Source organism: Indicator indicator, chromosome 27 (genome assembly GCF_027791375.1).
Source record: "Indicator indicator isolate 239-I01 chromosome 27, UM_Iind_1.1, whole genome shotgun sequence".
NCBI classification, from domain to species: Eukaryota; Metazoa; Chordata; class Aves; order Piciformes; family Indicatoridae; genus Indicator; species Indicator indicator.
In genome coordinates, this window is record NC_072036.1 from 14,272,856 (window position 1) to 14,344,944 (window position 72,089).

At 43.7% G+C, this 72,089-nt stretch overlaps 2 protein-coding genes across 2 annotated transcripts; both read right to left on the reverse strand.

The window, feature by feature from the left end:
- Positions 1-14,269: 14,269 nt before the first annotated feature.
- Positions 14,270-28,595, reverse strand: FHL5 (four and a half LIM domains 5). The gene is given in 7 exon segments (XM_054393058.1): positions 14,270-14,534; positions 14,628-14,814; positions 15,553-15,722; positions 16,372-16,546; positions 19,806-19,903; positions 19,906-19,980; positions 28,563-28,595. Coding segments are annotated over 6 exon segments (852 nt in total). The 5' UTR covers positions 19,976-19,980; positions 28,563-28,595; the 3' UTR covers positions 14,270-14,382.
- Positions 28,596-30,371: 1,776 nt separating this feature from the next.
- Positions 30,372-47,518, reverse strand: UFL1 (UFM1 specific ligase 1). Its single transcript, XM_054393195.1, has 19 exons — positions 47,442-47,518; positions 46,614-46,759; positions 45,632-45,660; positions 44,792-44,889; positions 43,895-44,009; positions 42,783-42,913; positions 42,029-42,087; positions 40,579-40,725; positions 38,967-39,142; positions 38,085-38,264; positions 37,606-37,726; positions 37,055-37,177; positions 36,608-36,728; positions 35,759-35,922; positions 34,521-34,651; positions 34,306-34,386; positions 33,510-33,595; positions 32,920-33,100; positions 30,372-32,307 (listed from the first exon to the last, which is right to left on the reverse strand). Exons 1-19 carry the CDS (start codon positions 47,516-47,518, stop codon positions 32,098-32,100), a joined length of 2,376 nt encoding a protein of 791 aa, XP_054249170.1. The 3' UTR covers positions 30,372-32,097.
- Between the last annotated feature and the right edge of the window lie 24,571 nt (positions 47,519-72,089).

Below are 72,089 nucleotides of genomic sequence, written 5' to 3' on the forward strand. Positions count from 1 at the left end.
TCACTAGATGGAGGGCCAGGGCCATGAAAGCTGTAGCTTTTCTGATTCCTCCTGCTGCTGGTGAAATTGAGATGACTGCCACAGCAATCTAGCAAAGCTTTGCAGTGCATCCATGTTCTCAACAGATAAAGGGATGCATATTTATGAATCTGCTCAAGCCTGTAATACCCTCTGGGTAACAAAACATTGAGTAAAGGGAATGTATAAAAATGCCATGAAGTTGTAAAGATTTAGATGCAATGAAGATTTTATGAAATCCAGTTGTAGTGACTAAATTTCTCGATCTCATCTGCCTGGCTGATGCATCATTCATCCTTCCAGTAAGCTGCTGTATCTAATCTGTTTTCATTAGGGAGAGTAAGGACTGCCATTTGTTTTGATTTTCATTTTTTTCCAGTCATCATCCTGCAGTCCCAGTGCATGTAGCACTCACCAGTCCTGGTACCAGAAGCAAAGGAGCTAAGACCTTTCTTGAGCGATGCTTTCCAGTTGTACAAATGAGGACAGGTTAACCTCCTCAAGCCTTTCCGTGGCTTCGCCTTTCACTTCCCAGAAAGCTGTGTTCCCTTTGTCCTCTTTAAACATCTCTCTTTAATGTCAGGTCAGACTTCTCTGAGAACCATTTCCAAGACAGAAAATATAAACCCAGAGGTATGCTTTAGCCATCAAATACAACTTACAGCATTGTATTTATTAAATAAACTCATCTCCTTGCCTCTTATCAACTATGAAAGAAGCCAATTTATGCAAATGAATGCCCTTGGTTTTGACTCTGCTTAACAAACTTGCTCTGAGAACTGTTAAGTGGGACAGCACATTATTAGCGTTAATATTGAAAGAATCATGTTCAAACTGAAAAAAACCAACCAAACAAAAAAAGTACCAGGGAGCAAAGGCCGTGCCCTCCAAACGTGACATTACAGCATTATTCATTTGAAAGATAATTTTGAAATTCCCTTTTGAAGATATTCCCAGCCTGAGCTGCCTGGAAATTGTTAGAACTATCCCAAAACTTAGATAAAATGTATGACAACAAAGAGGAATGATTGACCTCCACAAAACATTCTCTACAGAAAGTGATAATAACCTTGAGAGGAGTCGTTGTACAGGAGTTTACATCTGCTGAGATCTGAAGCCCGGCACAAGAATCCAAGCACCCAGCTCATGTTGCTGGAAAGCAGATGGGCTTTGTCTGTGCTTTTCATGGTGTAGTTCACCAGAGCATTATGGAGCAGTAAATGGGATCCAGTGCTGAAAGCCACCTGGCAATAATGGAGAATATCCCTCAGAGAGTGCAAGTTTTTGGCATGCTCTCTGCCCTTTAAAAAGGGGAAAGCTGGCATCTAGTCCCTAGTGCCAGGCAGTTTTGGAATCCTAGGTATTGGAGTACCCCTTAGCACACTCTTTGACAGACTACATTCTCTTCATCCAACAGGGTACCTTTAGGTGTATAAAAGAAAGAAGAAAAAATATTGGAAATGTATAATATAAAAAATGTTATGCGGTCAGTAGCACTTCATACCTTGTCCTCCTTCAAACACCCACCAGCGAAATGGGAAAGCTGAGAAAGCAGAAACATTCTGTGTTCAGGTCTCTCTCATCCATCATGGAATGCTGTGAGAGTTACAGTAAACGAATATGAACATTTAATTTAAAAAAAAAGCAGAAGCTGTTGATTTATGTCCCAAGAATATTTTCATTGTTCATTTCTGTCAGGCTGCTTCCCAGTCTTCAGTTCCCTTTAGAACAGAAGAGTTTATTTTCCCCTGTCAACATACAAAGACAGCAAGACTGTCAGCGAATCCCCAGGGAAGGAAAAAGGCAATTACCTGAGTAACATCATTTTACATTTTTGTAGTGGAGATAAAGGCTTCTGGTGCCACAGGACCACAGCATGCTGCATAATGATGGAGCGTGAGCAACAGCAGGAGCTGTGTGCTGTGCCTCAGTTGCCATAGCAATGTGTGACACTGCTCTGAGTTACTCCAGCAAGCTCTCCATGCCATGCCCCTGGATGATCTGGCAGTTCAGGAAGACTGAGAGCAAGGAGCCTGCTCAGATCTGGAGACAGACCTCAGTTTTGAGGATTAGATAATGCCTAGCACAGATGTGAGTAATCGGCACACAAGTATGAATAAGAATCCAGAATGCTTCTAGTGAGGCCACCCAACAGGGATGTTGGATTACTCTTCAGCCTGCCAAAGACAGCCAGTTGTAAGGCTGGTGGGTGACCCTACTGGAGCTGTCATTCTAATCATAACTATTCATATTTAAGCCCAGACTAAACCAGCTCAGAAGCTTCTATGACTTTTGGGGGGTCACATTGATACTCACAGGACTGCAAAGAAATGTAAGTACCTAAAGGTTGCTCTTTGCTACCAAGTTAAGTCTTTGGACCATTTTTACTCAGAAGTGCAGCTCCAAGATGACTTGAACATGAGTAGCTCTTTGCAGGTGTTGGCTATTCCCTTTTCTCTTTTCATCATCAGCATGTCTCTGCTGCTCTGGGAGGGGTGAGAAGGAAGGGGCAACACTGCTGCCATTCTACATTCTCATCTGCTTGTGGTGCAGATGTTTTTTTCAGTGCCCAAGTCTTTGGCTGATGCAGTGAAGTTATCAGATATTTTGCAAAAGGTAAGGCATGTTTCAATTTCTTTGCGCTGTAGAGAAACATCCCCTCAACTTGAACCAAACTGTTGGAGACTTTGAAAGGAGAATGCTAACAAAGGTATAGTAGTATCAAAAAAGATCTTTTAGTTCTTGCAGGTGTTTTTATTTTTTTTTTTAATCTTGTGACTGAGATCTTAACAATTTTTGACTCTCTGCCATTTGCCATACTTTATAAATTTATATTTTTTAAAGTTCCTTGGCAAGTTAATGGGAAGATCAGTGAGGGAAAAGGGATTTTGAAACCTCTGCTGTCAGAGGTGACTGCAGTTCACTCCTTCCCCCAAAAGCTTTCACTGCCTATTAGTATTTTTATATGGGTACACAGAGCTGCCTGGAGTCCTAATAAACCTCTTGAGAATGCTGTACTGATAATCTCTGATTTAATTAGCACTGCACACATGAAAAGGTGAGGATCTGTGAATTCACAAATGACAATTAGCAAATAGATCTGTTTTATTCTTGAGAAGCACATGCTCAGTGAGTAGGAAAGTCACAAGTTTGGAAAAACTTTGATTGATTTGGGTTTCTCCATGAAGCACCTGACCAAAGGTTTTGGGAGCAGAGATTTCAGGGAGGGCATCCATTGCTTCTTGAGGGTGGTTACCCTGTGGGTGTGGAGTCACCTGCACCTCTGCCCTGGATGTTCCACATTCTCCCCTGACCAAGCACCTGGCTTCCGAAGTGGCACTCTGCAGTCTTGGATTTCTTTTTATCTTTCCTCTGCTTGTATCAGAAGGCTTTCCCCTCTCAGCATTTGCTTTCTGGAGTTGCAAGGTGGAACAGATGTTGTTGTTTCCTTCCTGTAAGCAAAGCTACCATGGCCTGCACACCTGCAGCCCATGCAGCCCGTGTCTAGAGCCTGCAGACCTCAGCCTGTGCTTAGAGCCTGCCCTTGCCTGGCAATCAACAATGTGACCTGGCCCAAGGGAGAATGCTTGCCTGTGAAGAAATGTCATTTACTCTTCAGAAAATGTGCAATAAATGCTAACTCTGTAACCAAGATGTGCTTGGAATGCTGCTCAGAGAATGCTTTGGTTAATAGCTTACTGATTTCATTAGCAACGATTTCCTGCCTCCCTTGTGCTGGTGTTACAACAGAGTCAGGCATTCAAATAATCCTGGTGGTTTAGTTGGTGTGAATTGCTGTATATTTTAGATCTGTTCTAATGCAGCTTTGTTCCCAAACCCAAAAAAATCGCTGAAATGTGGCACAATAGAACTCCATAATCAGACAGAGCTACTAGGCATGCAGTCAGTCACAACACTGAGCTCTGACACCAACACACCTATTACAAGTCATCTCCTGAGGTGGGTCTTCTGCTTGAAAAAGAAGCCATTTGGCAACTGAGTGCTTCACAGGTGTGAAATCAGCCAGATCTGAGGTTCAATGCCACCTGCTCAGAGGCAGGGCTGTAGATGGCCTGGAGAGCGAGGCAAGACACTGCAGGAGAAAGGAGGGGTGGGCAGTTATGGGAAGTTATAGGAAGATTAAGAACAGCTGAGAGCAATTAAGTTGAGATGGAGAATGTAGGAGGAGGGACAGAGAACTGTTATGGATGATCAGAGCTGTCAAAGCTTTAGACTGAACATATTTGGTTGAAAATATTTACTACAGTCTGCTGCTTTTGGTGTAACTGAGCTGGATTATTCTTTGATTTGTGTGAACGTTTAAGGAACCCCACAGGATCTGGAAGGGTGTGCATTTGTTCATGAGGGATGAATAAGGTGCAGCCTGGGTTGTTTGACTGAAAAGAGGCTTCATGTTCTACCTAGGCCTTTCCCTGGAAAAGCAGTGATGGAAAAGGCTTCATTTTGTTGCCCAAAATCATAGTGCTTGGGTAGGGTGGGCAAGTGCAGGAATTGATATTATCCCACTCCAGGACTGGAATACAGTTAATAAGCTGGGAAAATACTTACTGGCAGGTTTTCTTTTTTTTTTTTTAATTGCTATTATTAGTCCAGAATTTGCATTGCAGAAACTCAGATTCACAGACTGGTAAGAGCTGGAAGGGATTTCTGTAGACCATCTGGTCCAACCCCCATGCTAAAGCAGGATCACCTGGATTGTGTTGCACAGGAATGTGTCCAGGTGGGTGACAAAAATGTGATCTTGCACTTAGTTATTGTCTCATGAGTATCCAGGTGTTTTGGAGGAAAATTATGGAGGTGGAAACTGGGCTTATTTCAGCTTTTCTGAAAAAGCCCCTAGCTGACGTGTAGCACCAAATACTTGTTCAGATAGAGTGCAGCATAGCAGTTACTGAGATGGTCTATTTATGGATTTAGAATGCCAAAGATAATTTATATCCTTGTACTCTGCATATTTAAGAGAAACTTAAGTTGACAAAGCCTGTGAAAAAAAATCAAATTGTGTTTCTCTGTTGGTGGAATAGCCCTTGAAGAGACAGAATGTTCCCAGAAGATGCTTAAAACAAACATGCAAACAGAACTCTAAATTAGGACCAAGGCAAGAGTTCAAGTGCTTTATTTTCTTTCTGAGACAGGCAGCTTAACTGTTTGCTTCAAAGATGCAGATCAAATAAATCCCTAAAGTTCCATTGCCTTGCTGAATTGCTGTCCAGAGCATGACTCTGGCTGCACTGAGGTACAGTGAGGTCCCACGGGGTCCTCTTCAAACACTGCAAAAAGCGGTGCTGACATCAATGGGCACCACATGGCGTGGCCTCAGCGTTATCAATGATATGAAGGAAGTGTTTGTGATAGAGAGTGTCAGGATGGATGCAGAAGCCTTGGCCCAGTCAGCCTTGCAGCAGCAGTGCTCTAGAGGCAGGGCTGTGGGCTCTGCTCAGCATAGAAGCTGAGTCCTGTTAAGGCTTGTCTCTGAAAAGCCTTGGGGACTTTGGGGGGCTGCCAGACATGAGAAATGAAAATACTCATGACTGGTGCTGGCTAATTGGGTTGGACTTTTCAGAGCTTGTCTCTGAGGTGGGTGAGGCTGCACTGGAATTAGATCTGCCTCTGCCATGCCTTTCTCCCCTCACACAGCACAGGCTCCAGGCAAAACTGGCTTTAACTTGTCCCCAGACACAATGCCCTGCTCTACACCCATCCCAGGAAATGCAGTGACTGGGTGCTGAAACTGCAGATGAGCTCAGCAGGGTACACAGAGGTATGGGCAGAGCAGGGCCACTTGGCAATAGTGCTGCAGGGTTTGCCATCTCCAGAAGTTCTCTGGCAGTTGGGCAGTGGTGGAAGAACTTGAACTTTATAGCCTTAAGCACTGACTGAAGTAACAGGGCATCTACTTCACTCTTCAGAAGATGGTCCCACATGGCAGCCTCCCTTCCAAGCCCCAGGATAACAGAGTACAGCCAAGATATGATCAGGGTATTAGAGACATTACTGCACCTTAGGCTCATTACAGGATGGTTACTGTGGAGCTGGGCAGCAGCACACGGGCAGGAACTAGACACATGTTAAAATAAAGCAGTACAATGCTAAAGAAAAGTACATGACATGAGAAAAGAAATGACTTGAAAAGAAATCTCTCCAACTTCCACTTGCTGAAGATTCTTAAAGCAGGTTGAATTGCACCTGAGTCTGTACCCTGATGGTAATTGCTGAATGATCTCTCCTTGTCCTTGTCTTGACCTAAGAGCCTTTGGCTGTATTTTCTCTCTCCTGTCAGGCTGAGGAGAGGAGTGATAGAGTGGTGTGGTGGTTTGAGCTCTGAGTTTAGGAGCTCAAATGATAATAGATATAAATTCCTCCCCCAGCCCTTCTCCCTTTTTTCTCAGCAGGGTGGAGAGAGAGAGAAGAAGAAGAGGAAAAAAAAAAAAAAACAAACTCGTGAAAGAAATATTCTGAAGTCAGTTTGGAAGTAGTAGGAGTAATTTTTTTTTCTTTTTTCACAAAAGGGAAAGGAAAAAAAATCACTAATTTTTTACATAAATATATATATATATATATCAGTAACAGGGGGGGTTCACAGAGGTGAGGGATGAGGGTAAGTGGGAAGAAAAATATAAAAAACCAAGCCTGGATGGCCTTGTGTTCCCCTGGATGTCGGTGGATTCAGTTGAGAGAAAGGGCCCCAGCCACGTGGTCCGGTGCAGGAGACAGTGACAGCAACAGCAGCAGGAAGTCCTCTCAAGCAGACGAGGCAGGAAAAAAGGGAAGAGCAGCAAGCTGTCCCCCCTTTTTATAGGCTTGCTGGGCAGGAAGGGGAAGTGGAATAGACCACCTCTGAGTCAGGGGACCACCTTCTCCCAGCAGGGGAGGGGCCAAGCCCTCCCCAGATTAAATTTCTTTTGTCCACCTGGGGCTGCTTTCTTCTCAGCCCCATCCAGGATGGGTGTGCCCCAGCACAGTCCACCCCTCTATTTCACTTCCACTTTCCTGTCACAGTTTCTTTATCCAGTCATGAGTTGTGGTATTAGAGTTCATGTTGTGAGTCTCTCTTTATCCCAGCTGTGTCTCTCTCTCTCAGGGCAGTCTCTCTCTATCCCAGCTGTGTCTCTCTCTCTCTCTCAGGGCAGTCTCTCTCTCTCTGATGCCAGTTGATGCAGGTGGTGCTTGAGCTGGGCAGGAACGTGGAGAAGAATAAGAGAGAACAGGAAACCATCTTCACCTCTGAAGGGGAGTCAGGAACAGTCTATTACTGCATGGGAAAGCAGGAGCAGGTGTAGGCGAGATGATGCAGAAGTCCTTTCGAGCTGATGCTTGTGTGCGGTGGGTTCGTGCTGGATCCTGGACGCCAGGTTGTTATCAAACTAGGAGAGAAAACTTACAACGACTTATAACTATTATACAGTGATTACATGACATTAATTGGTGTTACCTTCAGAGGCTATACCTTTTCAGCCAACGTCACGTTTCGTTGTGGCACACACTGAATATCCCCAGTCTCTAGCATGACCCAGTATGTGTGACCAGGCCCCTCAGCAGAGACCACCCCTCAGGTTGGTTTGCCCCCACCAACAGCAGGGAAAACCCATACTGATTTTCCTAGTAGGTTTTTCTCATTGATCACAGGAACTCCATCTCCATCCACTGTTTGCAGCAGGTTGGACTGGGCAGGACCAGCTCGGTTTACAGACCCTCTGCTATTGACTAACCAAGTGGCTAGGTGTCTTTCCCAGTTCCTAAAAGGTTCCACCCCCCATGGCTTTTAGGGTGGTCTTCAACAAGCCATTGTAGCGTTCAACCTTCCCTGCAGCTGGTGCATGATATGGGATATGGTAAATCCATTCAATCCCATGTTCCTTTGCCCAGTCCCTTGTGAGATGGTTCTTGAAGTGGGTTCCATTGTCCGACTCGATCCTCTCTGGGGTGCCATGTCTCCACAGGACGTGTCTCTCCAGGCCCAGAATGGTGTTGCGGAGGTGGCATGAGGTACTGGGTAGGTTTCCAGCCACCCTGTACTTGCCTCCACCATGGTCAGTATGTACTGCTTGCCACTGTGAGATCGAGGAAGGGTGATGTAGTCGATCTGCCAGGCCTCTCCGTACTTATACTTTGACCATCTCCCCCCATACCATAAAGGCTTCATGCGCTTAGCCTGCTTTATGGCAGCACAGATGTCACACTCATGAATAACCTGGGAGATGGCTTCCATGGATATGTCCACTGACCTGTCCCGATCCCACCGGTATGTGGCATCTCTCCCTTGGTGACCTGAAGTGTCATGGGCCCAGCGAGCTAGGAATAGCTCACCCTTGTGTTCCCAGTCCAAGTCTATCTGGGAGATTTTAGCAGCCAGATCTGCTTGGTGGTTGTGCTGGTGTTCCTCAGTGGCTCTGCTTTTGGGAATGTGTGCATCGATGTGCCGTACCTTTATTGGCAGCTTGTCCGGATGGGCAGCAATGTCTTGCCACAGGTCTGCGGCCCAGATAGCCTTTCCTTTCCTCTGCCATCCGTTCTTCTTCCATTCCTTCAGCCACCCCCATAAGGCATTTGCCACCATCCAGGAGTCAGTATATAGGTAAAGCACCGGCCAGTTCTCCCGTTTTGCTATATCCAGGGCCATCTGGACAGCTTTTACCTCTGCATACTGACTGGATTCGCCTTCTCTGTCCCTTGCTTCTGCCACTTGCCTTGTTGGGCTCCAGACAGCTGCCTTCCATCTCCGCTTGCTCCCTACAAGACGGCAAGATCCATCTGTGAATAGAGCATAGCCCTTTTCGTTATCAGGGAGGTCATTATATGGGGGAGCTTCCTCAGCACGGGTCACTGTCTTCTGTGGTGGCATCCCAAAGTCAGCACCCTCTGGCCAGTTGGTGATCACTTCTACTATGCCAGGGCGTTCAAAGTTCCCCATTCGAGCTCGCTGAGTTATCAGGGCCATCCATTTACTCCAGGTGGCATCTGTGGCATGATGTGGGGTTGAGCCCCTCCCTTTAAACATCCAAGTCAGGACTGGAAGCCTTGGAGCTAAAAGGAGTGGTGACTCGGTCCCAATTACCTCAGAAGCAGCTCGGACTCCCTCATAGGCAGCTAGGATCTCCTTTTTTGTTGCAGTGTAGTTGGCCTCAGAACCTTTGTACCCCTTACTCCAGAAACCTAGGGGCCTGCCCCTTGTCTCACCAGGAGCTTTCTGCCACAAACTCCATGTAGGACCACTCTCACCAGCCGCAGTATACAGCACATTCTTGATCTCTGGCCCACTTCGAACAGATCCCAGAGCCATAGCATGGACCACTTCTCGTTTTATCTGGTCAAATGCTACCTGTTGCTCAGATCCCCACACAAAACTATTTTTCTTCCATGTTACATGGAAGAGGGGTTTCACTATTTGACTATACCCGGGAATGTGCATTTTCCAGAAGCCCACAAGCCCCAAGAAGGATTGTGTCTCTTTCTTACGAGTGAGTTGCACCATAGTGGCTACCTTATTCACCACATCCTGAGGGATGTGGCGACGGCCATCTTGCCATCGAACTCCCAGAAACTGGATCTCTCTGGCAGGCCCTTTTACCTTGCTTCTCTTTATGGCAAAGCCAGCCTCCAACAGGATATCGATTATCCTCTTACCCTTCTCATAGACCTTCTCTGCTGTCTCACCCCATACAATGATGTCATCAATGAACTGCAGGTGCTCAGGGGCTCCACCCTTCTCCAGTGCAGTTTGGATCACTTCATGGCAGATGGTAGAACTGTGTTTCCACCCCTGGGGGAGACGATTCCATTGATATTGGACACCTCTCCAGGTGAAAGCAAACTGTGGCCTACATTCTTCTGCAATGGGAATGGAGAAGAAAGCATTAGCAATGTCTATTGTGGCATACCACTTGGCTGCCTTTGATTCCAGTTCGTACTGGAGCTCCAGCATGTCTGGCACAGCAGCACTCATCGGAGGAGTCACTTCATTCAGGCCACGGTAGTCCACAGTCAATCTCTATTCCCCGTTTGCCTTCCACACTGGCCATATTGGGCTGTTGAAAGGTGAATGAGCTTTGCTGATTACCTTCTGGCTCTCCAGTCGTCGAATCAGTTAATGTATGGGGTGCAGAGAGTCTTGGTTGGTCCTGTATTGCCTGCAATGCACTATGCGAGAAGCAATTGGTAACTTCAAATCCTGCACCTTATGGCTGCCAACTACGGAGGAGTCATCTGACAGCTCAGGCATGGCAGACAGCTGTTCCCTGTCTGCAGTCCCTACAGCTGCTACCCCAAATGCCCACTTGTGCCCCTTAGGGTCCTTAAAACATCCTTCCCGCAGAAAGTCAATGCCAAGAATGCAAGGTGCATCCGGACCAGTCACTATGGTGTGTTTTCCCCACTCCTTCCCAGTCAGGCTTATCTCAGCCTGCAGTACAGTCAGATCTTGTGAGCCCCCTGTGATCCCTTGAATGGTTATGGGCTCGGTCCCTCTGTAGCTTGATAGTATTAGGGTGCATTGGGCCCCTGTGTCCACCAGAGTTCGGTACTTCAGGGCTTCTGAAGTGCCAGGCCATTTCACAAACACATCCCAGTACGCTCTGTTGTCCCTGACCTCCGCCTGGCAGGGCACCTCTAATGCTGGCGGCGATGCCCACATTTGTCACAGGGCCCTGTGTTACTGGGAGAAGGGTCTCTTGAACGGGAGGAACCAACCTGGTAAACTGGGGCTGCCCTTCTCCTGGGCGAGTTATTCCCATTGGGGCCACCTTGCAGTTCCCGTACTCTGGCCCAGAGTGCAGAGGTGGGTTGGCCATCCCAGCGGTTCATGTTTTCCCCATGGTCACAGAGAGCTCTCCACAGAGCCATCCTTGACATCACCTAATTAGCTTGGGGTGATCTCCTAGGGGGAGGAGAATGACGTTTATTTCTGATGGCTGAAACATGGATCCATTCTGATGGGTAAGGTGAAGGGGGAGAAAAGGTGTCATCCCCTTCCTTCAGTTCAGGTTTGGAGGCCTTAATCTCTTTGATGATGTCTTTAGTCATAGCCTCTATGGCTGAGATTATGGGCCTGTGACTGAAACTGTCCTCATATTCCCTCAGGTCACTAGCAAACTCACCCACAGTTTTAGGACTTCCATCCTGTCCAGTCAGGAGCATCCCTCCTAGCGTGTGTGCATATCTTTGAGGGACACCCTGGGTGAGTTTCTTTACTAAGGACCGTTTCATGGGCACCTGATCTGGGTCCAAGGGGAGCTGGCCATTTCCATAGATGATATCCAGCACAGCCATCTGTCTCAGGTACTGAATGCCCTGTTCCATAGCCGTCCATTTAATTGGGGCCCAAGGCAAATCCTCTCTGGTAGGGTACCTGCGCTTTATAGCATTAGTAATCCGGGCCCAGAGAGTGTGTGTTCCATCGAGTTTTGCTAATTCTTTATCCAGACTGGCATCATGAGACAGGGAGCCTAGAAGCTTTGCCTCCCTCTTATCTAGATCTACAGTTTCTGCACCCTCATCCCAACATTTTAGGGTCCAGTTTAGTATTGTCTCACCCTCTCTCCGTGCGTAGTCCAGACGAGTTTGCCTTAATTCTTTTCTGGGCAGAGATGTGATGGTTATGATCTCCTGATCTGAGTCCTCTCCATCTGCTGGTGGGTTCTGAGATGTGCTGGGTCCTGCTGAGGTGCCTTCTTCACCATCCGTATTTGGAGCTGATTTTTGCATCTTTTTCCTGCGTGTGGTAACTGGTGCTAGGGAAACTACAGGTGGAGGGGCATCAGGGGTTATGTGTGAAGCTGTTGGTGGGGGGTCAAACCCGCGGGGCTGGGCCTCAGGTTTGGCCAGCCTCCATCGGGCTGGACAGCATTCACAGCAGCCAGACCCCTCCCTCCTATTTTCATAAACATTATCACAGTGCCTACAGTGCTTACAGCTCTCCGCCTTTGGGCCATTAAGGCTTACAAAAGAATTCCCTAAACCGATTGTCCCTCCACAGATAGCTCTTAATGGGTTGGGGCACCCCCTTCCCCACATGGCCAGAGCAAGTATGATTATCAAGATTACATTTAAACCTACAGAGCATATTTTTACATAGTCCCATTCTCCTTCAGCAATATTTTTATCCACACGTTTAGTTTCATAATAGGTTTCAGAGAAATTCTTTATGTCAGAAAAGTTTGAGAAGTGCCCACCGCCAGTAGGATTGATGGAATTCAAAAGGTACATGCAAAACTGCATTGGCAGAGTTTTTATCCAGTCAAGCAGCATCTCTATAATTAACCAAAGCACACGGTAAGTCAGTAGTTTATACACATGCGTCCAAAAGATCCAGCCAACAGCCCATCCAAAAACTTGAACCATAAGAATCTGTAAAATTACCATCTCTACTTCCAAACCCTTCTTTCCCAATCAGGTGTTATTTTCAAGCAAAAGAAAAAATATTATTTCCCAAGCCCCACGTTGGGCACCAAAAGAAATATTGTGGTGGTTTGAGCTCTGAGTTTAGGAGCTCAAATGATAATAGATATAAATTCCTCCCCCAGCCCTTCTCCCTTTTTTCTCAGCAGGGTGGAGAGAGAGAGAGAAGAAGAAGAGAAAAAAAAAAAACAAAACTCGTGAAAGAAATATTCTGAAGTCAGTTTGGAAGTAGGAGGAATAATTTTTTTTTCTTTTTTCACAAAAGGGAAAGGAAAAAAATTACTAATTTTTTACATATATATATATATATCTATCAGTAATAAGGGGGGTTCACAGAGGTGAGGGATGAGGGTAAGTGGGAAGAAAAATATACAAAACCAAGCCTGGATGGCCTTGTGTTCCTCTGGATGTCGGTGGATTCAGTTGAGAGAAAGGGCCTCAGCCACGTGGTCCGGTGCAGGAGACAGTGACAGCAACAGCAGAAGGAAATCCTCTCAAGCAGACGAGGCAGGAAAAAAGGGAAGAGCAGCAAGCTGTCCCCCCTTTTTATAGGCTTGCTGGGCAGGAAGGGGAAGTGGAATAGACCACCTCTGAGTCAGGGGACCACCTTCTCCCAGCAGGGGAGGGGCCAAGCCCTCCCCAGATTAAATTTCTTTTGTCCACCTGGGGCTGCTTTCTTCTCAGCCCCATCCAGGATGGGTGTGCCCCAGCACAAGTGGCTTGGGTGGGCATCTTGCATCCATCCAGCATCAATCCACATGACACCGTGACTGGGCTTTGGTAGCTGGGGACAGAGATCAGGAAATTCCAATCTGGTACCTAATAGCTTTTATTCAAACTATTTTTAGAATCAATTTTATTTCTTACTTTTTTCCCAAATAAACATGTTCAGTTTCAGGTTTGACTGCAGTGTACTTACAGCAGGAGAAATAAATAATTCAGTTGCTCTTTCTAAAAATATAATGAGTTGATGAGTCAGAGAAGAATTTCATTTTCCCAAATGTTAAGGCTGGCAGATTTGGATTATCATGATCAGTGTGTCTAACCCTGTCATATCTTAGGACTCTGCCTGGTAATTCTCACATCAGTTTGCAATTCAGCCAGCAGATTGTTCAGACGAGGCAAACAAAGGGCCCAGCCCATATCTCTGCGTTTTGCTGAATGTTTCTTCTTGGGTCAACTTCTGGTGATCCAAAATGTAAGGCAATTAACATTTACACTGGCCTGGGTTCTGACAACTAGGAGCACATTGTTAAATCCTCATACATAGTGGGGAAGCACTGCTACATTGAAGGCAAGGAAGCATTTCTATTTATGGAAACCCAAGTCTCACCAAGAGCCTGTATCAGCCATGTGAAATGTGAAAATAGAAAAGGAAGCAGCTGGGATAAAGTGAAAAGACATGAACTAATCCAACTCCAGACTGCAGCAAGGACTGTCATGAAAAAAGAAACTGTCAACCAAAACCCAGCAACACATATAGCAGAAGATCAATGTTTTATTGACTGGGAACTGGCTGCTCTGTGCTCCTTGGGCATCAGTGTTAGGATCCAGTAGAGACACGTGGCTGCCCAGCTTCTGATGACACAGTCTGTGTCTGCGAAGCACTGCTAAGGCCTCACCGTTAGCCATGTGCCATAGAGACTTCATACAGCCCTCCTTGGTTCTTGGGAAATGAAGCACCCATGTTTAAGCTTCTAACAGCAGAGTGCAGTGTCTTACAAGGAGAAACCTGCTCAGGTGGGATTGGAAATAGCTGCAATACTTTTCTGTGTGATTTTCTTAGCCATGGGACTGTTGAAGTGTTCTGTGTAAGCAGTTGGCAACTACGATAGAATGAGCCTGCTGCTGGAATGACTAAATAACTCTTGCACCTTTTCCATGGTTGTCTTACTGCAGAGCTAGGAGGCGCATTGCTGTGGAGCAGGAACAATGCGGCTGTGCACAGAGCTATGGAGCAGAGCCACACTTGTGGCAGAGGACATCCTCCTGCCAGGTGAGGAACTGCTGCCCCAGCAGTGGGGCTGAGCATTTCCCGCAGCGGAAGCACTCCTCATGCCAGTGCCACTCCTCAAAGGAGATAAATCTGGGACCTCCGAGAGCTGGAAGAGATGATGAGAAAGAAGATGTGAACCCAATATTACTGGACCGGATTGTGTCTGGGGTGCCTAGCCCCTTTAGAAGGTGAGACTCACCTGTAACAAGTTTCTTGCAAGCAGCACACTTCTTAGCATACAATTTGCTGAAGCAGTCCACACAGTATGGAAAGTTATCTTTGGAAATAAACCTTTGTCCACACAGCTGGGTTTGGCACCCAGCACACACAAAGCATTCTTTATGCCAGGGCTGGTCCTGGTAGGTCACTCCCCCCGAAGTTATGACCTAATGTATTGACAAACAAGGACAGAGCAAAGAAACAAAGGTGTGAAAGATTATCCTGTCCTTCCACTTGTTTTCTCTCTTCCCATATGCATGACAGAGTGTGGTCACATCAAATGTTTTTCATCTGGAATGTTGACTGACTGCAGTTAAGATGAACGTATCACATGTGAGTATTTTCATAGATTCATAGTATGGGTTGGGTTGGAAGGGACCTTAAAAGATCATCCAGTCCCAACCCCCTGCCATAGACAGGGACAGCTTCCACTAGACCAGGTTGCTCAAAGCCTCATCCATTCTGGCCCAGGGAGGGAGCATCCACAAGGGAGGGTGTCTCACCACCCTCACTGTCAAGAATTTATTTCTCATATCTAGTGTGTATGTAAAATATACTGGAAAAAGTTGGAAAGGGAGGAGCTTTTATCAAGACAAAATTGGGGATTACAGGAGCCAGGGGATTTACGTAACCATCAGTGAAAATGTCAGCTTTTGCTAAACCCACCAGCAATAGTAGAAGAACCCCAAAGCATGTGTTTTGGTCAGTAAGTTTATTTTGAATATAATAATGTTTAAATTAATGTTAACTAGCAGGGCCAGCAGACACTGTTGACCTGGCTTTTGGTGACCCATGCTAAAAGCAGGACTGCTGTTAGTTCACAGAGATTCCATATGACTTAGCTCCTTCCCCAGCAGCAGTATTGCCTCCTCAGGGCAATTCTTCCTTTGGAGGTGGTTAATTACCTTTTTGCAAGAGTAGCAATGGTGAGCAAATTGCTTCTCAAAGCAGGGCAGGCAGTAATTCTCCTTGTCTTTGGTGATCAGAGGCTTTGTCCCCAGTGGCTGCCGGCAATGCTGACAAACGAAGCAGGATTCGTGCCAGGAGCTTCCCTGAAAGTCCATTTTGCGGGACCCTGCAAAATCCCAAAAGAAGCAATACTCCCAGATACAGTCTTGTACCAGAGGGTTCAAACCTTGGCAGTGCTCTTGTTTTTAATCTCCTACCTCAGCACTGGATTACCCAGGGAAGCACTTATCCCAGTGTAGTGGAGTCTCTAAGTGTGCACTTGAGATGTCAAGAGCAGCTTCAGCACCCCACGATCACCTGCAAAGCAACGTTCTGAATTGCCTGAGTATGAGCTTTGGAGCCTGCCCTTGTATGACTGCTCCAGGGCTCTGTGCTCCCCTCAGGCCACCCAGCTCAGTGACAATGGTCAGGTACACAGCACTTCCAGATGTTAAAATTTGTTGCATATTTAGTACATCTATTACTGTCCTGTCTTTTGTCTGCCTTGAACTGTTTCCTTCACTTCTAGCTGCATTATTTCTCTTATTCAGCTGAAGCTGGCAAGTTTTAAGAAGTCAGCATCTTCCTGTGACAAAGTGTGGGGCCCTGCCTCGTCTTGCAGCTCAGCATTTCTCTTTGAGAGCAGCACAGAGGAGAAGTAGTCCCTGAACACTGTTCTGAAAGGCAAGGGTCTGGCAGATTGGTTGTTATTCAAGGCTGTGATTACAATTAAAAGCGCAGTTCCCTTTCCCACTGAAGAATCCTTGCTGTCTTACCAGGCATGATGGTCTTCTGGCAGTGGAAACACCTGGATGAATACTCATCAGAATAGCACTCAGTACACAGCAAGACCTCATCCTTGGCAGCAAAGGGTTTCTCCACCAGTGACAGACTGCATTTGGCACACTTGAAGCATCTCTCATGCCAGTGGTGGCCTTTATAGGACAGATCCTTGGAGAAAGCAATTCCATGTGAATTTCTTTACAGTGTTTTTAGCCCTCACTCCTCCCAGAAATGAAGTGAAACATGGAGAGCATTGGAATAGTGGCTGGAAGAGATGCCACGTGTCCAGGGGCAGGTGTGCTCAGCAGTGACACAGGTACTCAGGGTCACTCTGTTTTGTAGGTCTCCTCCAGAGGGGATTAGGAGCTGCTTTGGCACAAGCAGTTGTCCTTCCTTATGTTACATGAGAGATGTTTTTATTGGAAGAATCGTTTTATATTTCACAGTTGGCTTTCAGCTGTAAACAGGTCATCAACATGAATACTGTGCCCAGGCCACCTGACACAAAGTACCTTCTGTACCCACTTTGAAATCAACCTCGTGGATTTTTAAAATCACAACTTTTTCTTCCAGCTGACACTACAGAACCCTACAGAAAGATCATACTATTGCAGAAAGCAGGCAATTAAAATCTTGTTGAGAGCAAAGTGATTCTCAGGAAGATTATTAAAAAACTGTAGCTTTTGTTTACACCTGTGGCAGTTTAGCCTGGGTGCCCCCTGCCACTGCCGCATGAGATACACCTCTGGTGTCCTGGGTGCCCACCCACAGGGGTGGACACAGGAAACGACGTATTTCTACCCATAAGTCCTGCACCCTATAAGGCCATCTGCAAGAGACGATCTGTCTGGCCCCAAACCAGCACAGATTTTTGGTAGCAGAGGATGGTTCCTGTGCTGAACTCTGCAAATTGGATTGGAGAAGAGCAGGGGTGGAAAAGTTAAAATGGTATCTGGGCGTTGTTGGTTTTTGGTGGCTGGGCTCAAGGTTTTGTGCTGGGGCGACCGTGTGGGCGTTTTATGGGTTCCGAGGGGACACCCTGGTGCGTAGCCGTGGCGTGGAATCCCTCCTGCTGTTCCGAAGCGGCAGCGGCGATTCTATAGCTGCAGGCACTGGGGGAAAGCTTAAGAATGCGGTGCCTGTCCCTTTCCTTTTGTTCCCCGCGGCGCCAGCGGCGAGCAGAGCGGCGCGGAGCCGAGGAAGGGGGAGGGACAGTCGGAAGCAGACCAGGGTCGGCTTGTCCCGCGGCGGTGGGGGCTAGCCGCAGCGGGGCGGTGAGCGGTGGCTCCCGCAACTCAAGAAGGCGGGCGGTGGCTCCAGTTCAAAAGCTGCTTCCGAGGACCCAGGGAGCGAGTATAGCTTTGGCTGGAAAAGCCGCTCTTGTGGCCCGAGGGGTGGCGGCGGTTTTGATCTGTACCGCGGCTGCAGAGGTGACGGCGGCTCTCGCTGTTATCTCTCCCCTGATTTTCGGACGCGCTCCGAAAATGGCGCCTAGCACCTGGCTCCGCCTCTCTTCTCGGTGGGTTGCAGTGCAGCCACTCCCTCTCCGGGGGAGGGCTGTGTAGCCGGATGCCTCCATGCCTTGGCATGCGTACGCTCAGGGGGAGCGGTGTGCCTGTGCGTGGTGTGCATCCGTATTAGCCTCGGGCCGCGGCTGGAAGCGGTCAGCACTGGGCTTGGGAAAGGTCCGTGCAGCTTTGGAAAGTCTCAGCGTGCTGTTGCCTGCAAGGGGTGGAAGGAGTCGAGTTGAGGAGCCTGATTGCTCAGACTCGATTGCCCCGAGGGGTGGAAACATGCCGCTTGAGTGGATGGAGAAATGTTTGATTGAGAAGTTATGAGGTTGTTTCCAGGTGGCCAGGATGCTCCATCGGATCCATGAAGAGTTCACCGTGCAGAAGAATGAACTCTGCGTCGCTGGGAGGTTCCATAGGATGAGGGAGAAGAGCTGGACTGAACTGTTACCTGAGCCCGAGGGAGAGACTCTTTGGAAGGACGCCCAGATGGAGACTTGGACTTTGCCAGACATGTCATCTGAAAGTTGTTTCTAATTTGATGATATGTTTTGGGTGCAGGAATTATGGGTATGAAATAAGGGGTGGAATGTGGCAGTTTAGGCTGGGTGCCCCCTGCCACTGCCGCATGAGATACACCTCTGGTGTCCTGGGTGCCCACCCACAGGGGTGGACACAGGAAACGACGTATTTCTACCCATAAGTCCTGCACCCTATAAGGCCATCTGCAAAGTCATTCTCTTCCTCTTTCTTCCCTCTCTGCTCCCACGGGAGATGTCCTCTCTTATCGGGTAATGCCGGGGGAGTATCCTCAAGGCCTCTTAGGCCTGTCTAGGCCTAATGCCAGGAGGAGAATGGAGGGGGGGGCAGTCTCAGACCTGGCCAGCCTGAGACTTGCCTAGCAGCGGGAGGGGGAAGAAAGAGCCCTGGGGGGTTTGGGTTTACCCTCAGGTGGGAAGAAGGGAAGGATTGGGAAGCTTTGGGAATTCTGTGAGGGGTTCTGTACGCTTTGGGATACTCTTTGTCACTATGCTTTGTAGTTTGTAGTTCTCTGTAGCTTCACCAATTGCTTTTCCATTTAAACTTTCCATCACTCTCCAATCCGTTTGTGTGAGTCTCATTCTTTTGTCCCTTTCGGGGCAAGAGACGATCTGTCTGGCCCCAAACCAGCACAACATCAAATATAACTCCTCCTAAAAACTTGGCAGAAAAAATGTTTGTTTAAAGCTCAGCAGGCTTAGAGGACGAAAAGGCCAAGAGTCTGTGTATGGACCTCAACCAAGAAGTCAAAACCGAGCAAACAGCATGTTTCATTTTCCCAAGGTTAAAAAAACCAAGGGAAAAATGCAGCTCCAAAAATCCAAGCTCAGAAACACCACCATTACCATGTTGTCTGTGAGATGAGCAAGGTAAGTACAGAACTGAGTTACAATTCCAACACCCTTAGTGTCCAAAAGACACATTACATATATATACAGCTTATAGACATGGCTTTGCTTCAGCTTGGCTTCTGCATCTCAACACCTATGGTAAAAGGAACCAACCCAGTACTCGGGATGTTTTTTTTCAGTGGACATCTCTCAGAAATTCCGAAGGTTTGTTCACCCTGATCCAGTGGATTACACCGGCATCCTCCCTGCCCCTCAGGCACTGTGCAGTCTGCTGTCACTGAGTGGCTGGAGATGAAGAATGGAGTCTGGCTGTGGTACACCCCTCCAGCCCTGACTTGTGCCTGAGCTATGTGTGTGTGTCCCTAGAGCTGTCCCGTGTTGGGAGAACAGCACCATTCCTGCTGTGCATGGATGTACCATACCACACTATGGGAAGGCAAGGGTTTGGGTATCGAATCTGCCATGAAAGGAAGAGGGTCTGTGTGCAGTTCAGCCAACCAGCAGGAGCAAAAGCAGAGTCTTTACCTTGGAATCGCACTCGATGGGTTGCTTGCACTCATCACAGGAGTTAGCAAACAGGCTGTCATAGCAGGTCACACAGTAAGCATTTTCTTCTCTTAAGGCCTCCCACAGAGGGACTGCAGGCAGCAATGGCAGGCAGTGTGACTGCTGCTCGTTCTGCTGGGGCTCTCCATGGCATCTGTAAAGAGGGAAAACTCACGTCCTTCAGTGAGGGATTTCTGCTTGGTCAAATGGTAAGTCATGCTGCTTTGCCTGTGAAAGTTAAGACACATTTCTGGGGCATTTGCTGTGGCCTGGAGACCTGATGCTGGGCTCCTCCATACCCGAGTGCTGGTCCTTACCAGCACACACTGTGCTGCCTGCATAATGGGGAGCAAGAAGATTGCTTCATCCCAGTCTAATGGCACTTACATGGATGGGTCAGCTCCTGAAAATGAAGTCATCTCCACATTTTCCATGTACACCTTCTGGCATTGTGAGCAGTTGGGGCTGGCCTGTCAAGCATGTTTACTCAGAAATCAGCAAGGGTTCAAAAGTACAGCCAGCTGTGCAGTTAAAAAGCTGAAGAGAAGTGGCAAGCACTTTGCAGTGTGCTCCAGGCTTTCTCTTGCTGGTCCTGCCTTCCTCCTCTTTCCTTCCTTTTCAAAATACCCCACATCTACCTGACCAAACAGGAGGAAGAGGAGGGATTCCAGGCTGTGCAGCTGGGTTTTGACTAATCCCAGCTGTGCTGCTAACACTTAGTGGCAGTGTAAGGTGACACAAATAAGAAAAACATAAATAGAAATAAACTAAAGCATAACTCAAAGCAAGTCTCCCTTGTTATTGGATAAGATTATCTTTTCTTACATATTTCTTTGCCATGTTCCATGCTGGCAGTGCCAAAACAGTGTGAGCTAGGTGAAATTTCTGTGCCAGATAAGTGCAGGAAATACCACAATTGCATCAAGAGCCAATTATCCAAACCTTCCATCCTCCTGATTTCCAGGCTGCAGAGGCTTGGGTTGGCATCTGAACCTCGGCTGCTTATAGACCTGCAATCTCAACATGTTAAGGATTGTAGAGATGAAGATATATTTTGGTTTTCTTGTTGCTGGATGGGTCATCAGCACTTTGCTAAAATTGGGTCTTAATTCCTGAGAATGAATGAAGAAGAATCCAACAAGTTCTAAGGCAAACCCAGAAACATCTGCTGGAGTCACTGGGCTGCACTCTTCATGAAACTCTTTGTGCGTAGCTGCAGCCAGCACCAGCAATCTCAAATTTTAGAGGATTTGAGAATAACCAGGAAATGTCTCCTGCCATAGTTACATATCAGTGACTCTGGGCAGCTGAAGCGTTTGCACCTTGAGTAACCACGCAGATTAGTTTATCTTAACCTGGTGCAAAGCCTGAGGAAGAGAAGTGTATGAAGAACGAGATTCGAGGGAGTGCTTAACCGCCCCAGTGCTCACAGACTCCACCTGGAGCCACTGCCTCAGACTCTGTTGCCTCTCCTACACCCATGGCTCAGCTTTGAAAAGGCATTTCAGCTTTCTCTGGGTTTCTGCTTTGAAGACATAATTCAAAATGATTGTGAGAAGGAGCAATTACTGCAGGTCTCCGCTGGCACCGATGCATAAGGGCAGGCATTTATTAATCTATTCCTTCAGGAACAGTAGTAATGCAGTGGAAAGGGAGCAGAGAGAGAGGCTTATTTCAGACCAAAAGTAATGACTTGGTTGTTTGGCACAAGCTACGGAAAACTTGTTCCTGTAAATTGAAAATCCTTGGAGCTGAACTGATTTACTCCATTTCTGGCTGTTCTAAACCTTTGTGCAGTAAGGAAATCAGATAATCTGTAACTCAGGTCAGTGGGAACAACCTTGCTTAAAAAGACTACGGATGTGTTTCATGTGATATCCTTGGAATAACAACAGGGCTTGGATCTGGACTTCCTTTTCCTTCAGATAAAACAGAGATTTGAATGTAAAATGAATGAGCCCACATGTGAGAAAAACTACATCCTCCACCTTGTGCATTTGTAAAATGTGACACAGAGCTCCAGACAGAGCAGTGCAGTTAGAACAGAATCACTGCACAACACCAGCACCAACTTTTGCTCACTTGCTCCTGAGCTGGAAAAGCAGCATAAATGAGTGGCTGGAGAGACAATCAAGGAATGTTTGTGGTTAACTGGGCTCCATGTTCAATGTCATAGGCCAGGCCTGAAACTGGATTTCAAAGGAATGTTTGTGCTCCTTTTTTTTTTTTTTTTTTTTTTTTTTTTTTTTTTTTGGGTGGGAACTGGAGTTGGGGATTACCTCTGAGGGTAACCCTAAGTAAACCATCTCTCTGATCTCTTCCTTGCTGAATCAGTACCCAGCCTCCTCATGCAGTTTCTTTGCTGCCTGACAGGGCGCTCATGAAGAACTTGTGCAACTTTCAGTGCTTCTTGTTGCACAAATCTCACCAGCAAAGAGCTTCAGAGCTCTGCAGAAACATCTGCAGTGTTTCCTTCTGATGACTGGTGACAGGTTTATAAGTTATCAAAAAGTCTACATACTCAACAAATTTCTTTAAAATGTGGTTCTCTTGATTTTTTTTTGTTCTTCCCCAGTATTATTTATATACATAATTTATAGATATATATATATATATATATAAAACTTTTGTTCTACCTCAACCTGCCCCAGATTATGTGCACAAACAAAACCTGTGACTAATATCGCAGAACTTCTGAATTTGTAATGTAACTATCCTCCCCAAATCCTGCCTTGATAGTGGAGCAAAGCGCTGTCACTCTTGTTTTACAGATGGCAGTAGTTGCTTGAGAACATTGGAAGTGCCCCCCAAGCATCAAAGCCTGGGGACGTCCTTGAGCTGCTCTTCCAGTAAAATGCTCAAGGTGCCTGAGGCTTGGCTTGTGAGAAGTTGTTCATAGTCTGAGTATGATGATACAAGACCATATTTGGAAATGGAGCAGTGATGATATGAAAGAGAGGGATGGTTTTTGCTAATCTCTTGGCAAAGATCTGAGTAACCTTTCTGAACTGCTTTTATCACTAGACAATGCCCCCCAAAAGTGACTCTCCTCTCCCTCAGCACCACTTACCCTTGCTCCAATAAAGAAGCAGTGGTATAAGCCCCACACAGCTCAGCAGAATGTTTTTCTTGTGGTTTGATCCTAATCTCTAGAGCAGTATGTTTACTTTAAGTTTGCTGGAAGCTAGACTTCGTGTTCTGAATGTCAGTTAAGAAATCTCTGGAGGTCTGATGCTATTCACTCTCCTGGAATGGAACACTGATTCCAGCATTCCAGCTGCTAACTTTTTCCTAGACACAGGGAAAGGCTGTGATGTCTTTGTTCCTTGGTAAAGGGGGATTTTGCTATTACATTGGAACAAAGCTAAATAATGTTGATTTTTATGTATCTAGTAGGCATGGATACATGATAGTATTTGTAGTGTTAGAATATTCCAAGGGGGTGCAGAGGGATGTTGCCAAGGATGTGAGGATATGGTAGCTGGAGTCCTTGGGGTCAGATCTGGAAATGCAACAGTCCCATGGTATGAATTATAAAGCAGAGGAAAATAAAAACAGAGCTGGCTGGTCTGACAGCCACTCCAGCAGACTGAGATAGAATTTAGATGCAATAAATTAGGAGAAGGACTTTCTGTAGAGTTGAATGGTTTCGTATAAAATGCAGAGCACTTGTGAAGTCTTCTAGTTGTGCAGTCATGAAACCTGCTAGATGTGGAACCATCAGACAAGAAGGGCTCTTCTCACAGGAGCTAAAAAGCACAGCCACAGTGCTACTGTTTCACTTATTAACTCATTTGCTATTCTCTAGAAATGTTTGCTACTCCCCCCCCTTGTCTTAACACCCAGAAACACTGATGCTGCTTGGATGGGGATGAGCGTGGGTACAGAACTCTGCATTAAAAATCTGACACCTTTTGCTTCAGGGCAGTTCTCAATGTCAATAAGCCTGCTGCTGAACAGCACCAGCTTGTTCTTGGAGGACAGACAATGGCTGGAATAAGGCTCTCAGAGAGGTACAAAGAAAGGTGATTGCAAAATAAATCACTGAGGGATAAGAAAGTTGCTTGATTACAAAGGCTGTCCCAGGTGTGTCTTTGTTTTCAGGTTTTTATCTTAGAACATAGCTTTGCTTATTTGCATGAATATACTGACTTCATTTCCCCTAGTTTAGGGGTTTTTGGTGAGAGCCGTTGAACAATTCTTCACAAGCATTTATGAAGCACCTTAGTGACTCAAGGTTACAACTGGAGATGAAAGCTGACAGCAGAATTATAGGGAAAAGTGCCTAACATTGTTAGCTTACAAATAAAATATTCTAACAAAGTTCTGCAAGGAAATTTTCCCTCACTGCGGAAATCACAACTTCTTGATTTTTCTGGATGTCTGACTCCCCAGAAATCTATTATTTTATTTATTTATTCCACTTCAAGCATCCAGGATGGATGCCAGTCAGCAGAGTGCTCTGACAATCTGTACTGCTCCAAGGTCCACAAGGAACAGGGTGTTGGTGACTCACCTGAGCAGTGCAGCTCATTCAGAGGCTGCCCTGATAGCCTCACTGCACTGCATGACCAAGGGAGTGTGTGGAGGGAAATGGCTTGAGCTGTACACAGCTTTTGCTTTCAGTTCAGCAAGAAAACCCTCCTAAGGCAGGTGCTAGAGATGGCTGGGCAATAACCTGCTCATGAGGAAAGTTTCCTAACCCCTTTTAGAGGATTAAATTTGTGCTCTGAACCTGTAGAATTTATAAGCTTCCAAAACTAATACAAATGAAAAGAAGTTATTGCATCAGGGTATTTGGAGGAGAAAAAGGAGTTTTGCACTAAGCTTGATCCAAAATTCTCTAACACGGTTGTTTTTAAAATGTGTGTATTATACAAAATATTTGTGAATTTAAAAAAGCAAACCCCAACCACACCTTGGAAAATATCAGTTTGTTTTGCAAAAGTAGGATTAAAAAAGTGAGATTTTACTGCAAAATTTTGGTCTAAAAATTGACCTTTTTCAGCAGAAAAGTTTCTAGTACAAACTCCAATTTCATTTTTTAGACAAAGTTATAAAATTCATCTGAAGAAGTGATTTTACAGGTAAGTGTTTTATTCTAGGAAGAAAGACGGGAATCGGTGTTAGAGTCCTGCTGAAGAAGGAGGAAACAGCCTCACAGGCAGTGCTGGTGCTGACTGCAGTCCTCAAGATCTTAGTAAAAAATAGGCCACTTCTTGTCCATGCAAATGCATCAGCTGCAGAGACTGGAGTCCCCTCTTTCTTACATCCTCTCTCAGGGACAGAAAGGCAGAAGAGGAGCCCTGTGTCTTGTGAGAACCAGAACATCACACCAACTAAAATTCTTTAGAGAACTGACTGCAGGACAACATTTTCTAGTTGGGGTCTTCAAAAGCCTGTGACCTACTTCAGAATTGCTTTGAGAAATAAGATGAGCAATAAGAAAAAGATGAACAGCAACAGCGAAGTTAGCAGTGAGCTAAAATTGGATTTTCATTACCCTATTTTAAAGGAAAAGAACTCCTTCCCCAAAATGACACACAGCCCCCCAAGGTGGTAATAAAGCCTCTGCTGCAGCAGCACAGCCTTTGCCTCTTCTCTCCCAGCAGCACTGTGCCAACGTGACCCAGTTTTCTGATGAAAAAACAAGCAGAGCTGCAGCACTTTTGTGATAAAAATATGACTGCTGATCAAAAATAACCAAATCTAAAGGTTTCTGATCTCACCCCTCTCAGAAGACTGCCAGGACCTCAGTGTCATTGCAGCTTAGGAAAGGCAAAGCTGCAGTGAGGAAGGTTGGCATGCAAGGTCCCTGCTTTGATTGCCCGGCTCTCTGGAGTTTCAGGTATCTCCACTTGCCCAGGGAATGCCCAGTTTTGTTGCCATGAGCAGCAACATCAACCAGTCCTTAGAAAGACTCAGCCTTGCCAGAGACCTTCACCATGTACTCAAGATGTGTGCTTCTGGCGCTGCCTGTTCTGCCTGCTTAGGATGTAAGGTCCTCCAAAGAATTCTGTGCTTTGGGGTCCTGACCGTTCTAGACCAGTTCAAGTGCAGGACCATGCTCGGAGGCCACAGCTCGGCCCAGCTGTGGGGCATAAGGTCAGGCTGGGGAGAAGGGATGGTAAGCACCAGCAGAAGCCTTATTAAGGAACAAATGCAATTCAAGTCTTTGCTAATTTATGATAACTTTGGCAAATGTTTGCAGAAAAAAGTCTGAGCAAGTGATTAAACAACTAAGAATTCTGCCACTGTATATAAAAGGAAAAAAATGTTTTGAGCTTTTATTATGAAATTTTTCCATGCTCTTCAATTTTTAAGCACCAAACTAAACAGAAACTGACAATTAGAAAATCACCATGAACCAGTTCTTCCTCTAATCTTTTTCTTTTCAATTAAATAGAATTCAAGACTCACAGAACTCTAATTATGGCACAAATTTGCATGTTCTAATACATAAATGAATCATGCTGTGGCTGAGTTTGGAACTTGAAGAGCTTACTGGAGGAAGACTGGGCTCCTAATAAATAGATTTATAGCCTCGTACAGTTCTGGGCTTCTGATCAATAGAATTGTAACCAAATACTCTCAGGTATTTTGCAACCTTCCTTTCAAAGGTTTCAGAATGCTTTTCTGCCACCAATAATGGAGTAATGCTGAACCACAGCTGTGAGACACCTGTCTACAGAAAGGTTTGATATTTGTCAAAGTAATTGACTTGCTGCAGGTCAGAGGGCAAAGCTGGAGGAGTGGAAAGAAAAGAAGCCAGACACTGTGCCTGTGCCTGCCAATTCCTGCCCATGTCCCAGGACATGTTTCAGGAAGGTGAATATTCTTCTGAGCTATAAAGCCTTTAAGTGTGGGGCAACCACTGCTGAGAAGGCAGCAGGCTGGCATGAGGGAAGTAGAATCAAAGAAAACTCTTAGTCTGAACAAGAGAGCCAGGAAGGGTGGATGGAGTGTGCTGTGCAGTAGCAGAGCAGAGAGGGATATTAAAAAGCCAACGTGAGCTTTGTGAGGCTGGTGAACCAGGCACCTGGTATCGTTAGAGAGAGCTGCATCTCCCTCCAGGTGGCTCCTAGCAGAAACCTAATTTAACCCTCATTATAAAGGCAACCACAGGAGAGTAGGCAGCCTTTGTAACAGTCTTGTCCCTCACTGTATCTCTGCTACAGAACTTATGTTATGGGGGGGTCTATTAACTTGTATTAACATGTCAGCTCAGGGGGGCTGCCATGAAGTTTGTGTATTTCTACACAACCACCCCCATTTCATCTCTCTTCATTGCACAGGAAAACACAAATGTATGAAACAAGGAGTTCACAGTATCCTTTCTCACCAGGGCAATGTGCTCTGCTTCCAGAAGAGCGAGTTCTGCTTCAGGAGCCCGAACAGACCAGCAGTAGCATCTCACCGTGCTAGCTTCCAAATCTGGGGCTCTCGAGGTTTTAACAGAGCACCTCAATCAGAAATCATCCCAGTACTAGACACAAGACATCATCTCATCCCTAACTGGCAGGGAAGCATGCAGAACAACTCAGGCCAGGTTTATTCCTCAGGTGATCTAAAAGAGCAGCAGAGCTGCATTAGCTGACAGGAGGGCTGCTCCTTTCAGCAGGCTCAGAATTTCACCCTCTGATTTTTGGCTTCACATTTGGAAGCACACTGGCTAAGACTTTCACATTTCTTTCTGTCTGCCCATGGTTAGGCAATACTAAAAGTTGTAAGTTTTTTTACTGTTTTTTGGTTGGTTGGTTTTGTGAAATAAAACTCAGATATGAAAAAAAAATAAATGAGGCAAGCTGGGCTCAGTTTGGAGCCCACAGAACATTTGTCTTACCGAGTCAACCAAAAAATACACTGCCTGCAAGCAACCTGGAGGCACCACAGTTCACAGCTGACCAGCATCTCTACCAAGCACCTTTTGATTTCATTTTGCTCTAATCCTACAGGAAAGTAACTGTGCCGTCTTCAGTTTCTACCAGCTACACAACTTCAAATCAAAGTGACTTCTGTGACACTGCGATGAAGTTCCCTGGGCAGCCCACCAGCAGTCTCCCATCATGGTAACATCCCTAGTCCACTGCAGCCTTTTCTGGCAAAACACTCCAGACATGTTGACTCATCACACAAACAGAAGACAAATATGGGTGAAAATATTAACCACAAACAAAAAAAATAATCTGAATAATTTTTACAACAAGTCAAACTATTGCTCTGAACAGCAGCTGTAGCAGGCTGTACTTTGAAGAGCAAGAGCAACCCATGCCAGGCATTCAAACCGGCTGTGGTAGGAAGTGCTTTACCTTAGCAGCAGAGACACCAGCCAGAAAGCTTTCTCACAATAACAAAGAGCTAGAAAAGCTGGCTAGGAGATAAAGGTGGTGGCTGAAATGTCACAGGAAACAGCAGATTCTTCTGTTGCTGGGTTGTGCTTTGGAGCAAGCAAAATTGGTCCTCATCACAAAGGAAGTCCCAGACAATCTTCCCATAAATCAATGTGAGCCAACTTAAGAAAAACAATTGTATCCTACTAATGTGTGAGACTGGCACACAAAATAAAGACATTTTGATATACTTGTAGAATTCTGCATCTAATTCAATAGCAGTTTTGTGTCTGAAGAAAAAATGTTCCTGCTTACTTGCTCAAAATAATAAATTAGGGAGCTTGTTTACCACCACATTTAAACATTATCAGATAAAGGCATAATGGAAAAGAGCCTCAATACTCACGTTTGGTCTGGAGCCGCTTCTCACGGTAACTTGTGCAGTAAAATAAAGGAAGAAATAATTACATGTCTTCACAGAAACAAGCATTCATCAAATCAAAAGAAACAGAAGACACTGCCAGAGCTATTTAAGAAACTGGCTGGCTGGAGGAAGGCTGAGGGTCAGTTTGTTTCCCTTAGACCTCCTGACATGCAAGTAGCTGGCTGCCTCACCACTGAGTCAAATCAGTCTTTGACATACTCTAGTTTACAAATGGCAAACACAGACTATGCAGAAGGCTCTTAAGGGAACTTATTTCAGACAGTTATCAAAAGGGAAAAGGCGTTTCTGTTAAAAACCCCTAAAGAATCCAAGCCCCCAAAAGCCCCAAACATCTGTACAAAGTAGAAAGAAAGGAAGGAAAAAGAGCTGGGTGATCATTCATTCCCAGTCACATTTGGTCCATGCAAAATGAACCCAACAGACTTCCAGTGCCCTTGTAAACAAGAAACGAAACAGGAAAGTCCTGATTGCTAAAGCCTGACTGTTGTGTGCAGGAAATGGGGACCTGGAGGAAACACTTTCCCAGTGTCAGAGAGGACTTCTAGCCACTAAGCAGAACTGCTCTGACACTACAAAACCATTTCTGGGCTGTGACAATTTGCTGCCCTCCAGCAGGCAGGAAGGTGTTCATATGGCAGCACCATCAGATGGACAGCAGTGGCCTCCTCCAGGTTCTCTCTGTTTCTCAGGGAACCACCTTCTCTAGCACACCACTTTCATTGCACTCCAAAGACCATCCTTGGATTTGTCTAGCTGGAGGTAGAGCTCATAGCTACCTCAGCAGATGTGCCCTGAGAAGCATTTACAACAGTCAGCTTTTTCCAACTGCTGCAAGCTGAGCACCACTGAGGACACAGCTCTGCTGCTTTGCTGGAGCACCAGTTAGATGATGTCTCACTCCCACATCTCTTTCTGAACTTCCCGGAACAGCAGCCTATTTCATCTGCCCCCAGACATGACCTGTCTTGACCTAGCCTCCCCTTCACATTGAGGAGCTGGGAAATGCACCAACCAAATGGTGTCTCTCTTCCAACTTCTCAAGTTGCTCTTCCCACCCCAGCCTTTTAAATTAAACCCCCTCAGACGTCATTCTTTAACAATTCATTGCGGGGGGGGGGGGGGGGGGGGCGAATGGGGGGAGGTAACTAACTACTTTGTTGTTTTCCTGAGAAAACATCTTTGGCATTTACTGACTATGTTATTTGGATTAGTAGAGAAAGGAATTCTGCTCTCCTAAGTATGCTGTTTATCCAAAAGCTTAGGATAAGTACAATTTTCTGTTTGAAGTACAATCATGGCCTTTGAGCAGCACATACTCACATACTTGGGAGGCTCAAAAAGCACCCAAGGGAAAATCACCACATGCCTTGTTCTTGTGTTCCTCTCCAGGCACCCACTTTCAGCCTGTGCTAGAGATAATACCAGGTTATGCAGACCCTCAGTCTGATCAATGCACACTGGTTCCTCTGCAAGAACACTAAACTTCCTATTAAAAACAAAAAAACAGATCCAGTATTTTAGAAATTTGTGTTTTCTGGCCTAGTAAATTTTATCTGAAGTTCCAAGGGATTGCAGCCTGGAACAGAAATCAGACAGACCTTCTAGGCCACTCAGAATGCAGGTAAACCCCGGTGGTGCACATTACCAACTGCTGCTTGCAAGTTACAAGTCACATGATGATCAAACCTTGGCTGAGTCAACAGTACATTTTAAGTATCTCATCATTTAATGTTCTTGAAATTATTGCATATTTGCTTACAGAATGTCAAATGGCATCTTATTTACAAATAGCTTACAGAAAATTGTTTACATTCAGTATAGGAACTTCAGCATTTTTCAGCAAAATAACAAGAAAGCAAACCCGTGCCCTAACCTGCTCCCTGGATGCAAACCATTCAACAAAGTCAAACAGCCTGAGTAGTCTTCAGCTCTCACTCCTCACTGTCCTTTAACTGTCAGCCCTGAGAGCCTCCAGCCAAGGAAGGAGAAACAGCCTCTTTGCTTCCGTTTTACAACTGTCCAACTGCTGCTACAGCTGAAAGCAGCATTGCTCTGAACACTGTCAGGCATTGCTGCCCTTTAGAGATGGATAGGATTCTATTGTTTCCTTGCCAAAAGTAACAACCTTTGTTCATCTGTTACTGAGTTTCCATAGCTGGCCTCTTCAAGTTCAATTTTTGCAGTTTCAGATTGGGCAAATTTATGATTATGCTTCTAGAACATGGCAACTGCTGGAAAACAGAACTACCTGCACACAGCAGCACTTGCACAGAGAGTAGTGCCTGCAAAGAATTTGCTTTCATTCAGCATTATTTTTGCAAAAATGTGTAAATGATATTTTTAGTGAAGTGAAACCTGCTTTTATGAAAATAATAAAATGACTGACACATATGAAATCACTGGGTGTTACTGAAGTAAGAGAACTATAATATTTCCAGTTTGAAAATGATCTTCTCTTAAAAGCAAGCCAGAAGAGTATCTGACATACACTAATTCTGTCATTAACAGAGCCAAAACTGTGCTTTACACATTTTTCCACTTCCCTGAAGACACAAAGTACAACTCTTGTGAAAACTAAAGGGAAACACTTTAGCCAATACTTTGGTTTGTAAAGTGTATGTAGAAAGATCATCAGCTAAATTCTTTGCAAGACAATGAGGGTAAACACCAGCAGGAGCTCTCTCAGGGAGCTGGCAGAACGCAAGCGCTTCTAACTGCTGTGGGAGCTCAGCTCAGCAGGCAGTGAGTGGCCTGGGTGAGCACACAGACATGTGACAGGGGCAGCAGGACCCATCCACTCCCCAAAGGGCGTCACCTCCTCTGCCTGCATGGCAAGTTTTCAGTGAGCAGTTGCCATGGATGTGAACAGGACAGGTCCAGAGCAGAGTATGCTGAAGTCTATCAGCACACTGAGCAGCCCACAGCAGCACCAGGTCACCTCAAACTGAGCAACCTGCATCAGTACCCAGCGCTGTCACTGCTCTGGCCTGGAGAGCAGAAGCTGAAAACATCCATTCATGATGTCCAAAGGCAAGGATGGCCTTTCCCTGGCACTCTATCAGGTATCCTACATTTCAAAAGCAGCATCTGAAATGAAGCTGTACAGGCTTACACCTATGCAATCCTCAGACCACTGCAAATCCCAACCAGAGAAGTAGAGCTGTAAGCTTGTTTGTGTGTGGAACAGAACAGTTACCTGAACAAGAACCATTTCTCAAGGCCTCACATAAGGAAGACAACTAAACCCCAATAATTTAATACCCCAAGTGCCCAAAACTGTGCTGTGTCACATCCACCTTTAATGTGTGCTTCACACTGCAACAGTACATAACAAAACTGCTTCTGCCTCCCCCACAGCTGTGCTCCCTGGAAGCGATCTGCAGTTGTTAAAAGCCAAATATTAAAGTCTGCCAAGCATCTTCTGCTGTCCTTCCCTTCAGGGTTACAAGAATAACATCTTGCTGTAGCACAGGTGTGGATGCACTGAAAAACACTTCTATTCCTTTGTCACAGAAGACTTCGTAGGTTTGAGGACAAGATCTTTGATAGAAGTGGTGATTTCCTGGAGCTCTTTCCAAATGGCATCTTCCTCCTGCTCTTTCAGATTATTTGCTGTGTCACCATCTCCATGTTCAGCTTTCTTAGTCTGGCTGAGCAATTGTTTCACTACTAATCCCTGGTATTTGACTAACAGAGAATGCTGATCCTGAGGGGTAAGAAGAGAACAAAACAAAGCAATGTCAGTGCTCCCCAGAAGGCAGACAGACCTTTAATTAACATTTTAAAAAATTATTCTTCCACTCTTGCCTGAAGAGGGTTGGTGATAAATAAACACAACTTAAATTCTGAGAGACATTAAAAGTGGCAAATAATTGAAGTGCAGGAAGAACAGGACAGTTAAGCCCTGGAGCAGGAGAGCAACGCAGTTATTAAATATCAGCAGTCTGGGCAGCTCAGAATACAGAATATTCTTCCTTCCAAAGAAGTGCCTCTCTCTTTAACACTTAATCAGAAAAGTTTAAAACACAACAATGCTCTAGCTGTCAGGAAAGGAGAGCATAAAGATTCTCAGTTACAAGAACTATAACATCTCCCAACACAGAGCTGTCTCTATGGACAAAGGCAGAAGCTACAGCACTAATAGTACAGTGATCCCTGGAACACAACACAGGGAAACTGTGCAGTCTGTACATAAAGCACTGGCCAAAGATGGAGCACACAGGTGCCAGCCTCACGCAGCACATGCAGCATAAGGCACAACTGTGATGTTCTGTCACAGAAAGAAGATTGGCTCCCCTTGAAGAGCCTGGAAGGATACCTCTGGGATCCTGCCACTTAGGAAACTAATGATCTGTGGTACTGATCTTCCTGGTGCATGAAGCATGCAGTGGGTTGAAAACTGAAACAAGAGCACTGATGTCAGGTGCAGAACAAGGGCTGGATCTTCTGTGACTTTTAGCTGTTCCATCAGAGCCTGTCTGTGCTGAAACAGGACTTGCCTACGGAAGAGGAGCACAGAACATGAAAATGTTTCTCATTCTGTCTTACAGCAGCTGGTCACAGATTCTAAACCATACCTAATTTTGATTAATTCTGCTTTTCTCCTATGACTGACCATTTCCTTCTGTGAAACTCCACCTGGAGGAACCCCAAAGCGCTAGCAGTGGTGCCGCTCAGCTTTTGCAAGGCTATGCTGCAGTGAGCAATGAGCCCAGCTGATTAGCTTAGGATGAGCTCCACCCTCCTCCCTCTGACAGGGGACCAGACCTGCCTAACACTGCACTGTTCACTGAAAGGCTGCCCCTCACTCACACATGGTGTGACTGCCACCAACCTGACCTCTAACATCTGTCCAGCAACAGGGCTACCTTCCATAAACTGTGCACAGAATACAGGAAATTAAGGTACCTTTCCTTCTTTTTGTCTCCTTTTTTAATCATAAGATCACAAATATCCACTGCAGAATCAAGGCATGACAGAAAATCTTCTACACTCTATTAAAAGTGATAGAAATATTTCATCTGTGTTAGTAGGTTATAAAAAAGTTTAACCACTATTCTCAATCACACTAACAGCTGGCTGTGAACACATCTGGAGCAAGCCATAGAACAAAAGGGCAAGTAAAAAGTATTTAGCAATCCAATAGTTCATATCCTTAAATACTGAAAAATCCATTGTCCCTTAGCCCCAAGAACAGAACTACAAAGGGAACACAGCTACTGCAACTATCCACAGATGTGGTTTTATTTAGGAAACATCACTATGGCCTTCTGCATAAAAGAATTGATGCATTCATGTCCTTTGTACTTAAGACAGTCATTATCTGAAGGTTATTTTTAAATAGCCAGGATTTTTCTAGTTCAGAAGTACATGGGAGGACAATCAGGAACTTACGAACAAAACACAAGAGACATCAACCACTTTACACTGCCGATTCTCTCTGATTTTACTTCTCTCCCCTGCACACAGAAGATTGCTGGATTCTATTTGGAAGCAAACACTTAGTGACCATCAGTGGCACCATGTCAGGTCAGTTTTCCACCTTTTACAAGTCAGAGATCTGAATTGCACTCACTCCCACTTATACACATTCAAAAAGACTATTCTGCCCTCATCCCTCACAGCAGCTGCAGTTCCGTGCTGCACTACAGATGCCAGCTGTTTATTAACAGAAGATCTGAACTCTAATTCTGGATCACTATACCTTGCCATTCAGAGATGTGTGCAGTTTAGATAAAGGACCCCTCGTGTCTTCTGGTAATTTACCTAAAATCCTGGACCGGACCTGCACAAGACAACAATGGAAACTGTAAGGTTCATTTCCATTTTAGCTCCAGGCATATTTCAACAGAAGATAATGAAATATTAAACATCACTAAGCTACTTGAGCCTGTTAAAAAGGAACTATTATCTGTGTACCTCACTTGTGACTGTAGAATAATTTTCTGTTGTCACCATTGAATCAGAGGCTAGGAAGTTGAAAATAAGATTTGTAATGTCTGTACAGACAGTCTTCAGCAGGTGTTTGGCAAGGTTAGTCTGAGTCTCATCTGTTAAAAGAAGTAGGTGATTAGAGGTAACTTATTACAGTTATCTGTTTCCTTGACAGTTATCACAGCACTTCCTGACATGTGGACTCCATAAACCACAAGTAGCATGAGAAAGTTGCCTAGATGCTTGAAGCTAACATCCCTCCTTCGCAGCTGCTTATGGAACATTCCTCAGTGACACAGCTGAGCATTCAGATCTGTACAAGCACTGCAGTGCACTGTGAGTATCTCCAAGGAGTATCTGCAGAAGCAGCAAGCTGGTTTCTGCACAGCACTCCTGAACCACTAATGAACAGCCACTGCTACACATCAGCAAGTGAGAAATGTGCTAAGGAAGTCCTGCAGGATGAGCAGTCAGAGAGGCAGGAACAGTACTAAGCCCAAAACAGCAGAATTTCAGGAAAAAGAGCCTGGAGAACACATTACAAGAAACAGACTACTGGGAAATAATTCCATCTATTGTTAAACACAGCAGTATGGAGCCTTTTTGCTAGTGAATTCCTTTGGTATACATTTGCTTCATGGAAAGTTCCAGAAGGAAATGGAATACAGCAGTGAATTCCAGAAATGGGTACAGTATCTTCCTAATGCTATTTTCCTGTCAAGTACAGGTAGCTAAAGAACACAGCCTACAAAGTATTCCACTGCGAAACTAATCTGCACATTTTGAAAAGCTGTCCTCAAGGAGTACCTCTTTTCTGTACCAAACCTAGAAGAGGTTTTCAGGGGGGCTCCTTGGAATCAAGCAACATTTGGTTTTGTCACAGGGTGTCAGAATGAAGAAAGCTTTACAATATATATATATATTTCCCCCCCCCGACACTAAAAACTAGGAATGGATGCAAACACCTTGGAAGGAAGGACAAGAACCCACCACTGTCTCGACAGAAGGCACAGCAGGCTGTGGACATGAACTAAAAATATGTTTCAGTGTTTCATTGAGTGTGCACAGCAGTGCATGCCAGCATTAGCTCAGCTCTAGGCACTGCAGACACTGCTTTGTCTGTTTTAAACTGCTGTTCTTCTTTGACCTTGGATGCAGTCTCTGGAATAGCTTCCCCATCCCTGAAGCAGTATATGAACAGTTTTCAGCACAGCTTTATGTACCTGTGAAATGCTTTGCTCCCTTTTCAAAGAGCCGGATGTTGGTGTATAGGTTTGAGAACTCTTCCTGCAAGTCCTTCAGCATCTGCCTTCTGTTAGCCCCAGAGGAGGATGTCGAGGACATCAAGACAGAACGCACAATCTCCTGGTAAGTTTTTGTTAAAGGTCTTAAGAGAGGGATGAAAGGAGAAAAAGGGAACATGAACCCAAGTCTAAAACTGTAAAAGGTTTTCCCAAGTGTATCAGCAGCAGAGCAAGCTGCCTCACTGCACAGTAAGTAAAGAGAAGGCAAATGCCACAGAACAGTGTGATACATAAAAAGCAAAGAATTCCAAGTACTAAAGAAAGGAAAATGCACTTTTGTGACTACAGAACTAATGTTGGTTGCAGAATGTATGGTACGCAAATGCTTGCCAAGGTTTTCACTCATGATAAGCCCTGAACAGAACAAGAAGGAAGACAGATTTCCAGAAGCAACAGTCCACAAACTGTCAGGGGTCAGATCAACGAGAGCTGTAAGAGGGAAGACTTAAGCTGCATGAAACCAGCACAGGGTGTTCTAAAGGTGCAGCTGCACTTCCAAATTTGGCTTGGGCTGTTACAGTCCAGTCATGCCCTTTTGCCCTGGACAAACATACTCACACCCTCTCTCTAGAGTGTAACAAGTTAAGTCATCTTGGACTTCTCATCACTGCGAACATGGCTCTCTAGTACACAGGCAAGGATATAACACAGAGCTGTATGGAAGAAGAGTACTGTGGCTCACTTCCAGCAGCACAATTTTCTTTCTAAGCAAGAAAACAGGCTGAAGTGGATCACAAACTTTCAAAGCTTCTGAATTACAGGAATTACCTTATGAGATGTTCAGCAAGGTTTGCAATTAGCTCTTCAGGGCAATCCTGCTTGTGGGACCTCAGAACATCCTCAATTTGCTCTTGTGACAGGAAAGGGAACTCTGGTTGCTTATTCCTACCTGCAGGACATTCCACATTCATGGAGAAAACATTTGATCTGGTTTTGCTGCAGCTGCTCTGTGGCATGACATGCTGAAATGTCTCCCAGTCCAAACCTCCACAGAAGGAATGCATCACCAACAATGCAAGACAAAGGGACAGCTACACAGGATAGTCAGATTTCACATGTGAGAACTTGACAGACTTTCTCTCCTGATCACTTGTGAGTTATTTTCTGTAACAGACAACTTAAGCAGTATATTGGGATGTGCACTTTCGGCACATGGAAAAGCAAGTGTTAAAAAGATGTCAGCATGAGCAAAGTGCCCACAATGGAGTGACAAACCTGTGCTCGTTGCTTGTGACTCTTCATCACTGTCAGCATCCTTTCTGCCCTTCTTCTTGATTTTCTTTATCTTGATCTCTCTGGCATTGCCACCTCCTCCTGCTCTCACACTGCCACTGCCCTCTGGTGGGAAGCCATTTGCTTAGTACACAGGGAAGTCCAAGCACTTTAAAGGTTTGCAGCATTTTGGTGATTTATCTGTTACTGTGATCATGCTGAAGCCAAAAAGGCACCACAACCTGATTCTAAACAAACCCTCTCACATATACCCCAGAGTCTTAGGCCCATGAGTTTCATTCACAAATGAGTCAAAGCTGTGCTGTTGCTGATGTCCTGAAGAAACAGAAATACTGATCACACCTACACCAGGACGTTGAGAAATGAAAGGATTCTTTCTTAGAGTTTTTCAGAATTCGACTGAAGGCAACTAATGGACTACAAAATATAGCAACTTTTTGTTTGAGTATTTCCAGGGCTAAACAAGCCCTTTTGATTTCTTTGGTTTTGAGGGTTTCTTGTTTTCTTTTCCTTAAGCTCAACACCTGTCTTACCTGTTGCTTTCTTTCTTCTTTCATCCTTTTTGTCTTTTTTACCAGCACATGAATTCCCTAAACCAGAAGCCAGTTTTAAATCCTCTTCAGTGATTAAACTGACAGGGCTGTTTTTCAGTTCCTGAAATGAAGAACATGCACTTGGCAGCAAAAAGATACAGCAGTAAAAGATGCATACAGAATCATTTAAGCCATTTGGTCATTCTTAACTATACCAACCTAACACTGCTTTCCAAGTGCAACACATGGATAACATGTTTATTTTTCTCTTCAAAATTCAGCCTCTGATCCTATCTCAGTGTGAGCACAACTGAATACACCTTAACTGCACTGGTTACAGAGACTTTGTCTCCATTTTGACCTTTCTTATCAAGCTGTTTCTGATGAGATGTAAGGAGAAGGTAACAGCAAACAGTCATTTGCAACTACACTCCAACAGCCACCACATATTGCCCCTTGGCCAGTAAAGGGATCTGTACCTTCTCAGCTTTCTGCTGCATCCTGTCAGAGAAGAGCTCAGCACAGCTGCTCACAAATCTCTCGCTGACCATGATGGTGTCATTGAAGACTAAACCTGAAGAATTTTTGCTTAAAGATCTTATCACTTGCTGAAGCAAAATCCCAACATCTTCTACTGACAATGAGCTGGGCAGAAGAGTCTAGGGTAGAGAAAATCACAATCATTTACATACCATAATCTGTTCAAGAATGGACAGGCACTTCTGTGTGGATAATCCACAGGAAGCCCACTTGGCACATGTTAACTGTTCAGAATATATTGTACTTTTAAAATGAAACAAGCAATTCATGAGTAAATGCTATTTTAAATCTTTTATCATCCCAAATTAACACTGCTCTAGAATATGTGTTACTTCTGGGAAAGCACATGGCAACTTCTTCAAAATAAAGCCCAACAGAGACAGTGACACTGACCAAAACAGCACCAGACCCCCTTACACACGACAGTTTAGTGCTGTAAGGCCCAAAACAGGGATTCAGCCAGGACAAAACTGCCAAAATTCCTCTGCTTTCTGAAACTGTCACAAGAGCTCAGTTTAAACCTCTTTTCAAAAAAACCCTTAGGAATCCATTGTTCATCAGCAGGAGGTATCAGCACTCCTGGAAGGAAAGCTAAGAGTTGGGTATGGTGGGTATGTATCAATCAAGACTGCTATGTTCTTCCCTCCTTTTGTTCACACCAACTTAAAGGCCTTTTTACTTGTCCTTTTACTTAAATATTCTTCTTTGACATGGAATTTTCATTATACACTTGTGCAGTTTCAATAAAGCATCATTTGACACAAAGACAAGACACTTTAAAGTAAGTCAATCCGGCAAGAATAACCAAAAGGATTGCTTACTGCTACATCTATCCAGCTTCCAGAACTGATGGCTTCCTCTACAGAGGCTTCAACTTGATCCACAATTTCTTGGCCAACACAAGCTGCTCTCAAAAATAAGAGTTGTGTGGATTTGTATCTTTTTTTAATGTACGCAGCTGGGTCTGGGATGCCGAGTCTGTACAACGCATCGAACTCTAGGGAACAGGCAGATAGATGTCCATCACATTTAGGTACCTTCACATCCATACAGCATGGGCAGTGGGCAATGTTTGGGAGAGCAGCAAACAAAGCATCACATAACAATTTTATACAAGGAGATGCAGCCTCAACTGATATTGACCTAAAATTTAGTTCAGTACAAGCTACCCCTAAACACAGACATAGCCTGAAAGGAGGTTGTAGGGAGGTGGGTGTTGGTTTCTTCTCCCAAGTAGCAAGTGATAGGACAAGAGGAAATGGCCTCAAGTTGCACCAGGGGAGGTTTAGATCGGATGTTAGGAAAAATTTCTTCACCAAAAGGATTGTGAGGCATTGGAACAGCCTACCCAGGGAGTCCCCATCACTGCAGCCATTTGAAAGCTGTGGAGATTTGGTTCTGAGGGCCGTGGTTTAGTGGTGACCTAACAGTGCTGGGGTAAGAGTAGACTCGATGATCTTAGAGGTCTTTTGCAACCAAAACAATTCTATGATACTATAGTTAGCAGAAATTTGAAGATCAAATCATGGACATGACTTTAGTCTGAGTTGGGGGGAAAATGTGTTTTTTTTCAGATTCTGATACCATTCCTTTATCAAAGCACTCTAATAGAACATGAACAATATTTACAATGCCAAACTGCTTGGTTTTCAAAAGGTAGTTGTAGAACCATGCAGTGCCTCACAGGCAAAAGCATTGGAACTATTTGGCAGTTTATACTTAGAAGTTCTGAAAACATTCAGACTTTGACAGACACTCAGCCAAGCAACCTTACAGAAACATTTAAAACGGCTGGAGTAAACCACACTGAACCTTTCCAAGCTGCAAGACTGTTATTTAGGGACTGGCCCTTTGGGACTGTAAGGGTACACTCCCCTGTTTATTCAGGTCCACATTTTCCCATAGCTGCTGTTCTAAAACACCATGGTCCAGCATCGCTCAGAAGTTAGACTTGTTTGGATTCAAATCAGGACATCAGTGCTGCCCACTCCAGTTCTGCAAATCTCATTTGGAGAAGCCTCTTCCCCAGCACTGCATGCTTGGCTATCAGGGCTGCTAGTGGGAACAGTTTGGCTGTAATCTGGATGCCTGGACTGGAACCCCAACCATGTGGGTCAAATGTGATCATCTGAAATAATAATAATGAGCAGTCTAAGAAATGCCTTCAGCACAGTACTAAAAGTAGCATTTGGAACTCCATGAGAAAGTTACTCCTGATCAGCATGGTTCTTTCTGCCAAACATGGCAGTTTGTGACAGCAACACATGATTTCAGGCAGGACAGCCTTGGAGCAAAGGAGTATCAGCTACTGCACTGCTGTGCCCTTGCTCTGGTCAGGCTTCACTCCAGACAGAAGCTATATTAGGGTAAGATCAACTACCTAAACTAGCTTTGGAACGAGATTTTTATCTAGGAGAAACACAGACTAATTACCTAAGTAGCCATTCTGCTTGAAAAAGGAGTCCACCCAGTTGCTCTGTGTCCTGGCATAGATGTCTGGAACAAACACAGCCTTATCCTGTCTCCCACCAACCACAGTGCCTTTGAGCCGACCAGCATTAACGAGCTCCTCCAGCACAGCTACAGGAACAGAGAAAATGAAGCAACATTTTCTACTTCAGTGTATCTATTAATCAAAATACAGCAACTATTTTCCTTAGTTTATTTATTCTTTTTTCCCAGCCATCAGTTTGTGCTAGGCACAGTGAAACATTTCTCAGTGCTATCAATTGCTTTCAAGACTTCTGAAAACGTCTTGATAAAAGCTCTGGAAATCATGTTTCAGAACAGGGAGTCACAACACTTTATTAGACATATCTCTGGACAGCCTGAGCTTTTCACTTAGAAAATGTTATAAAAGACTCCTTCTCTGGCCAGGCAATAAAATAGATGAGATTTTTGTTAATTATGCCCTCCTGGAAGTGACCCCTTGCATGTTAACCAGACAGAAAAAAGAGAGATCTGAATATCTGAAAATGACCTGAAAAGCTGTTACCTAAACTTCACTGTTGCTACAATGCAGTTTGGAAAGTTTCCCTTTTAATCTATTACACCTGCACTGCACTTTCCACGACCAGGAGCAAACTCCAATTCAGTATGTGAAAGTGGAGTGTTTATGTGATTTTATGTAAACACTAAGATTTTAATTCTTAGTAGATAAGCTTGTCAGAAAGAACAAGGCATTAAGCAGAGATAGTACAGTGGAGCCGACGCGTGCAATGGTCTGAATGCAAAATGACCCAATCAGAAAGGAAAGAAATATTAACTTTCATGAGAAGAGACGGAAAAACATTCTGAAGACTAGTAGCACTTGGCCAGCCACCGTACAACACTAATGATTCCTGAGCAACATTTTAGACAGACAGGAGCAGGCGGGCAAGGAAAATCTGAAATGAGAAATGATTGAGTACAGCAGTTGGACAGAAATCTTTCTGCATTTCTGTGGAAAGAAGGAAGTGTGGAAAATAAAAGCAAACAGTTTAAGGATATGGTTTATCTCTCAGCATAGAAAGACATTTAACTAAGAGCATAACAAAAGCTCTGCCTCTACTATCAGACAGAAAAGTCAGTAAACAAAATCCAGAGCTGTTAATGTCATATGGCTACATAAAATCTGTCCCCTTTTATGTGCTACACTGATAAAACTGCTAGTAGCTAGGGGCAAAAACCAAAACAGATGACAAAATGAGTACTGCACTTGCATCACTCTGCCCCAGAGGGACTTCAGGACGGTGTGCTTTCACTGCTCTAGAAACAGACAACATCATTTCAGTTATGGATAGCAGTATGTTCTTTATGACTGCTTCTTTGAAAGCACACTTCTAGTAATGAAGAACCTATGAACTAACTAACAAAAATACAAACCAGTCTGAATGAAACTCACAGTAAAGTAAATGTTCTTGAAATCCATAACGAGTGATCAAGTTACTTACAGGTGTGGGCCTTGGAAAAAAGAAAAATACACCAGTGTAAGTTAATTACCTGAATCTAAGGCAGGAAACCTAGATATGAGAGGTTAATCCAGACAGGCAAAACTATGTAGAATCATAGAACCACAGAATAGCTCAGGTTGGAAAGGACCTCAGAGATCATCTACTGCAACCTCCCCACCATGGGAAAGGTTAATATCTTAACCCCAGGGTACTACAGAGGCGTTTAACACAGCTCACAAGGTTTTAACTCTGAATTATTATGAAGTTACGTCTTGTAACACAGCTATGGTCATTACAGTAAACTTCAGCTGTCTCAAGTTCTCCTCTTCACACAAACTGACACAGGTTACTGATTTAATAAGAAACAATTATATATAATCACATGTGGGGAGTAGAAATCAATATGTAATGGACTGGAGAGCGGTAGAATGACAATGAGGATAGTCTCCTGACAAATAAACTACTGATGAACATTTTCTTCAGCCAAACAGTGTTTATGGTATATTGCTATACTTGTTCTCCTTTTGAAAGCAGGTTCCTATTTCAAAAAGTGAGTCTAGTAGAATTATTTCACCCCAGAAACTGAACTAGACTTGAAGAAACCTACCCAGAGGCTTTTATTTTCTCTTCAATTACAAGTGACTGTGGTCCATAAAGAGCTGAGGTAAAACTCTCTGACTGTGTGGCTGCAGTGGTACAACTCACCGAGTAATGGCCGTGAAGAGCCCACGGATGCGTGCACGGTGCCGGGACACAAAGGCCTCTGTGAAAATCACCCCACTGTTCTCCTGGTCCAATTGTCCATGGATAGTTCTCCCTAAACGTCTGGATAATGCCTGGAAACAGAAGCTGGCATGACTGCTCAAACTGTGCGTTAAGGATGCTAAATGAGAATTAAACAAAAAGTCTTTACTAACAGGTTGGCAAATCAGCTAAGGGATAGATGATTAAAGAAAACTCTGCCTGAGAAAAAACTACGGTCTGGAGATGCACAATGAAAACAGATTTAACCCTTGTGTTCATTTTGTACAAAACAGTATTTAACAACAATAAACACAAGACAAAGAGGTGCATCCTTGCTAAGTGAACTAAATCCACAAAATATTGCCCAGGAAACAAGAGAGGAAGCACGCAGTAATTTCCGTGTGCTAGCAATGCTTTTGTAGCAGCTGATTATGCAACTAAACTGGGGTCAGTCTGCTCAGGAATGGAATCAGCCAGGTTGCCTGTATGGCAGACAGACATACTGGGCTGGTACCCAACATGACCATTCACCTAACATGTGCCACAGGATTACCCTTGGAAAAAAAGCACCTTCCAAGGAAAATCCAACTAATGAAATTCAACAATGCCAAGAGAATTCCCACTAATCCTTTTGAACACTACAACAGTCACTAACAAAGGTATATTGGTTTTGTTTCCACTCTGAATGTCTAGTTTCAGCATCTGGAAACGAACATTTGTTTCACCTTTGCTGAACAAACTGGAAAGTTTCTACCACTGTATTTCTGCTTCCTGGGTAGCTAATGAGACTGCTAAAATTACTCCTGTCTTTAATATTTCAAACATTAATCTAACCCGTCTCTAACATGATTAACCCTGATCTGTTCCTATCAGTTACAAAGACTCTGAAGAAATTTTGCTCAGTAGTGAAATGGCAAAGATTAACCACAGTTACCCTGCAGCCTTTAGGAAGCTAATACTTTTTGGTTTAGAATGACAAGCAGCTGATCACAATGAAAGCCCTGGGTGTTGCACAGGTAACATAAGGGGAGCTCAATCAATTCCACATTGGCTAGGCTGGTGGCTTGCATCACCTGTATGAGGAAGTCTCCTGGCAGGTCGTACGCCTTGCAGAGATCTGATACTGTCACCTGCCCAGTTTCCTGTAGCTTATAATTTATTTCTTCTGCTAATTGATCCAGGTAACTCCTTTGTTAAAAACAAGAAAAAAACCACCACATTAAGTATAGAATTCAAGGTTAACCTGTTAGCCATATTCTGAATTATCAACTGACCTGGCATTACACCCCTTCCTGTTTCATCTTCACAAAAAGTCCCAGAAGTTATTTTAGATGCACACAGGAGAATAATGGCTGTGAAAACGTGGGGCTTTGCAATGGGCTGCCAGCCACACAGCTAGTGCTGAAACTGCCCATGTATCAGCTTGCAGGAAACTGTCACCAAGCAGGAGCAGGAAAACACAACAGTGAGATTTAGAAATGGGCTTTAGTGAGCAAGATAGATCTTAATTATTTCAAGAGAGCCAGGAACTTCACATTCCTTGCCAAGAATAAATCCTGCAGTGCAATCAATAAGAGTTGTTAGCATGCTGAATGCTATGAAGTAACTTAACTCACACATCTCAGTCTTGTGAGGTGAAGCAAGATGTGGGAAAAAGGAGCGACTCTGTCACTAACTGAGGCGAAGAGCAAAGGCACAGAGTAAATGAGATCTGGCTGCTGTACAAACATCGGGTAAGAAACGGAGCCTCCTAAGCAGAGGATGCTGGGTAGGGACATTCAGTAAGGCCTCTGCTCCAAGGACTTACTGGTGTTGAGATGGACTTTACTTGCCATGTGGAGAAGAGGCACCAATCACCACCAAGCAGCAAGCCAAGAAAAATGTATTCCCTTCAGAAGGAACAAAGGCTGGCCATCACTTCCAGTCTGCATTTTACAGAAGGAGGGATGCGACTTACACACAATACTCACTCATTTATCAGCTGCCCCAGTACAAGCTGAACATTTTTTTCAGACTTAACAATATCATTAGCTCTGTTTTCAATGTGCAGAAGGTCCACGTTTATTACCTAAAAAACCCCAACAAAACCTCTTATCAGAACTTTGAATTCTCAAACATTGAGATATTATCATTACACATTCCTGTATCTTGAGGAAAGCTGCTTTTAATTCTTCTCTACTCTTGCATACGCATGCAGTTAATTTGTGATTTGGAGTAAGGCAGCAAAGCTTTACAGGGAAAAGGTCTCTTTTGCAACTGTGAGAAGGTTAAAAGAAACCACTATAATAAAAGATTCCAGAAAGGTACCAACAGAACAGACTAAATTAACTTCCAGAAAGGTTTTCAGATACCAAGTAACTTTACTCATGGAAGTAAGGGGAAAATTAGCCACAGAGGAAGACTACTGGAGGAGAAAGATTAGTGGAGACATGAGATTAATGAAGGAAGAGGGAAGATCCAAAGAGGCATGCAAAGTTAATTATGCATGCTCCTGCAGCTTTTAATTTAAACAGGAAACGTATTTCTTTTGTTTGCCTCCACTTAGTTTACAAAGGACGAGTTCAGGAAGATCTGTGTATTTTAGTGGTGCTTTCAGAGGTTGTTGATTATCATTAGAGAGGAGCTTTCAACAAAGCAGTAAATGGATGGATGAAGTAATCTGCAGCACTCTCACATGAGCTACCAACTTCAAAAAGTTTGCTCTCTTGAAAAAATAGTTTTCCTGGAGTATAGCTGATAAACTGCACATTAACAATAAATATGGTGAAGAAAAGAAAGACTTATATCACTTTTTATGACTAAAATGTTACCTGTTGTAAGTCAACAATGTTTATTCGACCTTCAAAGAAAAATACAAATACAATTTTAGTATAGAAACGATGTTTGAACAGAGTTAGAACACAGCACAGTCTATTGTGTACAAAACAGTTCTGCATTCCTTTTTATAGACCAACTCAACCCCACAGAGTCCAATTCCAGAAACCAGATGTGCCCTGGGTAAGATCCTGTACTGCTCTACCCCATGGCCATGCTGACAACCCAATACAGACATTCCTTAAGCAAAGATCACCGTGCAAATTCCCTCTCAATTAGTTTTTGCCTTGATGCTGATCTGGATTTGACCACAAGTCACAAACCAGAAACTTCCAAGGCTTTGCATGATGCTACTAACAAACCCCAGCAACTCTGTATTACACCCAAGCTGTCACACTCATATGACGCACCACAGCAGAACACAAGCTGGGCCACGTTTGGGGCAGTCACAAGAACATGTCTGACTCTATGAACATAGCAAGGAGGTTAATTCTCCAAATATACCATGCTGTGAAATCCACTTTTAGGATCTCTAAGTATAGCACACTGTCTTCTCACTGAACCCCCTGAAAAGGGCAGTTTGAAGTGGGTTTGCTTCCTCAGAGAGTCAAGTCAGATCTTTCAGAACAGATGGCTCTTCATGCCAGTAAAGACGACTTGACAGTGACAATTCTTAAAAATGACATGAAAGGAGGATGATTTTGAAATTCTGGGTCAAGGTCAAACATCTGGGACAGACAGTTAACCATACTAAAATGCCAGACTTCCTTCAAAGGGCTAGTATATCTTGATACACTTATCTAAAAGCTTACCATAGATCAGAAAAGAAAATAAAATAGTAGTAAGTGAGTTAATTGTGTAGATGAGGCAATCGCAAGCTGGCTCACTTTTCTGCGAGATTAAGGATTTTCAAATTCTTCCTGTGGTCTTCAAAACTAACTCCCAAATCCAGTGGAAGAAACCAGATGCCACACTTACCACCACAAACGTGCAGCTCATCTTGGATCTCCTTGCTGATCTGGGCTGGAGTGACATACTCTTTGCCATCAAGAGTGTGCACAACTTCCAGCTGCTTTTCTGCAATCAGCTTAGTGACAATTTCTATGCAGTTCCGTTCTGATAACCTATGGACAGCATAATCAGTTATTCTAAGTAGCACTTGCTAAAATTATCTTTAAATTGATCTTTCAAAAATACTAAACACATGAAGTACAATGAATATTACTTGCTGGTCTGTGTAAATATTTTTAAGACGAAAAACTAACTTCAGGATCCTACTTACTGCTGCTCAAATCATCCACTTAGGGGGGGGATCACCCCTCTGAAACCATTTTTACTCTTCCCCTGAACAGCCTGTCAGCCCCCTTTCTGGTAAGAATGCACCTGCCGGTGAATTTAGGGCTGCTTGCGCTTACAGAAGCTGTTTTAACCCTTCTGTACTCTTTCATTTTAGGTTGGCTTGTCGGTTGCTCAACAACACATAAGGAAGAAATAGCACTGAAGCCGAGACGACGTTTATCAGCTTGAATTTAACGCCTATGCACTTTCGTGGACCCCCACTACTCTAGGGGTCCCCTTCAGGGTTCACAAGTACTAACACTCGGTCCAGCGCCAGCCAAAGCGGGATCGCGGAGAGGCAGAGCTGGCTGAACCTCCAGGACACGGCTGTGTTAGAATGGAGGCCACCGCACAACAGTCCCCGGAGCCGAAGGCCGGGGGAGAATGCCCCGATGCGGGCAGTCGGGCGCCAGCAGGTGATCCCGCAGCTCTAGAAGCAGCAGCGGGTATCGGGACCGTCCTGCTCACCTGTGGGCCACCTCGACAAACTGTGCCCGCTGGAAATCGGCCGCCAGGCGCCGAATCTCGTCCCAGGCAGCCGCCATCACCGCGTCGCCGCGACACGTCAGTCCTCGCCGGGCAAACTACGGGCAGCGAGCGAGGCCAAACTTCCTCACCGCGGCCGCTGCCTGCAGCACCACCTGCCGAGCGGAGGCCCCACTTGCGCTGCTGAGCCGTGATAAAGCCATTCTTATACGGCGGCGAGGGGGGGGGGGGGGGGGGGGGGGGGGGGGAAGGCGAGAAACACTTCCCCTAGGCAGTTTCCCCATTCTCTCATTTGCTGATGTAATCGGAGACGTCTCTGGGATACAGCTGTCTCCTTTTGCCACACCTGATGACGATTCCTCATGTAATGCTGCTCTGAGGATCTGGAAATGGTACCTGTGAGCCAGCCTCACTTCCTCTTGCCCTTCTTTGGCTTTTCCTTTCTCTACCTATTCTCAAGCTCCAACTTCCCCCCACCAGGGTTTTTCTGCACATTCCAAATAATGTACACACTCAGACTGGAAGTCCATAGAATAAAGGATTAACAAGAGACAAAGTAATTAGTCTAAGATTAAGCAACTGCATATTTTTAAACTGTTGTAGGAAAGTTTGATTAGAGTAGTCCGAGAGTTTTGGTGATAGGTATTCAGAACACAGGGGCAAAAAGGGACCAGATTTTCCCTCACTCTACAGGATATAAATAAAATAGTGATGAATGGGTGAGCAGAATTTGTCGTATTTCCTTTCAAATTCATATGATCTAGAAGACTGCTTGATTTCCTTTGCAGAAGAGAAAGCTAGCCTGAATGTTATGGCAGATGTAACAAAATTGCCAATGCATTGCCCTGTTCAGCAAAAACACCATCTGAGTCCTTTCCATGCTGCTTGTGCCCAGACTACTGGCAGCGTGTGCGATGTAAATCAGTGCAGGCTGTTCTCCACAATTCTCCTGCAGGCAGAAGGGCTGCAGACCAGCCTACTACTGGGAGCACAGCCATGTTCAGAGCTCAGTGGAACTAAAAGGGGAAAGGAAAGAATGACAAAGTTAAGTTGAAAAAACCAGCAGTGGTGTGTGGAGAAGCAATTACAGTATTGTGGATGGGAGAAAGAAATAGGAAACTTCTCCATCATATTCCTATTCCTTGCCCCAATTCAGCTTGTTAAAACCTGCACAAGGTATTACCTAGTAACGACCGGTGCTAACCCCTGACTGAAATCTATATTCCCATTACAAATGCATCTGGACACATTTAATCAATTTAATCAGCTAATTACACACAGTCTGAGAATCCAGGCACTGAATTAGGCATCTTGTAGCAAATGCTGCCAGCTTCCTCAGGTTAGTTGAGAAACTGAGCTGCTGCTATTTGCAATTTCTAAAGCATTACAGCATAGCTCATTTTCAAGGCTGCCTCGGATTTCCAGTCAGGCTACCACAGGGAGATGCTTTGTCTTCTGCAGTAGCCTACAGGTGAAGAGAGAGAAGCTTAAATACACTTTCCTCAAGATTTTCTTGAAAATTGGCAGGGTTTTTCATCAGAATTGAAGGCAAGGCTGCTCAATCAGAACATCTCTTAATCTGCTGACCATTATTTTGCCGACCTGGAAACTGAACTGAAAATAAATGTTTTTAACATATTCTGGTAAATGTACAGAACAGCAGCTCTGACTTGCTTTCCCATGCTAAGTTCCACTGTTCCACCTTTCAGTGTAAGATCTGATTTTGTTTGTTGCAGATCTTCTAAGGAAAACACAAAGCCCAGATTTAAGACTGCCTGCTTCTCACTTGTCTGTCCTTTCATCTTTTCCTGCCACATACTCCCCTGAACACTGACACCTCCGCCTCACTCTGCTTTGGATGGCCACACACATGCAGTAATTCTGCTGTCACCCTTGCTGTTGGCACCACAGCGCTGGGCTGTAGGTGGCAGCCCCTGTGGGTGGATATTGGATGTTTGTGCTAAACTGCTCAGTTCCAAAATGCCTTCAACCCATGGCCCCTGTAGACTTACTTTCTGCTCTTCTGACTCCTTGCTTCAATCCTATCAAGTTTAGCAACATACTTGACATGCGAGTGCTGAAAGAGTTCACATCACCGTGTTGAGAGAGCTCTCATCATGGTTCAGAGCAGACTCCTTTACAGTAGCCTGAGGCACAGAGGAGGGAGAGCAGCACAGGGTACTCAGGAATCCTAGTCTGAAACAGAATGGACAATGCTTGGGTAGAAAAAGTACATTTTTACTGATGTTATAAAAGGTGGGGTGCATCTCTGAGCCTTGGATCCTCAGCTGTGGTGCCTTCTCAGGATCATAAAAGACATGGGGCATATCTTTGCAAGCCTTTTCCACTACAAAACTTAACACTCAGGGGTTTTTCTAGCTGCCCTTGTTTAAGTGTGATGGAAGTGAAGGAGGGTTAGAAAATGTATGTGGACTATTTTTGCACAATATAAGCCACAGTATTGATGTCAGATTGGACAGGTGGATATTGATCTCCTCTAAGAAAGAGCCTCAGGAAATGTGTGAAGGATTAAGCTGATTTGCACTACAGGAACAGGGATCACATTACATGCAAAGCTTTTTCTTGGATGGGAAGAAACTCTTCATTTCCTTTTAGGTTTTACTAAGTATCTGCTTAATTTGATGTGGTGAAACTAGAACAGCAGCAATGTATTGTGCTTGGGTATGAGACCTTTCCTTGCTGCCTGCACTGGGCTGACTCCTGCCAGCAGCTCAGCACTCATCCAGTCACACATTCACTCGCCTCCCCTGGTCTGTGGGATCATCAGAAGAGTAAGCATAGTTGCAGAGAAAATGGTTAGATAGTAGACATTTGTCTAAAACGCTCTTAGGTCTATTATGAGAAAGACTGATGTACTACGGTCTGGAAATAACAAGAGTGGGGCTGCCAGACAAGTGAAACAATCCAGGAAGAGCAACAACAGCATCCGTTCTAACAGAGGCATAAGCCTGGGAAGTGTAGGGACAGTGACAGAAGAGCATTTGCAGTCTAGTGATGATCTGAGACACACAAAGAGACAAAATAAGCCAGGAACATAACTGAGCATAAACAGACCTACAGCATAATTCAGGCATGGAGATTAACTGCAGTTTCTAGACCAATGGGCATGGATGGAAGCGAAGCAATTAAAGCCTGGTGATGCATTGAGGGCCATGACAAGTAACAATTTCATTCAAGCTGTTAGACTACTAAAACTTTAATGGAAATAAAAATGCATTCTTAGCTTCATTTATATGGTATAGTCCCTTTTGCCCACAAGAGTTTGAGTACAAAAGCAGCACTTTCAGTCCAACAGCTACAGCTCTAATGATAGCCCTGTTGCCATAGGGCATATAGATGGACAAGTCTGTGCCCTGCTACACTGTAAGCACCACCACTTTCACTGCCTGGGTGAATCTCTTCTGGGCTGTTCCAGTGATGCTTCATGGTGATTAAATCTCTTCTTTAGAGCACTTGTACAGATACTGCCTCAGGCCTCCACAACTGGATGTCTGAGTGTGATGAGCACAGCCCTAAAACAGCTTTTCTGCAGCAACTGAGAGGGACTGAGCATGAGATGTGAGCAAAATCTATTAAACTTTGGTTGCCCTCAGCTAGTGCTCCTGCTCACCTGCCTCCACATTTAGGTAAATAGAAAGTTAATCTATGTAACTTATAAAATATGAAATATACCATCTGCCAAAATTCATATTTAATCTTAAAATTTTGTCTTGGGAAGGTAAAATTGAAAATGGCACAGATGCTTTTTTCCAGCTGTAATCATCTGTTTGGACTTTTCATTGTGATACTCTTGCCCTTGTGATCAGCACATGGATGGGTGTGCGTGGATTTACAGCCTGGAGTCCTTAGGGTTCTGCGCAGGAAGCACATAAAACCAGATCATATGCCTCTTGTGCTCTGCACAATCAGCAAACAGTCCAAGGAACTTTTCAACATCATCTGGCTGACTGCTGCAGTGTCACCTTTTCTAGTTCTCCAATACCCTCACAGTAATCAATAATGACATGCCCAGTGACACTGCCCAGCCTACAGCACTGATTCTGTACCTGGAGCATAGCACATTACATTATGCTTTCACTTGAATATACATAATATTGAGTGTGAGGACATGAAATACTTTGTATACATATACATATGTATTTAAATAGTAATTAAAATAGCTTAAATGGCAAGGTTAACAACAGACAGTCCTTGGGAAGTAATGAGCTCATGTCCTGTACTGAAAATATTGCTTTCAGGCTCTAAAGATTGTCACACAGAAGAGGATTTCAAGTGATGCTTGATGGAGAATGCAAAACAGTGGCCTGGATTCTGACTTGATGACTGGATGCTGTGCTCAAAGAAGCAATAAACAACATGGGCATAAACTGAGTCAGCTTCATGGGAAGAGGGTAGTCCAAAGAAGCAAACCAAATACGAGCTCTCAGTGCAGTGCTGTTAGGGTTATTCCCACAACCATTACTCCCATAACCACCCTTACCTATGGCAGAGCCTTTCAGAGCAGCTGCTTATGGTGCTTGCACTGATTCGTTTCTGCTAACACAAGAAGGTGAGATAGGTTTTAGTCATGTCCAGGTATGAATGCACTAACCTGTGTGGTCATATTTGCATGTGGGTCTCTGTTACGCTTAATGAACTAAACTCAAAACCAGAATCTGAACTCCTCACATTATGAAAATTAAATTCTGCTTCTTCCTGATGAGTGCCTAAGGCATAAACCTCTCCATGGAAAGGAGATCTTTATTACAAAAGACCTCCTAAATAGACACACTCAGGCTAGCATTGCTCAGTCATCCTCTGTTTATGGAAAATTATCCATGCAGCCAACAAAAAAGTGGTATTTATGTTCTCTCCAAGCTAAGCCATGTTGTGTGTGCTAGCTTTGCAATCTTTGATGCTTTGATGTGTAGCATATGGCACACAGAAAGACAGATACTGTGATGATGAGGAGTGGAAATATATAATTAAATAATTATGTAGAAGAATTGTATAGAATTTTTTTTTCCCTTGAAAGTTACTGAAAACACATTAAGTTGTTTCTAACCCCTGGTGGTGATTCTAAGGCTTCTTAGCTGTTGCAGCCCTCAGCAGAAAATTGTGGACCAGACCTCAGTGTGTGTGAGCGTGCATACCACGGAGCAGAGGGGAAAGAACACATCATCGTGCAAAACGAGAACCTGTAGGCTTCTCATGGTCTACTAGCTGACAAGATGAGAGTATTTGGTACTGTATCTTGGGAAGAAAAATGTCCGTTCCTTTACAAAGGACCGTGTAAGTTTTTGTGCTTAGCTTAAGTGGATGCCTGCCTACTGTGCAAGTTCGTCGTTAGCACAAGGAGTGCTTACTGATGGAACCATGCAAGCAACGAACGCAGCATTGCCCTGCAAGTTATTTAAGGCTAGCAAGAGCATGTGCATGGGAACATCTTACACGCTCAAAAAATGATGATGTTCCTTGGAACACAAATCCTAACATGAGCTTCAGAAAAAAAGCAGTCAGCCCAGTCATGAGAAAAAGTTCCTCATGGCAGAACACTTCTCAGGTTCGTACTATGTACAGTGGAGCAAACTGGTCTGCTTTTGATGCCAGAAGGCTTATGAACACTGGATAGTCTGCCCTTCAGGAGCTGAATTTACTTCCTGCAACCAGCTGCCAGCTGCAGATAACCTTATGTAGGCCTCTCAACTCTACAGGATATGGAGAATGTCACAATTTTTACATCAGGCTTTGTGTTAGGAAGTGACTGGAAAGTCCTGGCTGTGTTGATGATTTATATTTTCCCATCTATGAGTTCAATGTATGAAGCACTAATGCATTAGCAATATTTATGGATGGTAATAAAGAAGATTAATTCAATTCTAACAACCACTGTTGAGGTGGTCTTCCTTAATGAATCTTTTTTAATAAGAAGATTCAAGTACTTAACATTTTGTATGCCATGGAGAAGACACAAGGCATTTGTTACCCTCTTGTATTATTCAGCATGGGCACGAAAGAAGGCTGTTGAGGTCATCCTTTGACAACCGGAAACATGGCTGGATTCTTGATCTTTGCATGCATTGGAGCAATTCTTATCAGGAGCACAATAGTAGTAAGTAAAAATTCATACTCCTACTTCACTTGCACCGTGATTACATTTTACATTGCTAAATGAATGCGTACACAAAGCCTGCTTGATCGTATGGGCTCAGCATGCTCCCTGAAGGTGTATGTGGTGCTCATGGAACCAGCCTTTGATGAGTTCCTGACCCTACAGAAGACAGCCACTGTCTAGTGCTCCTTGTTCACCTGCCCTGACAAACTTGGGAAGGCATGAAATTAGTAATTAACTCTTTTGAAGTTAACTGAAGATCTGAAGGCTAGGATCTGAATACCTATTATATTTGGGTACAAAGCCCTCTCAATTCAGACAAAAGAAAAAGTTTCCGTGAGACTTCAGGTTTGTAAGGCTCAAGATGCAAGTCCTGCCAACGTGGATTCCCCTTCATTCTCATTGCACAGTGCTTCCTATTAGGCTCTCATTTCTGAGGACCTAGCATCTGGGCACACAAAATGCTGGGCAGGAGGATTTTAATGTAATTTGTACCACCAGAATCTGTGCTCCAGACAAATTTGTGATGCCTACCGCAAGCTTTGACAAGTCCTAAAAGACTTAAAACTAAAAGTCACCGAAGTGGAAAATCAGTCCCAGGAGAGGCACATTATCATGGAATCATAGAATTGTTAGGGTTGGAAAGGACCTATCGGGTAAGGCTATCTTGGGATAAGTGCAGAACATGCTCATTAAAAGACCATTTCTCCTGGAAAGAGAATAGTAAACAAAAAGTTTACTTCTGAGGAGAAAAAAATGACAGAAAGATCATCTGGTTTGTGTGTTGCTGGAGCCAAAAAGCAGTATTTTTAAGGAAAGACATATGACAATTTTCTGATGAAAACCAGAGTGAAGAGAACAAACAATATATCTTAATGTTCTCTAAAACCTAGATCTCAGACTCTGTTTCGGTCACCTCAGAGTATGGCAGTCCTTGTTGAACAAAGGTCATTGTTCTGGTTTAACTTGCAGAGCAAAACCTATCATTATTGAGCAAGCCTAAAGAGAAGGACAGCAGAAAGCAAAGAGATAAGGCCAGGTCTTGCCACTCCCTCTGCTCTGCCCACCTTCAAACAGGGAACTGTGTAAAGTCGAGGTGTATGAAAGTAGCCCAACATTTTTTAACTTCCAGACACGAGGGAGTTTCAGGGCTTCCTGCCACTAGTTTGAAACCAGGATCTCAGAGCAGGACCATCAGTGGCTTACCCCAGCTGAGGAGCTGGTTTGCTGCATTACTGTTTCAGAGCTCAGTGAGCAGTGCCAGGGTCTGCATTGCTGACAGCTGCAAGGCCACATGGACAGAGAACATCATGGATTTTTGCTCCTGTTTGAAAGATACACTGCACCAAACGTAACTGAAACAACTGAATCCCTCTTACTTCCTAACTAGTAACTCTGAGCTGGACTTCTGTGTAATCCCCAACTGAAATGACAAACGAGCTCCTGCAAACAGAAAAAATGTAGCACAGCATAATCACAGAGAAAGGGTCCCAAAAGCTCTGAAGAGCCTTGCAGCAGGATAACGCCTGTCAAATAGTCCCAACTCTTGCTGTCAACAAACAACATTAACAGCTCCTCTTTACTGAACAGCAACAGGACCTGGAGTGTGACATTGCAAGGGCTCTGCACTCCTGTAACTGGACTGCAGTTTGCAGGTTCGACTGCTGGGTCAGACTTGGCTTAAAAGCATAAAGTTCTCTAACCTAAATATTTCTAATAGTTTGGGTTAAGAAAGGGGAAAAAACCCCAACTTTCAAATTAAGCTACTACTATGGATTCAATTACAAGTTTCAGGCATCACGTAAGAGAAACTTTATTTTCACATGGAGATTTGAGCATTTGGATGTTTGCCTAGTATTATTTAATAAATGAATAATTAGTTAATTCCATCATCTAACACATGTAAAACTTTAGAGTTACAGAGTATTATGTGTTTTGAGATGTTTCTATCCAGATTCCATACAGAAAAAGCTTAACTGTCAGCTGCTCTTGGCCTCTCCCCTCCACCCCCCCAAAAAAATGTAATCTCTGTGGTAAATTGTAACCAATTTTTACCAAAAGATAAAGATCTGGAAGATATTTGTTTTCTGTCATTGTTGTGGAATAGAAAGATAAAAGAAAGTGAATCAGAGTAGGTCTTCACTACAGGCAAGGGTGAAGCCAAGGATGAACTTTATTAAAGACACCAAAGTGTCTCCATGGGAGAAGAAAGTAAGAATTAACTGAAGGAAAAGCTTTTTCCAAAATTCACATTTTCAGTACACTTTGGCTCATACTAGGACAGGCCATAGAGCCACAGGAAACGACTGTGCTCAGAGCTACCCATTCTGGCTTCAGGGTGTCACACAAAACTGATTTTTTAAATTCTTTTTTCTTTCCCCCCACTTCAGGTTCCCTATTAAGGAATTAACAGAGCTCAGATTGCATAATGCTGCTTTATGAAGGACTTCATGTCATGGTAGGGAGAGACTTGTGGAATATGTTCCTTGCTAAAGGCTGGAACCGCTGCCACCTTTGAGCCTTTTAGCTGAGATTTCAAACATGAAATGAAGAGACACACAATGGCCCTCAGATTCTGTGGGTCTCCTGAAGTTCCTGCTGAACTTCACAGGTGGATGCCAGGAGTCACTGTGCTCACGTGACGAGTCTCTGCCAGCCCTGCACTCCACCAGTGGTCCAGCCAGGAGGGTTGTTTTGCAGGCGGTGACTCACTCACCTCTTCCATCCCTGTATGATTTATCTGAGTCAGAATGAACTGCAGGAGTCTGGCCCAGAAGCAAGTCAAAAATTTGGGCTAGCTTCTACTGCAAGAGGTAGCTCACCTCTCGTTGTTTGCAGCCTATGAATTTATTAATGGATCCAAATACAGCTAGTGACCTTCTGTGGCAGATGGTGAATCACATCTTACTTTCAGTGCATAAATGAACATTTTAAAAGGCTTTTTAAAACACTGTTGACTTTAGCGAGCGAAACATAATAACAAAGATTTGCTGAAGTCTGCCATAAGTCTGGATATGTTGAAAATTCATCATCTATGGAAAAAAACTAGTATTAATGTGGCATTAACAAGGACATTGCAAGTTGTCATTTGTGTTAGAATGATGTATGGTTTATGATGCTGAAACTGCCATCACAGACAAGTCACAATGATTTGCCTTGAAGATGATTTATGAATCATGACTCTAGAGGAAATCACTTCTCTCACATAGCTTGTTGGAAGTCAGTTCCCTTGGCATTTGCTTTCATGAAAAAGAATATCTCGTGGCCCTCAAAATTTTGATCTAGAACCTCCTAAATCCCCCCCCTTTGCTTAAAAGGAAAAAACCAACAATGAAAACCTCCCATTGTTTTGGACACAAAGGAGGTAGTTATGCTTTCTTTCAGCCTCTTTTTTTTCATCCCATGTTTAATTAGTATTACCAAACCCGCCAAGACACAATGACCTAGATAAGATGTAGATAACTGAGAGGAGTTTAAGTTACATGTCTGAGTGTGAAGTACAAGATGCAGTAACCAAACAGAAATGTAAATGCCATGCCTGAAAAGGTTGCATTTGCACAATAAGATGATACACACAGCTGGAGCTGTAAGCCACAATTCAAACCCTAGGGCACAAGTGCTATGTACAGCAGCTACATCTGTATGATGTCTTTTCTCCATCTGCATCACGTGGGATAATACCCATTGCTGCCATCCTCATATTGCAACAGCAGCTTGCTCACTTTGAATGCCAGCAAGAGCAGAGAGCAACCAAATGCTCATTCTTGCCTTCCCTCACTCCTTGTACAGCTGCAGGTGGGAGGACCTTTCTCTTGCATATGGAGATGTTGCCTGATGAACCAGATACTTTTTCTTTACTGCTTCTTGGAGTCAGGGATATATTTTCATGAACTGGTAATATATATGAAGCCTGGGGGAATACAGAGGATGTTAAGTATTTTTCTATTTAAATATAAGCAACTCAGACAAAGGATGTATTGGGATGGATGCAAAACTGTTCTGCCCCTCTATCCATCCTGCATCCAAAATTAGAACATTCAGATTCCAACAATGAGCTTGGAATCTCATTACAGTGCAGAGCATGAAATCCCAGCAGAACCAGAGCCCACTGTGTATTGGATATGAGACGTGGAGCTCCCGAGAAAGCCTCCACAAATTCTCTCACTTTTCCTCTGTTTAAAAAAAAAAAAAAAAAAAGTGCCTATGCCAGGGTTTTAGGATGCTGAAGAGGAAAGGACAAGACGTGACCTAAGGCAGTTTGCCACTGTTATTAGTAAACACGAAGAAATGACAGAATATATACAGACTCCTGTGGATTATGGTGTAATTACACTAAGTAGATCTAAAAGCAATTAACTAGTAAGCTGTGGTGCTCTTCAGAAGACAGAAAAGTCACACATTCATCTCATAATCACATAGATATCACATGAAAGTAAATTACCATGTAATTACAGGATCAATATTTAACACATTCAAACAGTATTTGTGCCCCTTTAAGTGCCACTTTAATTGAAAAATATTAAATTACTACACCTCTAGCGACCGATCTAAATCGAGAAAATAATGGCTGTGTGTGGCAAAGCGTGTAAGAAAAACAGTCCCTGCATGCTGAATGACCCAGTTAGCTTCCTAGATGCACAAGGAAAAATCCTGATGATGGAATTTTATGGCCTTTCCCTCTTTTGAATTATTAAAATTTAAAAAAATTCTGTTTTCACAGACCCAGAGGTTTAATCCAGCCTGCTTCGAGACAGCAATTAAGCATATGTCCAAACCCAGCTAATCTGCTTGAAGACAGCTCTAGTGTGCGCTCTAAGGGTAGGGCAGGATTCAGTGCTCTCATAACAGGAGTCGTGGCTCTGTGCTTGCATCTCCTCAGGGGCATCACGGACATTTTCAAGCGGTGGCAAAACTTATATGCTGCTCTAAAAAGGCTTCATAGACCCTGGGGGGCTCCTAGCAGAGGAACAGAAGGCAGGGGATAGAGGTAGATGAGGAGCTAAGGGGCAAATCCTGGGGCAATCAGCTCACTGTGTTAGTTGAGATGAGAGACGGCAATGGTAGAACAAAGGGTTTGAAGCTTTTATGGAGGTGAGAACACCAAGCAGTGGCCTTCACCTTTCAGCCGCTCTTGGGTGACAACAGCAAAGCAAGGTGACTTTTCAAGGCTCTGAAATAGTTATGAGCAGGGAGCCATAACCAGCTCATCCTCCTTGGCAGTGTCCTGCCTAAGGATCTGCCTGCTCTGCCTGGCCCTTGGATCTGCTCCATTTGCTTCATCTGAGAGGTAGTTTTGCTTCTTGTTGGTACAGAGTAATTGCTTTGTATGTGAAACACTGGGTGGTGGCCCGGTACTCTGTCTTGACATCGGAAAGCAGAGGTCGTTTTTTGGGTTGAGAGGAAAAACTATTTTCTGTTGTGTTCAGTAGTCACTGAAATGCAATTGCTGTGGTATTGTGTTATGGGAAGGATGTCTGCCCTACAGAACTGTAAGACCCATCGCCTGGCACCGACCCTTGCATGGTGATAACAACTAGCCCTTTAATACTGCATCATATTGTTTTCAAGGCAGAAATTTGTCTCTATAGAAGCTGCATGAGAATCACAATTACTTTACAGCAAGCTATAAGAGCTTGCAGCCCTTGAGACTCAGTCTGAATGTATCATAGTGAAATAGAAATAGCTGGTAAGAGGACAGGACTCGCATGTCAGTCTACAGTGGAACAGAGGCTGACACAGATGACCAGGTCAGTAATGGTCTTCCCAGTCCATTGGCCTGTGTCAAGAGGCCATGCAGATGCTAAATAAATCTGTGCCACATTTTGGAAATTATCCTGCCTCCTGAGATGCCTCCTGCAAACCACTGCAAGAATGCTCCTGCAGGCAAGAATTATGGATGAATGCAAATGTGGCCATCAGCCTGACAACGCAGCGGCAGCCACTGCACTTGGACAGAACGCATACAAAGTAGACATCGGTTTGGTTTCTGCAGGGAACTTCTCTGCAATACAAGTTCAGCATGTGCTGTGAGTAAGGCTCCACATGACAGCTGTGGCCTTGAACTTGAGACCCAGCTAGGGTTTGAAATCTCAGTGAAAGTCTGCAGCCTGGCATCCTGGCTCACAAGGTTGGGTTGTCAATAGCTCTACATGCTTTTACAGATGCTTGTTCCACCTGTGCTGTGAGCCAGTGCCAAACTGAAGGCACCACGCTTGCAGTAACACAGGAAGCCTTGCTCAGAGCAGAGAACTGCCCAGTGAGGCCATGTGGTTTCTGGAGGCAGACCTCGATTGTTTTCAGCCCATTCTGAGTACAAGCAGAACAAGTTCAGGGCTGCCTGCAAAAGATCTGGCAGATCCTGAAATGGGACACATTGCGAGCTCTTCACTCAGACCTTGAACAATGGCTAACTCCTCAGGTTGGAGAGCAGAGGTACAGCAGGTACCAGCCTGAGCAGCAGTAATCTTAAGCCAGTATCTTCACCTAACTCGGAGGTGCTCATATGTAGGTCCAGTGCTGCACTGTGCTGTGTGAAAACAGCATCATTAAGGGTGACCTTGATTTAAACAATTTGAAGTAATTTTTCAATTTTTTAGTTATTTGAATATGGCAGGGTTTGAGGACAGAAAAGTGGAATCTATCTGTCTTTGTGTGCATGTGTAATGCATCCATGTACCTGTATTTTTCTGTGCCTGTATTTGTTCTTATTCATGGATGTTTCAGGAGAAAAATAGTGAAGATATTAGAGTCACAGAGGGGAGGTTAGCACAGAGGCTGGAGGCAGAAGGCAGAATGCTTCTAAGTGTCAGGTGAAGGTAAAGCTAATTTCCTGATGCAAATTTTGATGAATAGTCCACTCACTGTTTGTTTTCCAGTGTTCATATTGGCACCATTCATCAGATATTCTCTTACTGCAGGCAGAAATCACAGGGGAAGAAATCCTGAAATCTTTATGCTTTAGCTAAGCAAAACTGTCAGACATCAACTATCCCTGAGTGGACTCCCACCAGCACAACATGCCTGTTATCTCTTCTTTTCCACAAATTCCACAGGATATTAATGTGCTGAATGCAAATTTTTGGCAGGATACTGTCTCACTGCACAGAAGATAGACTGATGCCTACGGCTTCTTCTCCTCACGCCTCTCCTCTCCACACTGCGTTAGTGCAGGGCAGCTGACGGGAGGGGAAGGGAGAGTAACCTGCTGATTTGGTTATTTTCTTCCACAGTGAAGAAACCACCAAGGATTGAATTGTCATACTCTGGGTATCAAGATTCAGATCGCTGTGCTCCTGGAGCAATACAGCTACATGCTGCTGGCAATTTAGAGTTCATCATAAATCAACTGCTTTGCCCTTAAAAAATGCTGGATTTTCAAATAGTGAGAAAAACACTGTTGGAGAGAAGAGGGACACATTTCAGAGTGCTGTACATCACTTAGCTCTGTCAGACTGGGTAGGATTTGACTACTAGCATCAATTCAGAATTTTGATAATGTTTTGGCAGAAGCAAGCCTTGAGGTTCAGCCACAGTGAGTTCATTGTTTGTGTCGTTCATCTCTAGGTTTCACAGCAGGGAGAAATTAAATGAGTGTGAAATCTTGTTAGCTATCTGAAAACCATCTGTATTTTCTTACTGAATACTGCACTCCTTCTGGAACCACGCAGTATAGCATGTTGATCCTAAAACAAATGGTGAGGAATTTAAACATTACATGTACACTTTATTTATGTAATGTTCCTTTATTTATCAGATTCTCCTGTGAAATCTAGCAATCTGACATTAACCATTTTGCTGCTACTACAAGAAAGACCTCTTAGAAGGCTTGGCTTAATGTCTTGCATTGGAGTAATTACTCAGTAGCTATAGACACTTGACTCTATCCAGTAAGGAATTCTGAATTTTAGCTCATGTTTTATGGTGACCATGGCCACATTTCATTGGCTGCAAGCAGCCTATTCATATTACTGCTGTAGAGCAGCCTACCAGAAATCCATCAAAATCAAAAAAAGTACCAAAAGTTAACGCAGAATAGAAGTAAAATATTTAACTGGTCTCACACAGGAAAATGGGTATTTCATAAGTGTCCCAGAAGACACAGGAAACATCAGAGCTTCTAAGCCATTAAGTACTAGGCTGCTTAGACTCCAAATCAGAATTGGTGGTTTAATTTTTGCAGCAGCCTTGCTTGCAGTTGCGTGAGGCTTTAGCAGGGTTATACTGCTGTGGTCACATAAGGTCCCTTCAGGAAGAAGGTGAACACAGCCCTACACTCAGCACCACATTGAAATTTGGGTAGTATGGGCAGAGCTGAATGCTGTCAAATAGTCAGGCTTTGCCATGGCACTGCAGCTTCTGCCAGGACAGGAAGAGAGGTGTGATTGAAATAGCACTCTCAACACACCTGCACTGGACATCAGGTGGTGCTGCCGTGCTGACAGGAGGCTGATTCAGACCAGCTTTGGACACTGAAATTCAGCTCAGCATAACCTGAGCCATTGTTCTTCCAGCCAGCTCTCATCTTTTTGTGGAAGCTGTGTTCTGATGCAGATTTCTTTTACTGAGGTTTGATGATAATGTCACAACTTGCTTAGACTTCACAGAAGAATCTTATGTCAGTGGAGGTTTAGATGGATGGTCTTTGTGTGTGTGTCTGTGTGTTTTGAAAATCAGGCCATGAGAAAATAGTAGCAGGGTCATAAAGACATCAGCACTGCATTTTCTTGTGTGGGTAATGTTTAGATCTACTACATCTCACATTTCATACTCCAAATTACAAACAAACAAAACAACACGTTGCACTGTCACACAGCTGGTGTCATCTATAGTTCTCAGGACCACAGTCTAATGCTTTGACATTCCTGAAGTACCTTTATCTAGCTAATTAATTAATTCCCCAACTTGCATAACTTGTCATCATATGAGCCTATTTCACAGGCCATTAGCAGTTGCAAAGATATGTTCACAATGTTCATCAAAACAGGCAACTGGACAGTACAAACACATGCTTCCCTCCTGAAGGAAAACCTGACTGAGGAATACAATCCTCCAGAGACATCAGGGAATCCACACGAGAAAGCTATTATGAGCATCCTGATTGTGATAAAAGCTTTAATCAGACATCATGCCTAATTATATGCTAGAGAATCAAACTACAAGACCTGAATTCATATAACTTGGCTTCGCTGCTTCCTCCGCTAGAGTCTCTTAAAAAAGCTAAATGTCTTCCAAGGGGATGGGATGAATTTCACTGGAAGATGGCTGTGGAGAGGCATTGTGATGCTTAGTAAATAGAAGGAGAAAGAACAGCATCTTGTCTAGATAAAAAAATATGGTGGAGAGGGATGTTTTGAGAAACTTTGAAACATGAGAATGCATTGTGAAGCCAAGACCACAGAATTAATTAGCTTCAGAGGAGACAAAGTTTATTAAGCATGTATTTGTCTGTCATGAGGGGTGCAGTATCATACGATGGAGATGCTACTGCAAGTATCAGAGCACTGCAACCAACACTGCCTTGAAATTAATGTTTCTTGACTTCACAAATTTCAATTACATTGAGGTAAATCAGGAAAATAAAAGTTTTGTGAGTCTTTTAGATAACATTAGGGTGCTGAGGTGGTAAATTAATTTAGAGAGGTCTCATGTAGAGGGGAATAAGGAATTGAGAAACAGTTAAAGGTAAGTAGGTGGGGGATGCCCCCAAACAAGCAACCAGCTATTGTGAGACCAGTAAGAAATCTTTGTAAGACCAGAGACATCTCTGCTCTGGTAAGAAGGGTCTCTTTGGGGAGGAAGATAGAAAAGGAATCAATCATTTCAGAGTAGTACTACTGAAGCTGCTATTGCCAAGCACCTCAGATACTGTGTAGGCATCAGTCACTCGGATTCAGGAAGGAGAAGTTCCTCTTGACAGCTGAGGATATGAGGGCAGGGCAAACCCATGATGTGCAAAGTCAGCTGCCCTGCAAGGGTGTGCATTAAAATCCATCACAGGGAGATGCTCCCATGTAGCTCAGTCACAGGTTGCATTACAGGATTAAGGCATTTAGAACACTGCCTACGGCCTGCCTTCTGACTGACATTCAGGGAGGATTCTAGAGACTTCCTGAGTGGAAATGTTTATCAGATCCCTTGCAGAAGTGCACTGGCACAGGTGCTGGGGCAGTGCAGGCAGGTGGCTATGGTGTTACACATACCTGCTGTGCAGACAGCTTAGCCAGCTTGAGAGGAGTGTCATTCATAAACTCTGCCCCAGCACTTTCACAAGGAGATGAAAGCTGAGATTGACGCAAGGCACCAATTTCTCTGAAAACAAAGGCCCTAATTCTGCAAACACTTGTGCAGATGCTTTGCTTCAGTCTCAAAACCATTTCAGCCTACGATTCGCAATATCATTGAAAACATTCTTCTAGATGCTCAGGGATCAGATCTATTTCTCTAACCCTTTGATCTTTGGAATTGGCAACACTGAGAATTATTATCATTAGAGTGCACATTCTTGCATATTTTTGCCAATAAGATAGAGCTCATGAACCATTTCCATTTGTAAATACATATCTGAACATTACAAGAGGTGAATGAGCTCTGTCTTGCCATATGTTATCTGTGAAAAGCATTCATCTTGGACACAAATTGAAATGTAATGCATCAAAGACATGTAAAATCACTACAAAGATTTGGTTCTGTAACTTTTACAAAAGGTTTTGAGTGATAATATTAAGTGCCATTGCTTTCAGAGCTAGTGGGAAAGAGGATGCCTTTTCAAATCAAACAAATGAAAGATAAAGGAATTTTTCAGACATCCAGCATGAAAGACAGGAAAAAAAGAGACAAAGAAAGCTGCACTTTTGAACAGACTCTCTTGTTGACCTAGATCTCCTGTGGCTGGTGGGTGGCCTGCTTGCCAGGCAGTGCTATCCAGCTTCCAGGAACACTTGGAAATGGATCTGCACTTCATTGTCACTGGGCAGCTTGTGCAGGGTACTGGAGAGCTCTTTGAGTCTGTATGGTGCTCTGCAGAGGCAGAAGCCAGGCTGCCAGGGAATCTCAGATAACAACTGGCTCAGTGACTACCCTGCGCTATTAGGTCTCTTCCCCTCAGTGTTGCTTGCTGCCTTCAAGCTCAGGACTGGGTCTTGTGTGGTTATCCCCACACAATAGCTCAGGCTGATGTTAGAACTAAAGACCTCAGGGGTAAAACCACCATTCTCGACACAACTGACACATCTGGCTGATTGTGTTACAATATATTGGCTTTTCAAGCCAAATGAATTAAAAAGCACCTGATTGTCCACATATCCTATTACATTTAATTTCAGTGCACTTAGTGAATTAAATCTAATTTACTGACAATGAAGAGACAGTGACAAAAGGGGGAGGGCTCACTAGTTCAAGGTACAGAAGCTTGAATCATTCTAGCTAGAAATAGATTTTAAAAGTTTTTCTCAAGTCAAATGCTGACAAAACGTGAAAATCCAGAGTTGCTGTAGAAGAGATCATGATACCGCTGAGGAAGCCAAGTGGACATAAGGTGGAGCCAATGCCAGCAAATGGCAAGCAGTGTAATGGTGCTAATAGTAAGACTGAGCATCTGAAAAACCACAGTGAACTTCATCACTTGAGAGTGCGTCTGATAGGTGGCAATCGGCTGTTAGGTGATTGCCCCTATTGCAGGAACAAGAAGATTGTGGTAGAGCAGCAAGTCTGTGACTATATAGAAATTATTTTGAAATCTTCTGAAAAAATTATTTCTTTTTGATTAACCACATCCCACTGTGTTCTTTTGCCAAGAAAAGAACGAAAGTGTAGTTGGTGACATTTTCCTCATTCAAAAATCCTGTAATTGAAAAACAGTCTCCTTGGTGAAAAGAAACACCTCATAAAAAGTGTTGAAATGCATATTTACTTTCCCAAACTAATCAATATTATTTTAGCTATTACTGAAATCTTAGGGTTTTGGAAAGTGATTTTGACCTTTCACTAAAGAATCAAACTAACCTTGGAAAAAATTAAACCTGATAATTTTTCTCATTTCCATGAAAGCAGCTTTGGCCTTCGTCTTTCTGATTTGTTGTACAGCAAAATAAATTACAATAATAACAATTCTCATTGAACTGAATTAATGAGCTATTTTTAATGGGATCTTAGGCAGGATGAACGATGAAGACGAGCACGTGAGCAGAGTTGCTCTCAGGCTCCATTAACTTTTTAAACTGTGACTCCTTTACACGTAGTGGGAACTTCAAAATTCATTGCACCTCTCTACACCTTCACATGGACATCTGCTAGGAGATACTTCAAGGTACAGCCAGGTCTTGTGCCTAAAAGCTTCTTATCCTCTCCAAAGACTTTATTGGAATTAAAATCCGTATTGAGACAATATACTCCTTGAAAAGATGCTGCTTGTTTAGTGGGTGTGAAAACGGACACAAGGAATTCTGTGGTGTGGTGAGGCAGGATGCAGTGATGAACCCAGAAGTGGCATAGCTGTCTCTTACCTTCTGGAAGCCTTGCTGAGGTGCTGCTCTCAGATTCTCACAGGCTGCATGTTTGCTTCAAGGAAGTCTTTTGTGCTGAAAGAGCAGCCTGTGGCAAACTCATGGGGCTTATTGCTTAACCAGGGCATGAAGAAGGTTGATCACCCCCAGGCGTGGCTGCAGCACCTTCAATTGCCTCTGCTGCCCGCAGCGTTACAAACCGCCAGACCTTCGATGGGGGACCATCTGGGGCTTTGGTTTCACTTTCAGAAGCAGTTGAGGTTGGCTGCCTCTGACTTTCAAGGGCAGAGACTTGGCTTTGCAAATACACGAAGCTTTGTGTCCAGTAGGCTGGCATATCCAGGGGGGCTTTGGAAAAAGACATGGTTAATTTCAGAGAAAAAAAGCTCATTCCGTAGGCTGACCTTTTTATGTGCTAAAGCAGAAATGAGAGGGGTGATGACTGAAAGGTGGCACCGGTTTTGTCCCATGGACTGTTAAAAAAATCATCTGTCTGTAACAGTTTTGGTTTGAGTAAATGGCATAAATAACCTTTTAAAGATTGTATCCATATTAGAAAAGTTTTACCAGCTCAGGAGGAAAGCGAAGTTGTCTGTCCTCATGCAAAGGATTTTTGAGGACCTCAACCCATGCTTCATGCTGAACAATAGCCATAGGATTCTGTCTTGGATATATTTTGTGATCACTGGGACCGCTCTGCTCTACTGGCAATACTGCCCCATGGAGTACATTTTAAATTTTTTGAATATATATCTAAAATTAAACCTGACACCATTGTGTTAACCATTTGCTATTTGAGATATAGTTGAACTCTGCAAATGTAGCTTATTTGATAAAGCAATGAAAATTACTACTCTTACTTCTCTGAGAACTTGTAAAGATACTATTTTTGGTAAGATTCCCTAGACCTACTACAGGCTATTTTCCTGTACAAGTATCTTGTAAATATGGAATAATCACATGACTGCTGAAAGGATGCTGCATAATTATACTGCTTAAAAGCAAGACAAAGTAACCTCCGCTGCGGCACCGCACTGGTTCTTCTGTGTTGCCTGCTGTAGTCTGACAGTCCATATGAATTCACGCTGACCCTGAACTTGTACAAGAATTGCATGTGGAACAGCTTGAAAAGAACTGGAGTTCTGATTGTGGCACCTTAGCCAGAAGCCATGGGGATGCCTGGTTACCATCTTTGGATCAGGCTCTTGGTGAGAACTATTGCAGAAAGAAAAAGAATCACGTTAGACCTATGAAATAACGATCAAAGACTACACCACATTTGGAGTGTTCTCTCTTTATTATACCTATTGCAATAATTTGTTAGGCTTATATAGAGCTCTGTTATTTACAGAATTCAGTTTTTATCCTTTGGGGAGAATTCCAGTGCTCAATAAACAAGAGTCAGTGAGCTGCTTGTTAACCACCTTGGAATCAGAATTCTGAAATGTTAATTTCACATAGTCAATTAGAGTCCTTGAAATGGTTACCTGTAGTTTCATAAAGCAGGTATTTTCTGACTCCAGGCAGACTGTGTTGAAAACTCTGAACAAAGCTACAGGTAATCAGAAGAAAGTTGAACAACATCAAATTAAAAAAACAAATACTGAAAAACATCAGTGGCTGAACCTCTACATTTTTCAGATGCATCTCAGTGTGATGACATTGTTCAAAGGGAGCAAAGAAAGTTTGGCAGAATCTCTGTTATAAAACATGGGGAAAATATAAAATCATTATTAAAGAAAAATACAACCTTTTGCAAGATCTCCTTTTAACATGGTGTCTTAAAATGTGCCGGCAGGTGAGAATGGTTTTCATTGGTTTTATTACAATTCAATTTTCCATGGTTACTACAATTTTAGCACAAATTTATTTGTAACACACATAAGTTTAAGTTGTCAGTAGAAGGAATATCATTAGATGGGAACATGAAGCAAGGATTCCTATCAAATCCCATTCAATGCTATGTGTGTAAGCTCAAATACACAACAAATGCACTTCAGTCCTGATCTTGCACCAAGAGTAAACGTGGTCCCATGTTCCTACATGCAGGTTGTGACATCTTTACTGAGTCTATACCAGTCCTGCATGTGGCAGCTACCCCATTTTCCACATGATCCACCACAGAAACTGGGTCTGAATGAGGACAAGCAGCTTAAGGGTTTTTTTCCTGTTCTCACCAATTCATTTCAGAGGTCAAATCCATGGCACATGATGTGAGTGGCTGAGTATCTGTGACATTCAGCTATGGCACCCAGTTTCATTTCCCCAACACAGAGAAAGACAGGAGGGAAATGCATCTTAGAAGTACCAGGCATTAACCCTAGCAAGCCTAACAGCATCACCATGTCCATGGAGGATAAACTCTGGTTTATCGGCAGTGTGACTGCTCGTTCAGCACAGCACCTGCAAATTCAGGGGCATTACGGTTTGGCAGAGAAGAGTTTTTGAATTATCTTTATTACAGGTTTGGATCTCTGGCACATTTAAGACACCCACCCACCTAGTCAAATAATATTTGAAAGCAAAATTAATGTTTGATATAAAATAACAGTTGTGTTGTAAATGTGGAAAAATAGTCTACAAAAAATAAGTATAAAAGTGATCTCAGATTTATGAATGTTCCATACAAACAAGTCCCGGTGACTAATCTGTGTTAGCAATGGCCCTTGGCAGACTGTGTCACAACAGTATATCACATCTTTTACAGTTTACAATAACACAGAGTCACAATGGGATGACACTTTATATAAGAAAAATAGCATTGTACAAACCATACGTTTGGCATCTGTTTTTTCTGTTTTGTTTTCAGTTCCTTTTTTCTTTTCTTACAAAATAGTGCAAAATTACAGTCCGTCAATAGAAGATTTTGCAAACCCTAACAAAAAGTCAGTTTGTTTAACTCTTCTGTTCCTTCACTGGGAACGGCTTGGCACGTTAGGATCTTGTATGGAGGGAAAAGCTTTTCACTTTCTTCTCTTCAGTCTGTCCATCAAATATTCAAAGCATTAAATTGCGCCAAGGGAGTTAACTTTCCAAACTTTTGAATCTCATCTCTTACAGCACATGTGTTAAAAACAATGCAGCAACGGAACCATTTATTTGCCAAACAGCATATATCAGACTGGCTTTCCTTATGTTCTAAAGAAAGGGACTGACAGGAACTTTTTTCATCTGGTGAGTGCTGAAATGTTCAGATACAGCTTCAAGGCTCTACAGGAAATCGATCCCAATTTATATATGTGTTGTTTACCATATATCTCTAATGCTGCTGTCTGCATGTCCTGTGTCTGGATCCAAACAGGCTTTATCAAGCCAGGGAGATAAAGTTTAATCAAAGCCTGTTTTCCACTGGACTAATTCATATTGCATTTGCTGCCAATTTGCAATGAATAAATGATTTTCCCACTAATTATTTAGGTAGGAATGTTAATGAAGAGCTGTGCAAATACTTCATTTGTACAGACTGGCACCACAACTCAAAAAATTGGCAGTATTCTTATTACTTGGAACAGCAAAATCTTCTGTGCAATCCTACCCAGGCATGGCATAGGCTGCAGGAATCAGACTGTCCTAAGCCATCCCACCGCTGAGTGTGCCAAGAAATGCACAGAAGATGTCAGATGAGTTTCAGGTCAGTTCTATGCCTCCCTGACTGAAAGCAGGAATAAGAAACCTGACTGGCATGACTGAGTCACCTACTAGTGACAGTGGTCTGTACCAACTGCCTCATGATTCAGGCTATTAACCTGGAGGTAAGAGGCCTTCTGCTGCAGGAGTGCATCTTGGAACTGTTCACCACACATGCTGCTGGGTTCAGTTAATTTGGTACAGGGTATGGGGACATAAAAGATTCCCAGTTAATTACCTTTCCAATAGAGTAATGAAGGGACTTGCATCCTTTCATTCTTTTTATCCCTTCTGCAGTGAAAACTGCAGAGCGATGTCTCTAGACCTAATTATTTCTCCTGAGTTCATGGTTTTATCATCTCTATCACTCTGGCACTTGTGCCATGAATGAGAATTCCTACTGCATGGGTCAATTAATCAACTTCTTTCATACCTTTTATGAACGTATCTAATCAGCATGAATTTCACACTGGTTCTCTGAAGGTAGAATTTGCTGCAGCTCTAGCACTAGTTATTGAAATATTAGAAGGGAAACACCCATGAATAAGAAGGTTGATTTTTACTGCAGTCATTCTACCCTTGGCCCAACCCTTTATTACTGGCATGGGGATCTCCTGAATTGGCTGCTCACCCTGGTGGAAGATTTGCCTGAGCAAGAAACGAAAGATGAAGCTGAAATAACTACCTTGCATGAATCATATAGATTGATTTTTAATATTTAAAAATCACTTATACTAAAAACAAGAAAACAAACCACAACTGTCAGCCAGTATTAATGAAAAAGCCTACAACTGGTAGATAAGCAAATGCTTCTAATGGATTCTCTCCTCAATCAGGTACTAGTTTTATCAAGGGAACACCTGAGTGTTTGTGGTCAGAAACCTCCCTGTCAGCCTGCACAGACACCCCTCTCATTCCCATGTTGAACACACAGTTGATCACAGTCTCATCTAGACTGATCCAAGTATTTTCCTCCCAAAGGAAAATCAGGCATGGCTGAGACTGACCCTCTCTAGGCAACACCCAGTCAAGATTCAAAGGATGTACATATTACCAAGTTTTATGCTTTCTTCCTGGAGCAGCCCTCCAAACACTACCTCAGCAAAGCTCAGCTCCTCTTATCTTATACCATGGGCAGGGTCGCTTACCCTGCACAGCACAGGCAGGCTGTGAGGTGCAGGCCACGTTGAGTGCATGGCATGGGGTGATGGTGGCACAGAGTATGTGGAAGCAGGAAAGGAGGGCAAAGATATATTAGACAGACACTAAGCCAGGATTATTCCAAACAGTTTTCAGCATGGTCTAGTCACAGGGTGGACACAGGGGATGCAAGAGAAGCCACACACCTTGGCCTCTGCTGGCTACAGACTGTGCTTTCTGGCACAATTCCCAAAATCAATGAAAGCAAACTGTCTGGATCCCAAATGCCTTAAAGCAGGTAAGATGCTTTTAAATTTAAGCACCTGCTTGAGCCTCATGGTGATATGCATGTGCTTAAGGTCTTCCTTGAGTCAAGTCCAGAAAATAAAGTTGCATGAGGACATGAAGATTGACATTAGTTTACTGATGGACTTCACTCTTCCCCTGAACATTATTTTTTTCTCTTACAGACATGATGATGTCTATTAGAGAGGATATAAGCACAACAGGAGTCCCATTCTTGAATAATCCATAACAGTTATTGCTTATTTAACTGAAGCTGTGTGATAAGAAATGGGAGAAAAATACGTCTGGATGGTTGTTTTGTTTAAAAAGGCTCGTTTGAGAAACAAATCTGAGTAGCTAGAAGCAGTAAGCAGGTGTTTACTGTGCTCAGTTGCACCAGCTTCCCATATTGTGCTCAGCCTGCATGAACTCTACAACGTTCCTGTTCTCTGTCCAACTTTCATTTTATTTGATCTATTTCTTAAAAGACAGATATGTTGCTGTGTCTCACACATGCTGTGGGCTTTGCTCAGGCTGCTTGTTCATGGTGAGTACAACCATTTCGGAAGGCAAGAGGTAGTCAAAAAAACTGGCAATCAGGATTCACTAAAGAATGGTGATCTCATACTGAGCAAGCACTGCTGTGGTCATTGAGTGTCTGTGAAATGAAAGGAAAACTGCTTCAGAAGAGTCTGCTCCAGTTTTGTCTGATGTCTGTTCACATTCAGTGGGGTAGCAGTGCATCTGTAGTTAGTACTTTGTCTGTCTTGGGTCTTCTTCCACAACGATAAAGCAGCAATGTTCATAGCTTAGTGCATGACACAGAGACCAAAAATATCCCAACAAAGTCATTGTAAAAGAGAGAGGGATGACTACTCTCTGGCTTCAGTCACTGCAAAGTTAGCTCATGACAAGTGCATATGCAGGATTATAATGGGCTGGCAAATAACCTGAAAGCCTGAAATA

Excerpts from the sequence above, each read along its gene's own strand:
- UFL1 (XM_054393195.1), bottom strand. The coding sequence starts at position 47,518 with ATGGCGGCTGCCTGGGACGAGATTCGGCGCCTGGCGGCCGATTTCCAG. Across the intron at positions 44,010-44,791 it reads CTGGGGCAGCTGATAAATGA|GAGTTACCTGGATCAATTAG; the intron begins GTGAGTATTGTG and ends TTTTTAACAAAG. Across the intron at positions 42,914-43,894 it reads CAGGAGACTTCCTCATACAG|GCATTATCCAGACGTTTAGG; the intron begins GTGATGCAAGCC and ends TTCTGTTTCCAG.